The 71,127-nt window shown below is 44.8% G+C and overlaps 3 protein-coding genes across 3 annotated transcripts; 1 reads left to right on the top strand and 2 right to left on the bottom strand.

Moving 5' to 3' along the window:
• The first annotated feature begins 24,185 nt into the window (after positions 1 to 24,185).
• Positions 24,186 to 31,457, top strand: LOC128046800 (GTPase IMAP family member 5-like). The gene is made up of 3 exons (XM_052639002.1): positions 24,186 to 24,295; positions 29,258 to 29,306; positions 30,577 to 31,457. The coding sequence occupies exons 2-3, from the start codon at positions 29,264 to 29,266 to the stop codon at positions 31,455 to 31,457; spliced, it is 924 nt and encodes a 307-aa protein (XP_052494962.1). The 5' UTR covers positions 24,186 to 24,295; positions 29,258 to 29,263.
• Positions 31,458 to 42,130: 10,673 nt separating this feature from the next.
• On the bottom strand, positions 42,131 to 63,601 carry LOC128046362 (uncharacterized). Its single transcript, XM_052638434.1, has 4 exons — positions 63,559 to 63,601; positions 61,762 to 62,621; positions 45,707 to 45,785; positions 42,131 to 42,987 (listed from the first exon to the last, which is right to left on the bottom strand). Exons 1-4 carry the CDS (start codon positions 63,599 to 63,601, stop codon positions 42,131 to 42,133), a joined length of 1,839 nt encoding a protein of 612 aa, XP_052494394.1.
• Positions 63,602 to 68,455: 4,854 nt separating this feature from the next.
• GIMAP2 (GTPase, IMAP family member 2) lies at positions 68,456 to 70,898 on the bottom strand. Its single transcript, XM_052639174.1, has 2 exons — positions 70,871 to 70,898; positions 68,456 to 69,465 (listed from the first exon to the last, which is right to left on the bottom strand). The coding sequence occupies exons 1-2, from the start codon at positions 70,896 to 70,898 to the stop codon at positions 68,456 to 68,458; spliced, it is 1,038 nt and encodes a 345-aa protein (XP_052495134.1).
• Positions 70,899 to 71,127: the final 229 nt, after the last annotated feature.

The raw sequence follows: 71,127 nt of genomic DNA, 5'->3' as shown, positions 1-71,127 counted from the left end.
TCTCTTGGTCTTAATTATTTCTTTATTTTTCCTTCCTGTTATGTTGCCCTCTGTGTTTCCAAGATTCGCCACTGACTCGGCAGGGAGAGTGTTTCCTGGTGTTTGGAAACCTCTCTTCTTAAAATTCCCTTCCCGGGACGGGCTTCCCTTCCCGGGACGGAGCTCCCTCCCCACCTCCTTTGTCTCCTTTTTCGTCTTTTATATTTTTTCCTACCTGTTTTTGAAGACAATGGTCTGCTTTTCTGGTTGCCTGATGACCTCTGCCAGCCTACCGAAGTTGTTTTGTGGAGTTTGCTCGGAGTTGAAATGTTCTTTTGAGGAATTTGTGAGGGAGAAAGTGGTCTTCCCGTCCTATTCCTCCGCCATCTTTTCGCCCATCCTCCCTATATATGGAATTTAGAAAGATGGTAATGATACCCTATATGTGAGACACCAAAAGAGACACAGATGTATAGAACAGTCTTTTGGACTCTGTGGGAGAGGGCGAGGGTGGGTGATTTGGGAGAATGACATTGAAACATGTATATTATCATATGTGAAATGGATCGCCAGTCCAGGTTTGATGCATGAGACAGGGTGCTCAGGGCTAGTGCACTGGGATGACCCAGAGGGATGGTATGGGGAGGGAGGTGGGACGGGGATTCAGGATGGGGAACACATGTACACCCATGGTGGATTCATGTCAATGTATGGCAAAACCACCACAATATTGTAAAGTAATTAGCCTACAAATAAAATAAATAAATTTATATAATAAAAAATAAAAATAAAAACATAAAGAAAAGACAAGGTGAGGGAGGAGGTTTGTGGGGTGTGTGATCAGGTCACGGGTGTTCTTCTGATTGGTTGGTGGTGAGGTCATTGGGAGTCAGCATCATCAACCTTCTGGTTCCAACCTGTCTGGGGTCTTCATGCCTGTGGGCCACATACAGTTCACTTCTTCCACCTGGGGGGAAGTTTCAGTATCTATGAAACTGCTCAAAGGATATGGCTCAGAATCCTATATATAGTCCCTGAGGAAGAACTAAAGATCCTTGACTTTGTGAAAGTCACTTAGTCGTGTCTGATCCTTTGCAACCCCATGGACTGTAGCCCACCAGGCCCCTCTGTCCCTGGAATTTCCCAGGCAAGAGTACTGGAGTGGGTTGCCATTTCCTTCTCCATCCTTGACTTTGTTTAATGGCTAAAGTATTAATATTTTGTCTTGCTTGACTGTTTCCCTTTCTGCATTTTCCCACCTCTCTAAGTTTAGCCTTTGAGTAAAGTTTTTTTTTCTATAGACAAAAAGCAGGTGAAGGACATGAGTGGTGAATGATGATTTACTCCGGGAAGGTCTTATCGCGTCCTGCAAGGTTACAATAGTGAGTTTTTCTACTAGGTCAGATCTTGGTTTATTGCTCTTCAAAGCTCTCCACTCCCCTCCAGTGAGTGCCTTCTTGATCACGTGGCCTCCCTCTTAGGAAAGTATCTTCACTAGCCTGTCCTTATGACAAACATTTTCTTGCTTTTCCTCAGTTTTAACACTTACATCTGTTGCTCTAAGTAATATATATATTTGTTTTAATTTCATCCATTATTAAGGTTGACAAGGTACTTCCCAGGTGGCGCTAGAGGTAAAGAACCTGCCTGCCAATTCATGAGACATAAGAGACGTAGGTTTGATCCCTGGGTCTGGAAGATCCCCTGGAGGAGGGTACAGCCACCCACTCCAGTATTCTTGCCTGGAGAATTCCATGGACAGAGGAGCCTGGTGGGCTACAGGCCTTAGCAAGGCACAGTCAGACAGGAACTTAGCATGCACACATACAAGCTTGACAAAAATGGAATCAGGCTGTCTATTCTGTTAGGAATTTCTACTTTTGTTTACTCATTTTGGTGCCAGTAGCTGTATTTTACTGCCGTGTACTATTCCATTATATAAGTATTCTATAGTTTGTTTTATAATCTACTATTTATGGATATTTGGGTTGTTTCTAGCTTTTTACTGTCCTGAGCTTCCTCATAAAAATATGCTCAATTATTTATTCATGTATGAGTTTCTCTAGAGCTACTGCCTTTAAACGTTTTTGTTTGTGTATTCAGTAAAAGAATTTTTTGAATCTCTGTGTTCCCTTGAGAACTGAAGGTTCCCTTTTAAACCGAACTTAAAATTTTTTTTCACGTGAATGTTTGCAAAGAATGCAATTCTAACACATTATAGATATTAACATTTAAAAATAATTGCTTTTCTTTAAAAATAATATAAATAATATAAAAGTTAGCTACCAACAGTAAACTGTTTAAAAAACACATGAACAAGCTCTTTTATAATAGAAAATTTATACTTGTTCCTTTTTCTCCTTGACTGTCCATTTGCATCCTCCACAGACTTGTATCTTGTTATAATGGATTTTTCTGCTGGAAGATCTCCATCAACCTTGTGTATATTTCTGCCACAAAATATATGTGAAAATTTAAAAAATTGTGTGACTGTAAAACATCTCTTCTGTAAGTATTGTTAGTACACAGTTAATCAAAACAACAGAAATGTGTCACAACATTTGTAAAATAATCACTGAAAAAGTAAACTTTTTAATTTTAAAGATGTATCTCATCTCTCAGAATCAGTGAGACTTTCCCCCACTTATTTCATAAACTCATGTGTGACTATTATTCTCTGGTAGAATGAGACAATGTTCAGATCAATTCAACTCCTATTTTTTGTTTTAATCAGTGCAGGCACTGAGAAATCTTGTTCACATAAATAAATAATAAGGAATAAAAGCAATTTTTAATGGCAATACCATTCAATTCTCTGAACTGCTTTTAAGAAAAATTCCCTAAAAACCCACATAGAGATCGACCATTAATTTTTAATTGTGTATTAATGGATATATCTGCCTTTGGTTTTTGTTGAAAATAAAATAGTGTAAACTGCTTGACTTGCAAAAAGAGTTATTAGTCAGTCATTTGAGACATTAGATTTTGCAATATCGGGGAAGTGAATTAAAAAAGCTTTACCAAGACCTATCAAATGACTATATTATATCTCTTATTCTTGAGGTTGAAAGGTATCCATTTAACTGGATATATCTTACACATTTTGAAAGAATTGAAATAGTATACACTTTGACAAATCTTTATCAATGTGCATATTTTTTATCTTCCAGTGTCACTGAGATGTCATTAACATACAGCACTATGTAAGTTTTAGGTGTAGAGCATATTGATTTGACTTATATACATCATGAAATGATTATTACAGTAAGCTTAGTAAATATCCATTATCTCACATAAATACAAAATTAAAGAAATAGGGAAAATGTTTTTTCCTCTTAGGATTTACTCTCTAAACAACTTTCATGTATAATATACAGCTGTGTTAATTATATTTACCATGTTATACCAGAAATCCCCGGTACTAATTTATCTTATAACTGGAAGTTTGTGCCTTTTAACGGCCGTCATCCAATTTTGCCTTCTCCACCTGCTGTACCTGGTAACCACAAATTTGACCTCTTTTTCCATGAGTTTTTTGGTTTGTTTTTGAAGTATAATTGACCTATGAAACTTCATAAGTTCCTGTTGTACAACATAGTGATTTAATATTTTGATACGTTCCAAAATGATCAACATGATAAGTCTAGTTATTACTTATCACCCTACAAATATATTATATAATTATTGACTATTTCCCCCACATTGTACATTTTCTACCCGTGACTCATTTATTTTGCACCTGGAAATTTGTGACTTTTAATTCCTCTCACCTATTTTTTTTCCTCCTCTCACCCTCTTCCCCTCCAGCAACTACCTGTTTTCTGTATCTATAACTTTGTTTCTACTTTGTTACGTTTGTTAATTTTTTTTTGTTTTTAAACATTTCAAATAAAAGTGAATTCATACAATATTTGTCTTTCTCTGTTTAACTTATTTCACAATGCAAATATCCTCCTGGTCCATTTGTGCTGTTGCAAATGGCAAGATTTCATTCTTTTTATGGCTGAGTAATATCCATTTTATATCTATCTATCTATCCACCTCTAAGTGCCTATCAATGGACGAACAGATAAAGATTGCTTCCATATCTTGACTATTGTAAATAAGGCTGTGGTGTACATAGGGGTGTACATATCTTTTCTAATTAGTGTTTTTGTTTTCTTCAGATATATGCTTAGGAATGGAATTGTTGGATCAAGTGGTAGTTCTATTTTTAATTTTTTGAGGCATCTTCGTACTGTTTTCCATTCAGTTCAGTTCACTTCAGTTGCTCAGTCATGTCTGACTCTTTGCAACTCCATGGACTGCAGCATGCCAGGCCTCCCTGTCCATCACCAACTCCTGGAGTTCACCCAAACTCATGTCCATCGAGTCGGTGATGCCATTCAACCATCTCATCCTCTGTCGTCTCCTTCTTCTCCTGCCCTCAATCTTTCCGAGCATCAGGGTCTTCTCAAATGAGTCAGCTCTTTGCATCAGGTGGCTAAAGTATTGGAGTTTCAGCTTCAGCATCCGTCCTTCCATTGAACATCCAGGACTGATCTCCTTTAGGATGGACTGGTTGGATCTCCTTGCAGTCCAAGGGACTCTCAAGAGTCTTCTCCAACACCACAGTTCAAAAGCATCAATTCTTCGGCACTCAGCTTTCTTTATAGTCCAACTCTTATACCCATACATGACTACTGGAAAAACCATAGCCTTGACTAGATGGACCTTTCTTGGCAAAATAATGCCTCTGCTTTTTGATATGCTGTCTAGGTTGATCATAACTGTCCTTCCAAGGAGTAAGCATCTTTTAATTTCATGGCTGCAGTCACCATCTGCAGTGATTTGGAGCCCCCCCAAAATAAAGTCAACCACTCTTTCCATTGTTTCCCCATCTATTTGCCATGAGGTGATGGGACCAGATGCCATGATCTTCGTTTTCTGAATGTTGAGCTTTAAGCCAACTTTTTCGCTCTCCTCTTTCACTTTCATCAAGAGGCTTTTTAGTTCCTCTTCCCTTTCTGCCATAAGGGTGGTGTCATCTGCATATCTGAGGTTATTGATATTTCTCCCGGCAGTCTTGATGCCAGCTTGTGCTTCCTCCAGCTCAGCGTTTCTCATGATGTACTCTTCATATAAGTTAAATAAGCAGGGTGACAATATACAGCCTTGACGTACTCCTTTTCCTATTTGGAACCAGTCTGTTGTTCCATGTCCAGTTCTAACTGTTGCTTCCTGACCTGCATGCAGGTTTCTCAAGAGGCAGGTCAGCTGGTCTGGTATTCCCATCTCTTTCAGAATTTTCCACAGTTTATTGTGATCCACACACTCAAAGGCTTTGGCAAAGTCAGTAAAGCAGAAATAGATATTTCTCCGGAACTCTCTTGATTCTTCTATGATCCAGTGGATGTTGGCAATTTGATCTCTGGTTCCTCTGCCTTTTCCAAAACCAGCTTGAACATCTGGAAGTTCATGGTTCACGTATTGCTGAAGCCTGGCTTGGAGAATTTTGAGCATTACTTTACTAGCATGTGAGATGAGTGCAATTGTGCAGTAGTTTGAGCATTCTTTGGCATTGCCTTTCCTTGGGATTGGAATGAAAACTGACATTTTCCAGTCCTGTGGCCACTGCTGAGTTTTCCAAATTTGCTGGCATATTGAGTGCAGCACTTTCACAGCATCATCTTTCAGGATTTGAAATAGCTCAGTTGGAATTCCATCACTTCGGCTAGCTTTGTTCATAGTGATGCTTCCTAAGGTACACTTGACTTCACATCCCAGGATGTCTGGTTCTAGGTGAGTGATCACATCATCATGATTACCTGGGTCGTGAAGATCTTTTTTGTACAGTTCTTCTGTGTATTCTTGTCATCTCTTCTTAATATCTTCTGCTTCTGTTAGGTCTCTACCATTTCTGTCCTTTATTGAGCCCATCTTTGCGTGAAATGTTCCCTTGGTATCTCTCATTTTCTTGAAGAGATCTCTAGTCTTTCCCATTCCATTGTTTTCCTCTATTTCTTTGCACTGATCACTGAGGAAGGCTTTCTTATCTCTCCTTGCTATTCTTTGGAAATTTGCATTCAAATGGGTGTATTTTTCTTTTCTCCTTTGCTTTTCACTTCTCTTATTTTTATAGCTATTTGTAAGGCCTCCTCAGACTGACATTTTGCTTTTCTGAATTTCTTTTTCTTGGGGATTGTCTTGATCCCTGTCTCATGTACAATATCACAAACCTATGTCCATGGTTCATCAGTCTCTCTGTCTATCAGATCTAGTCCCTTAAATCTATTTCTCACTTCCACTGTATAATCGGAAGAAATATTATTTAGGTCATACCTGAATGGTCTAGTGGTTTCCCCTACTTTCTTCAATTTAAGTCTGAATTTCACAATAAGGAGTTCATGATCTGAGCCACAGTCAGCTCCTGGTCTTCTTTTTGCTGATTGTATATAGCTTCTCCATCTTTGGCTGCAAAGAATATAATCAATCTGATTTTGGTGTTGACCATCTGGTGATGTTCATGTGTAGAGTCTTCTCTTGTGTTGTTGGAAGAGGGTGTTTGCTATGACCAGTGCGTTCTCTTGGAAAAACTCTGTTAGCCTTTGCCCTGCTTCATTCTGTAGTCCAAGGCCAAATTTGCCTGTTACTCCAGGTGTTTCTTGACTTCCTACTTTTGCATTCCAGTCCCCTATAATGAAAAGGACATCTTTTTGGGGTATTAGTTCTAGAAGGCTTTGTAGGTCTTCATAAAACTGTTCAGCTTCAGCTTCTTCAGCGTTACTGGTTGGGGCATAGACTTGGATTACTGTGATATTGAATGGTTTGCCTTGGAAACGAACAGAGATCATTCTGTCGTTTTTGAGATTGCATCCAAGTACTGCTTTTGGGACTCTCTTGTTGACTATGATGGCTACTCGATTTCTTCTAAAGGATTCTTGCCCATAGTGGGAGATATAATGGCTTTCTGAGTTAAAGTCATTCATTCCTGTCCATTTTAGTTTGCTGATTCCTAAACTGTTGATGTTCACTCTTGCAATCTCCTGTTTGACCACTTCCAATTTGCCCTGATTCATGGATCTGACATTCCAGGTTCCTATGCAATTTTGCTCTTTACAGCATCAGACCTTGTTTCTTTCACCAGTCACATCCACAACTGGGTGTTGTTTTTGTTTTGGCTCCGTCTCATCATTCTTTCTGGAGTTATTTCTCCACTGATCTCCAATAGCATATTGGGAACCTACCGACCTGGGGAGTTCATCTTTCAGTGTCCTATCTTTTTGCCTTTTCATACTGTTCATGGGGTTCTCAAGGCAAGAATATTGAAGTGGTTTGCCGTTCCCTTCTCCAGTGGACCACATTTTCTCAGAACTGTCCCCCATAACCTATCTATCTTGGGTGGCTCTACTTGGCATGGCTTAGTTTCATTGAGTTAGACAAGGCTGTGGTCCATGTGATTAGATTGGTTAGTTTTCTGTGATTGTGGTTTCAGTCTCTCTCCCCTCTGATGCCCTCTCTCAGCACCTACTGTCTTACTATCTTACTGTTTTCCATAGCAGTTTATATTCCCACCAACAGTCATGAGGATTTCCTTTTCTCCACACCTTGGCCAACACTTGTTATTTAGTGCCTTTTTGATAATAGCCATTCTAACAGGTGGGAGGTGATATCTCATTATGATTTTGATTGTACTTCCCTGATGATTAGTGATGCTGAGCATCTTTTCATGTGTCTGTTGCTCATATGTATGTCTTCTTTGGAAAATGTCTATTCAGTCATCTGCTCATTTTTTAATTGCTTTTTTTGATGTTAGTTGTTCAAATTCCTGTTATATTTTGCATATAAACTCCCTTTTAGATGTCTTATTTGCAAATATATTCTCCATTCAGTGGGCACTCTTTTCATTTTGCTGATAATTTCCTTTGCTGTGCAAAGTTTTTTAGTTTGATGCAATCCCATTTGTTTATTTTTGCTTTTTTCCCCTTGTCCAAGGAGCCATATCCAAGGGAAAAAAAAAACACCCACTAAAACTGATGTCAAAGAGCTTACTGCCTATGGTTTCTTCTAGAAGTTTTATGATTTCAGGTCTTAGATGGAAGTCTTTAATCCACTTTGAGTTTATTTTTGTAAGTGGTGTGGGAAACTAGTCCAGTTCGATCTTTCACAAGTAGCTGTCCAGTTTCCCCAACACAATTTATTGAAGAGATTGGCCTTTTCCTACTGGATATTCTTACCTGCTTTGTTGTAGATTAAAACTGTGTGCTTGTTTGGGGGCTCTCTATTCTGTTTAGGCTGTTTCTTTTTGAGTGAGTTTTGGTAGTTTGTGTCTTGCAAAGAATTGAGAAACTATGGCACGGAAAGTGTCAGATCAATGAACATAAAGTTGTTCACAGAAATTTTCTCAATGGCTATCTAATTTCTGTAGGATCAGTACTAATGCTCCTTATTTTAATGGTGATGTTAGTAGTTCGTGTCTTCTCCCTTTCTTCTTTGGAAAATGAACTGAAAAAAAATTTTAATTAAAAAATAAAAAAAATTTTTTGGCTGCACTGTGCAGCATATGGGATCTTAGTTCCCTGACTAGGGATCGAATCCACACACCCTGCACTAGAAGCACTGAGTCTTAACCATGGGGCTGTCAAGGAAGTTCAGGAAAATATTTTTTAGAGGTTTATTCAGTTCAATTCAGATCAGTTCAGTCGCTCAGTCATGTCCAACTCTTTGTGATCCCATGGCCTGCAGCACACCAGGTCTCCCTGTCTATCACCAACTCCTGGAGTTTAATCAAACTCATGTCCATTGAGTCAGTGATGCCATCCAGCCATCTAATCCTCTGTGATCCCCTTCTCCTCCTGCCCTCAATCTTTCCCAGTACGAGGGTCTTTTCAAATGAGTCAGCTCTTTGCATCAAGTGGCCAAAGTATTGGAATTTCAGCTTCAACATCAGTCTTTCCAATGAACACTCAGGACTGATCTCCTTTAGGATGGACTGGTTGGATCTCCTTGCAGTCCAAGGAGTCTCAAGAGTCTTCTCCAACACCACAGTTCAAAAGCATCAATTCTTCAGCACTCACCTTTCTTTATAGTTCAACTGTCACATCCATACGTGACTACTGGAAAAACCATGGCTTTGACTAGTTGGACCTTTGTTGGCAAAATAATGCCTCTGCTTTTTAATATGCTGTCTAGGTTGGTCACAACGTTTCTTCCAAGGAGGAAGTTTCTTTTAATTTCATGGCTGCAGTCACTATCTACAGTGATTTTGGAGCCCCCCAAAATAAAGTCTCTTACTGTTTCCATTGTTTCCCCATCCATTTGCCATGAAGAGATGGGACCGGGGGCATCACTTCAATGGGAAATAGATGGGGAAACAGTGGAAACAGTGTCAGACTTTATTTTTTGGGGCTCCGAAATCACTGCAGGTGGTGACTGCAGCCATGAAATTAAAAGACGCTTACTCCTTGGAAGGAAAGTTATGATCAACCTAGATAGCATATTCAAAAACAGATATTACTTTGCCAACAAAGGTCCGTCTAGTCAAAGCTACGTTTTTTCCAGTAGTCATGTATGGATGTGAGAGTTGGACTGTGAAGAAAGCTGAGCACCGAAGAATTGATGCTTTTGAAGTGTGGTGTTGGGGAAGACTCTTGAGAGCCCCTTGGACTGCAAGGAGATCCAACCAGTCCATCCTAAAGGAGACCAGTCCTGGGTGTTCTTTGGAAGGAATGATGCTAAAGCTGAAACTCCAGTACTTTGGCCACCTCATGCGAAGAGCTGACTCATTGGCAAAGACTCTGATGCTGGGAGGGATTGGGGGCAGGAGGAGAAGGGGACGACAGAGGATGAGATGGCTGGATGGCATCACCAACTCGATGGACATGAGTTTGAGTGGAATCTGGGAGTCGGTGATGGACAGGGAAGCCTGGCATGTTGCAATTCATGGGGTTGCAAAGAGTCGGACACGACTGAGTGACTGAACTGAACTGAACTGAACTGATGGATGCCATGATCTTAGTTTTTTGAAAGTTGAGTTTTAAGTCAACTTTTTCACTCTCCTCTTTCATTTTCATCAGGAGGCTCTTTAGTTCTTCTTCACTTTCTGCCATAAGGGTGGTGTCATCTGCATATCTGAGGTTATTGATATTTCTCCTGGCAATCTTGATTCCAGCTTATGCTTCATCCAGCCTAGCATTTCACATGATGTACTCTGCATAGAAGTTAAATAAACAGGGTGACAATATACAGCCTTGAAGTACGCCTTTCCCAATTTGGAACCAGTCTGTTGTTCCATGTCCAGTTCTAACTGTTGCTTCTTGGCCTGCATACAGATTTCTCAGGAGTCAGGTCAGGTGGTCTGGTATTCCTATCTGTTTCAGAATTTTCCACAGTTTGTTGTGATCCACACACTCAAAGGCTTTGGCATAGTCAGTTAAGCAGAAGTAGATGTTTTTCTGGAACTTTCTTGCTTTTTTGATGATCCAGTGGATGTTGGTAATTTGATCTCTGGTTCTTCTGATATTATTAAATCCAGCTTGAACATCTGGAAGTTCATGGTTCATGTATTGTTGAAGGCTGGCTTGGAGAGTTTTGAGCATTACTTTGCTAGCATGTGAGATGAGTGCAATTGTGTGGTAGTTTGAACATTCTTTGGCATTGCCATTTTTTGCTATTGGAATGAAAACTGACCTTTTCCAGTCCTGTGGCCACTTTTGAGCTTTCCAAATTTGCTGGCATATTGAACATAGCACTTTCACAGCATCATCTTTCAGGGTTTGAAAGAGCTCAACTGGAACTTAATCACCTCTACTAGCTTTGTTCATAGTGATGCTTCCTATGGCCCACTTGGCTTCACATTTCAGGATGTCTGGCTGTATGTGAGTGATGACACCATCACAGTTATCTGGTGTATGAAGATCTCTTTTGTACAGTCCTGTGTATTCTTGCCACCTCTTCTTAATATCTTCTGCTTCTGTTAGATTCCTACCATTTCTGTCCTTTATTGAGCCCATCTTTGCATGAAACATTCCCTTGGTATCTCTAATTTTCCTCTTTCTCTAGTCTTTCTCACTGTATTGTTTTCCTCTATTTTTTGCATCAATCGCTGAGGAAGGCTTTCTTATCTCTCTTTGCTATTCTTTGGAACTCTCCATTCACATGGGTATATTTTGTCTTTAGCTTGTCTTTTTTTCTCAGCTATTTTTAAGGCCTCCTTAGACAAATATTTTGCCTTTCTTTTTCTTGGGGATGGTCTGGATCACTGCCTCCTGTACAATGTTATGAATCTCCATCCATAGTTCTTCAGGCACTCTACCCAATCTAATCTTTGGATTTATTTGTTACTTCCACTGTATAATTATAAGGGATTTGATTTATGTCATACCTGAATGGTCTAGTTGTTTTCCCTACTGTCTTCAATTTAAGTCTGAATTTTGCAATAAGGAGTTCATGATCTGAGCCACAGTCAGCTCCCAGTCTTATTTTTGCTCACTGAGTAGAACTTCTTCATCTTTTCCTGCAGAGAATATAATCAATCTGATTTTGGTGTTGGCCATCTGGTGATGTCCATGTGTAGAATCTTCTCTTGTGTTGTTGGAAGAGGGTGTTTGCATTCTCTTAATAAACTCTGTTAGCCTTTGCCCTGTTTCATTTTATACTCCAAGGCCAAATTTCCTGTTACTCCAGATGTTTCTTGACTTTCTACTTTTTCATTCTAGTCCCATATGATGAAAAGGACATCTTTTTTGGATGTTAGTTCTAGAAGGTCTTATTGGTCTTCATAGGACTGTTCAACTTTAGCTTCTTCAGCATTACTGGTTGGGGCATAGACTTAGGTTACTGTGATATTGAATGGTTTGCTTTGGAAACGAACTGAGATCATTGTGTTGTTTTTGAGATTGCACCCAAGTACTGCATTTAGGACTCTTTTGCTGACTATGAGGGCTACTCAATTTCTTCTAAAGGATTCTTGCCCACAGTAGTAGATATAATGGTCATCTGAATTAAATTTGCACATTCCGGTCCATTTTAGTTCACTGATTCCTAGGTCAATGTTCACTCTTGCCATCTCCTGTTTGACCACTTCCAATTTGCCTTGACTCATGGACCTAACATTCCAGGTTCCTAAACAGTGTTGTCCTTTACAGCATTGGACTTTACTTCCATCACCAGTCACATCCACAGCTAGGTATTGGTTTGCTTTGAGTCCATCTCTTCATCCTGAAGTTATTTCTTCACTCTTCTCCAGTAGTATATTGGCCTATAAATGTCTACAAATGTGTCGTGATGTGTTTCCACCATTATAACATCAGACAGAATGGTGTCATTGTCCTAAAAATACTCTGTACTCCTCCTATTTATCCATATCTCCAAACCCTGGAACCACTGATCTTTCACTGTCCTCATGGTTTTGCCTTTTCTGGAATGTCAGAATTGGAGTCATACAGTACATAGCCTTTTCAGATGGTGTCCTTTAGTTAGTAATGATAGCTTGTGGTGAACGGTGTTGTATTCGTGATCTCTGAAAAAGATTTAGCTTTGGAATCAGGGACTAGGCTTGATCACTCAAGAGTTTTTGTGTAGCAGAGTTTTATTAAAGTGAAAAAGGACAGAGAAAACTTCTGACTTAGACATCAGAGGGGGGAAGAGAGTGTCCCCCTCGCTAGTCTTAGAAAAGGGAGTTCTATACTTTTCCAATTGCTTATTACAATAAATCAAAAGAATGTCTCAAGGTTGTAAAGATCTTATCAGGCCTACTCTCATAGTATACATTTTAAGATAATAGGCTTAGCCAGAAGATTTTCAAGAAGGAGAAACTGTCCTCAAGCAGGATACATTGTCATTATATAATCCTTCCTAAGGAATGTAGAAAAAAAAGTTTGTCCTTTCCTCCTTGAGAATTCCAGACCCCTATCTCCTCCTTGAGAACTCCAGACCCCTTTCTCCTCCTCAGGGACCCTGGGCTTCTTATCAACCTACCTAGAAATGGAATCTTTTATTCTCCCCTTTTCTTTTAGGAGAATATGGCTGCCAAGGGAGAAGGGGCATCACTCTCATTCTGTAACTACTTCCTGCTGGCCAGGGGCACAGGCCCTGAATTGCTGAGGCAGCATATTCTCCTAACCCTCATATGAAGGGTCTCTGACCCAGGGGCCCCAAGTAATAGTTGGAGGAGGTTGTGGCACTCATAGGAGCCTGGACCGCCATTTATAACTTAAAAGCTTTCAGATGATTAGAAATAAATCCACTTACACAGTTATAGATGCAGGGAACAAACAGGAAAAACAGAACAATTAGAAATATTATGATTAAGATAGTTCTCCACCATGGGGAGCTAATGTTTTTTCAAAGTGTGGTGACTGAGGCTTTAGGAGTATCCATAGCCTGAATCATCTTGTTCATGTGTTTAATAAAGTAACATTAGTACTCATAGCTGGTGTATATTTACAACATTGGGTATGAATTATGGCACAAATTCCTCTTGTGCAGCTGATAGAATATCTAAGGCCAATCGGTTTTGTAAAACCACCTTTCTGATTTGTATTTGTTCAGCATTAAGGGCTGAAAGTTAGTCAGAGCATCATCTTGTAGCATAACATCTATAGGTCCCAGAGAGGGAACGAATATTGTAGTCGGATAATCATACCAGTGAAATGCATATCTTGCCCATTGAGTTCTAAGGTGTGGCATATTACCAGGCTTCTTTGGAAGCTCTGAAAATATGAAGCCAAGAGTAAAAATGAGACCTAGAGTGCATCTTCCTATCCAGCCAGGGGGAAGCCACACCCATAGGTAAGAGCCATGTATCCAGTAAGTCCCGTTTGGAGAAAACCATCATGGCTGAGGGATCTAGTCTCAATCAATTTCTGGCCAGGCCAAAAGGAGGACCTGAACTGGGGTTGGAAAGCACAGGAACTGCATATTTCTTGAGGCAAAAAATTCCCAATTGATTCCAGTCATTATAATTAAGTTGTTGGCTCACTTCTGGGGTAGCTCTATTTGTTTCCAGCATATGGGAGCATTAGATAATAGGCTTCGCTTTTCAGGAGTTAACCATATGACCTCACCCCATATCTGATAGACATCAGGTAGGAAACCACCAGATCTAGACCCATTTACTTTCTTTAGTTCAGTTCAGCCACTCAGTCATCTCTGACTCTTTGTGACCTCATGAATTGCGGCACGCCAGGCTTCCCTGTCCATTACCAACTCCTGGAATTCACTCAAACTCACGTCCATCGAGTCAGTGATGCCATCCAGCCATCTCATCCTCTGTTGTCCCCTTCTCCTCCTGCCCCCAATCCCTCCCAGCATCAGACTCTTTTCCAATGAGTCAACTCTTTGCATGAGGTGGCCAAAGTACTGGAGTTTCAGCTTTAGCATCATTCTTTCCAAAGAACACCCAGGACCTATCTTCTTTAGAATGGAAGTAGTAGGAAGTCAAGAAACACCTGGAGTAACAGGCAAATTTGGCCTTGGAATACGGAATGAAGCAGGGCAAAGGCTAACAGAGTTTTTCCAAGAGAACGCACTGGTCATAGCAAACATCCTCTTCCAACAACGCAAGAGAAGACCCTACACATGAACATCACCAGATGGTCAACACCAAAATCAGATTGATTATATTCTTTGCAGCCAAAGATGGAGAAGCTCTATACAGTCAACAAAACCAAGACTGGAAGTTGACTGTGACTCAGATCATGAACTCCTTATTGTGAAATTCAGACTTAAATTGAAGAAAGTAGGGGAAACCACTAGACCATTCAGGTATGACCTAAATAAAATCCCTTATGATTATACTGTGGAAGTGAGAAATAGATTTAAGGGACTAGATCTGATAGATACAGTGCCTGATGAACTACAGATGGAGGTTCATGACATTGTACAGGAGACAGGGATCAAGACCATCCCCATGGAAAAGAAATGCAAAGAAGAAAAATGGCTCTCTGGGGAGGCCATACAAATAGCCATGAAAAGAAGAGAAATGAAAAGCAAAGGCGAAAAAGAAAGATATAAGCATCTGAATGCAGAGTTCCAAAGAATAGCAACAAGAGATAAGAAAGCCTTCCTCAGCAATCAATGCAAAGAAATAGAGGAAAACAACAGAATGGGAAAGACTAGAGATCTCTTCAAGAAAATTAGAGATATCAAGGGAACATTTCATGCAAAGATGGGCTCGATAAATTTACCTTCTTATGTGCAGCAAAATAGTCATTAAACCAAGATAATGTATGATCAAATTTGAAAGTCACTTTATGTCCATAGTTAAGGTACAATATGTTACACCAGTCCATCTTAGGATTGTTAGATGTCATCAGATCAAGAAGAGGTATTCACAGAGCTAAGAAAGCCCTTTCCTTGAAGCGGAGAAAGCCACCATGTTAAGCCTTTAATTGATGAGGAGGGGCATACTCCACAGATCGAGCAATTAGACTGATTATGGAATGCAGCCTAGAAATGAGTCCGGGACACGAAGATGTTGTCTTGAGGGTCAAACAGCAGACTCAGGACTTTTGGAGTCAGCAGAAGCAAGCCCACATAGATTCTTAGGCCCATCTCAGTTCCTGGCTCAAACAGCAGCTTGTTTGACTCAAAGGCTGGGTCAGGAGTTAACCTCTCAATAATGTCTGTTGAATAGCTGAAAGCTGAGTCACATAGTTAATTAATTCTAAGGTTTTAGGACTTTTGATAATATCTGTGCACAAAAACAGTCTGCCACAGAGACATTCCCTTCTTTGGGGGGGTGGTGGTGGTGGTGGTGGTGCAGTTTGAGCCCTCATTAAAGCTATGGGTAAAACTTTAAACCAACTGTCTTGTGTTTCCTGAGTTAGCTTACATGGATACCTTTTAATAACATCATTAGTCTTTTCAACATTTTCTGAAGATTGAGATCTCCAGGAACAGTGTAAGTGATACTCTATTCCTAAAGCTTTCGACACCCCTTGAGTTACAGCAGCTTTAAAGGTGGAGCCATTGTTGCTCTGAACTTTAGAGTTTAAGATCCCACTTAGATCATGAGAAGTCAGTACAGTAAGATTTTGCCCATTCCTTAACCTTGGGCTTTAGTGAATACCGCTTTTGATGTGAAAATAGGTGAGGGTCTTTGAGGTTGATAAAGACAGGAACAGCATTTTGTATTCGACCCACAGTTTTTTTAATCAGTCCAAACTCCAGGATTTACATTTTGTTCAATTAAAAAGAACGGGTTCCATATTTGTGGAAACAGAGGCCTGGACCTTGTTCAGTATATCCCTCCCCAGAAGGGGTGAGAAAGACTCTGGCATGATCAGGAACTTGTGAGAAAACATCACAAAGTCCCAGTTGCAGCTTAAAGGATGACTAATAGCCTTTGGCTTGTCCTGACAGCCCCATTATCGTAGCGGATTGGGAGGAAAGTGGACCAGGGGCCTCAGTGAGCAGAGAGAAAGTTGCCTGAGTGTCCAAAAGAAAACCAATTGATTGGCCCCCACAGTTATTAATACCTGGGGTTCCTCAGGTCTAATTAGGAAGGGAGCTTGTGTAGGGACCCCCAGGCACCTTCAGTCGTGACTGTCTTGAGAGTCCAACTACTGGGGCCTACACCTTGGAGGGCAGTCTCTTCTCCAGTGTGATCCTTTGCAGACTGGACATGGATCCAGCGGTGGCTTAGATGCCTGAGGACAATCCTGCTTAAGATGCCCTTCCTTTTCACAGTAATAACAAGTCCATCCCTTTTTACCTGGGTCCCTCTGGGCATTTTTCCTCAGGCTGTTTCAGAGCAGATCTAACAGCCGTTGTTGGGGCTTCAGTCTTTGGCCTGTTTCTTTTTTCCTCCTCGTATTCTCTACCGTAATATACATCTCAGCCAGCTGTAACAGTTTTTTAAAAGACTGATTTGGTCCAAAGGCCTGTTTTTGTAACTTAGGGCAGATATCTGGAGCTGACTGAGTGAGAAATCTATCCTTTAAGGTCATTCTTCCTCTGTACTTTCTGGATCAATGTCAGTAAACTTGCGGAGAGCCTCCCATAGTCTATCTAAGAATTCACCAGGAGTTTCCTTCTCTCCCCGTTCTATGTCAGTCAGCTTAGCATAGTTTAGAGTCTTAGCATGTACTCGCTTGAGTCCTTCAAGAATACATCTGACAAAGTGGCTCTGCTATGGGAGCTGCTTGGCTCCCAGTAGGAAGGAGGGCTATTTTATGTTCCCTCTTTACCCTTGTCTCATGTCAAGCCATTCATCTCCAAAAGTAGTAGCTTCCCCCCAAACTCAAGTTTTTGAGTCAGGAGTGGTCTGTCCCAAGACATGCATTACATCTCTCCAAGTAAGGTCATAAAGTAAAGTTAGAAAAAAAAAAATAAAGTAAAGTTAGTCCTGTAAAGCCTTCTATGTACCTTTCGGATCCTCTAGATAGTCTTGACTGCAATTGGGACTGTTTGAGTTTCTACCTCGACTGAGGCAACCCCTCCTGGAAGGGTGCCCTGATTCTCAGCCTGTTCACTTGGGAGCCCCAGATACAGGGGCAAAGAGAAAGAACAGGAGGGGGTTGAAGTTTTCACACCCAAATCTGTACCCTTAGGACACAAGTCTGGCATGTCTCAGAGAGAGAAAAAGAGCAACATATACGGCACTTTAACCCATTTCTCTTGTTTTCTACAGAACCGATCTAATTGTAAAACAGTATTATAATTGAGAAACTTCAACAGGCCATGGTTCCCCATCTTCCAAAGGATACTGTGGCAATTCAGTATCACAGAAGAAGATCAGGTGTGCCTTTTTAAATTCTGGGGATCAAGCTTGTCCCAGCTTTTTTAAAATGCATTTTAAAGGAGTGGTTCTGGAGCGGATAGCTCCCATCTGTAACAGGGAAAAAGCAGCATCCACAGCCTTGGCTTCTTCCCATCGGAGGTGTCTCTCCCTGCTCTAGATGGGGGTGTAGACAGACTTTCCACTGAAGCTTTCCTTCCCTGGTCGGGCTTAGTCTGTCCCTTACTGATGCAGGCACCTAAACTCATCCCTCCTGCTTCTGCCACTGAGGCGGGGTGGAGGTGCACCAGGGGTAGACCTGATGGCATCCCAAATTGACTTAGTTCCACACCATCATGAAGACCTTTGTTTGATTTATCCTTTTCCTCTGATGCCACGTGGGGTGGAGCAGAGTAGTCTTTTGGAATGTTTCCCAAGCTAGTACTACTAGGGGAAGCGTTCATCTCACATGTGCCCATGCACATTCCTGAGTGCAGTCCTGACCACAGTAGAAATGGTGAGTCATAAAGGGATGAAAAAACCCCCCAAGACGTCCCTTCTGAGTGTCACCATGCCAGTATATATGATAGCAGAAGAGGTACTGGAGGGTTGGCCAGTGAGGAAAAAGTGATTTTTGTCCTCAAGCTACTAGGGCCAGTCCTTCAGTTCATTTCCACAGATTCTGCAAAAAGAATATCTAAGGAGTTGAAACAAGCCACTGGAGAGCCTCCTCTGATCCACTAACAGCATTAACAAAGGAAGAAGCCTGTTGCACTTCCAATCTGACCAGATCCTGCAGTTCCCAGTCTTTGTCCTCAAAAATCTAATGGTCACCAGCGATGCTTCTATCCACATAAATGGGAGGCACAGCCGTGATAAAGACTCACTTTCAGGTCATGGCCCCTGAGGCAGGCAGGCAAGAGAGTAACCTCTAGCCTGAGAGACGTTCCTGGAGCTAGAGGGAGCTAGAGCTCCGCCTCAATCCCAAACATACTCATGTAACTTTCGCTCCAGTACTCTTGCCTGGAAAATCCCATGGACGGAGGAGCCTGGTGGGCTGCAGTCCATGGGGTCGCGAAGAGTCAGATGCGACTGAGGTACTTGCCTTTCACTTTTCACTTTCATGCATTGGAGAAGGAAATGGCAACCCACTCCAGTGTTCTTGCCTGGAGAATCCCAGGGACGGGGGAGCCTGGTGGGCTGCCGTCTATGGGGTCACACAGAGTCAGACACGATTGAAGTGGCTTAGCAGCAGCAGCAGCAGCAGCAAGGCTAGGTGCTTCCATACAGGGGGTCTAAGTAAAAGTACACAGTAATGGCATGGATCACAAGTCCCTTGAAACTCTGTGATTCGACTGGTTAGGTTAGTAGTTCTAATTCCCCAGGCAATTATGAATGCTCAAAGGGACCAGGAAAAGGTGACCAAGCAGAGTAAAGTTCGGTCCACACGCTTCGTCCATTTCTGGCCGCTCCCCTTGCAGGGACGTTGGGTGTCTCTTGGCACTGGCAGGTCGGTGTAAATCCCCGACAAGGCTCCCCGTTTCGGGGCCTAGCCTTCAGTCATTACAAGGCACCACAAAACCGCAGAGCAGGGCTCATCACTTACTTCACACAGGGCGTTGTCATTCATTCATGCAAGCACACCGTAGAGTTAGTAAAGCAGAAAACGTGTGTCCTGAGAAAGCAGAGAGGCTAGAGCTCTGAGTATTCTTACCTTGTCCTGAAGATCAAGGATGAGTCCCCCAGATAATAGCTTACAGTGAACAGTGTCAGATTCCTGATCTCCAAAGAAGATTTAGCTTTGGGACCAGGGACCAGGCTTGATCACTCAAGAGCTTTTCTGTAGCAGAGTTTTATTAAAGTGAAAAAGGACAAAGAAAGCTTCTGAAATAGGTAACAGAAGGGGGATAGAAAGTGCCCCCTCACTAGTTATAGAAAAGGGAGTTATCTACTTTTTCAATTGGTTATTACAATAAATCAAAACAATTTTTTAATTAATTAATTTTTAAATTGAAGGATAATTGCTTTACAGAATTTTGTTGTTTTCTGTCAAACCTCAACATGAATCAGTCATAGGTAGACATATATCCCCTCCCTTTGAACCTCCCTCCCATCTCCCACCCCATCCCACCCTTTTAAAGTGATACAGAGCCCCTCTTTGCGTTTCCTGAGCCATATGGCAAATTCCTGTTGGCTATTTATTTTACATATGGTAATGTAAGTTCCCATGTTATTCTTTCTATACATCTTACCCTCTGCTCCCTTCTCCCCAAGAATGTCTCAAGGTTGTAAAGATCTTACCAGACCCACTCCCATAATATACATTTTAAGATAATAGGATTAGTCAGAAGATTTTCAAGAAGGAGAAACTGTCCTCAAGCAGGACACATTGTTGTTATATAATCCTTACTAAGGAATGTAGGAAAAAAAAAAGTTTGTCCTTTCCTCCTCCTTGAGAATTCCAGACCCCTATCTCCTCCTTGACAGCCCCAGACTTCTTTCTCCTCCTTGGGGACCCCGGACTTCTTATCAACCTACCTAGAAATTGACTCTCTCAGTAATATGTGTTTAAATTTCCTCCGTGTCTTTTCATGGCTTGATAGCACATTTCTTTTCATTGGTGAATAACATTCCATTGACTGTATGTACCACAGCCTATTTATCCATTCATCAACAGTGGAAACAGTGGCTGACTTTATTATTCTGGGCTCCAAAATCACTGCAGATGGTGATTGCAGCCATGAAATTAAAAGATGCTTACTCCTTGGAAGGAAAGTTATGACCAACCTAGATAGCATATTGAAAAGCAGAGACATTACTTTGTCAACAAATGTCCATTTAGTCAAGGCTCTGGTTTTTCCAGTGGTATTGTATGGATGTGAGAGTTGGACTATAAAGAAAGCTGAGTGCCAGAATTGATGCTTTTGAAGTGTGGTGTTGGAGAAGACTCTTGAGAGTCCCTTGGACTGCAAGGAGATCCAACCAGTTCATCCTAAAGGAAATCAGTCCTGAATATTCATTGGAAGGACTGATGTTGAAGCTGAAACACCAATACTTTGGCCACCTGATGTGCAGAGCTGACTCATTTGAAAAGACCCTGATGTTGGGAAAGATTGAGGGCAGGAGGAGAAGGGGATGACAGAGGATGAGATAGTTGGATGGCATCACCAACTCAATGGACTCCGGGAGTTGGTGATGCACAGGGAGGCCTGGCATGCTGTGGTTCATGGGGTTGCAAAGAGTTGGACACGACTGAGTGCCTGAACTGAACTGAACTAAAGGTCATCTTGGCTGCTATCAAATTTTGGTGATCATGAATAAAGCTATTTTAAATATTCATGTGCAGATTTTTGTGTGGACCTAAATAGTATATTTTTAAATAAATGGATGAGAAAGGAGGGCTTTCTAGGAATGATAGAAGCCATAAAGAAAACAATTGTTAAAATTTCCAGACAGAGCAAAAAACTTAACATAGTGAGCTTAAGAGATAAACACCAGGGGGTGGTATTTGCAAGACATTTGACACCACTTGACAGTTCTATTTTACTGAGCATGTTGTGAATTTAAATGTGAGACACAAACCTCAAACTTCTCTATTTTGTTTTATTGCCTGCATGCCTATGGCAGAGGAAAGGACTGCCAGTGATCTCCTGTGGATCTGTCCAAGAAACCCTATGAGTATTAAGACCTGTTAGGAATGACTAGATTTCAAGTTACATCTCACAGTAGGGAAACACTTTATTAAATAAGACAACCATAATTCCACAGACTTAGAGAGATGAACAGTTATTTTCACAGGGCAGAACTACAGTTTTCAAGGACTGAATATCTCACAAACTCTTTTGTAGAAATAATACTTGTCGCTTTACCCTGCACCTGTAGGGGCAGGAAGGAGCAACTCCCTTCCTCCTTTATAGGTGATATTTCTTTCACTAGCAATTAGAAGCACCTGTGGTTTAAAGGGCTTCCTTGGTGGCGCAGTGGGTAAAGAATCGGCCTGCAGTGCAGGAGACCCAGATTCAATCCCTGGGTTGGGAAGATCCCCTGGAGAAGAGAATGGCAACCCACTCTAGTATTCTTGCCTGGAGAATTCCATGGACAGAGGAGTGTGGTGGGTTACAGTTCATGGGGTCACAAAAAGCTGGACATGACAACTGAACGACTAATGCATGGTTTGAAGAGCCATCACTAGAATTCCAAGTGCTAATGCAGGAGGAAAAAGAGGAGTCCTGAATAGCCATAAAACTCTAAAGAAAGAAGAGAAAGGGGCATAGAAGGAGTGTTGATGGTTGTTATATAGGATAGATAATCTTTTGCTTTCTTGAGTCATAAATAAAGGCTTTTCTTGAATCAATGAGAAAAACACATACAATTTAACAGCAAATAGCGGCTAAGCATATAAAGAGGCTGTCTAGAGGAAAAGGCGTACAACTGTCCCCAGTGGAAGGCCATCCCATCTCACCCTTTGCTGTAGCTGAGAAAACGCCTGAAGAAAGAACCAAGATGATTTTTTTTCAATGATTAATTTGCCTTTTCTCTAATGCACAGAAAGTAGCTGGTCAGGACCTGCAGTCTCTATGGTATGGGGGCACCAGTAGCCTAAGACAGGTGAAAAGACCGGGTTACCTTAACCATTAAAACTCACAAGGCAGATGTAGATTTGATTCCTTTGAGCAATGTCCCAAGTATTTGCAAAATATGTGCTGAGATGACTGAACAAATTGACTTCAGGCATAAAAATATTCATGATAAACCAGTTAACAGTTAGATGTGTAGCAAAAGAATTTTGTTTCAGAAGAGTTGATCTTTAACTCTCTTCTCCTCATGCCACCCTCACCCTGGGCAAAAATGAGGTATCAGAGGCTTTTCCAGCTAGCAAAGAGAAAATAATGTCTTCTGTATGTTAAAAGCAAGCTTTTCTGTCCTCTACAGTAGGAGGGCATGTATCCACCACATTCAGTGTAATAGTTAGTATTATTTGAAAAGTTAAAAGTAAAGTATTAATATGGATGAATAGTTTGTAAGTTAAGTGTGGCTTTCAATGTAAATGTGAAATGTGAGTGTTAATCTGCATTATGGCTGAGCAAATAAAGAATCCGCCTGCAGTGCAGGAGACACAGGAGATGCAGGTTTGATCCCTGGGTCAGAAAGATCCCCTGAAGGAGGAAATGGCAACACACTCCAGTATTCTTGCTTGGATGATTCCATGGCTGGAGGAGCCTGACTGGCTAGAGCCCATGGGGTCACAAAGAGTGGGACACGACTGAAATGACTTAGCACACTTCTCCAAACTAAACAAAAGAACCAAGAGTTACCTGTATCTCTATGTCCCGTTTAGTGTTGCTTTCCCAGAGTTAATCTGAACCCAAATGGGCTAGTAATGTCCCCTTCACCCTAAGAATGTCTCCAGAGAGGTGCTTCAGCCCTGGGGCCTCCAGGAGGGCCTTTGTATGGAAGCAGAGGAAGCGGGAGGCTGCCAGGGCATCCCCTTAAATACTTGTCACTTTGCCTAAATCATACTGTGGGTGGGGACAGATGTGTCCCTGGCTTCCATGGAAATGCAAGTCCACCCAGATGAAGAAATCTACCAAACTTTGTTTCCCCCTGAATCCTCCCACCAATGCAGGAGCTTCAGGAGACATGGATTCAATCTTCGATAGTTTTCATATGTGAGTTGTAAAAAAACCTACACAGAAGATGATCGAACTCCAACTTTCCTGGTCATTTGCGTGAGCACGCGCCTTGCTTTCCAGGTGGTGCTAGTGGGAAAGAGACTGCCTGACAATGCAGGAGACATAAGAGACATGAGTTTGATCCATGGGTGGGGAAGATCCTCTGGAGGAGGGCACAGCAACCCAGTTCAGTAGTCTTGCCTGGAGAATCTCATGGACAGAGGAGCCTGGTGGGCTACAGTCCATAGAGTCGCAAAGACTCGGATATGACTGAGACAACTGAGCAGCACGCAAGTCGAAACATGACTAACTTGAGGGCAGGGCATTTGATAAGAAACAAGAGGACCAGATCCGCAGAGGATCGCAAGCAAGATGCCTGCTTGAGTTCAGCCTTCGCTGCCGTCTGGAGTTACATATAAGAAGCTATCTGTGCAGAAGAGGTAAATGCTGGATGTGAGGAGATGCCTGGTGGTCCACTTCAGGCCAGTGAAGGGTGGCGAATGCTTGGTTTGGGGTGCAGCTGTGCCCCAGATGTTCGTTGGCTCCCCTGAGTCTCCAGACTAACTCAGGTGGAGACCTTGTTCTGCACAAAAGCCTTATAGAGATGTGGTGGGGAGAAGGAAATGGCATGTTATTAAAAAGAAAACAAAACCAAAGCAAAAAAAAAACCAAACCCTCTTCCTCTGGTGTCTCTGCCTTTGAGGTCATTTGAGTCATTCTCCAAGGATGGCTTGGTGAGGAAACCCATACGTTGTTCTTTGCCTACCCTGAGGGACTGGTCTTTGCCTGTGGCAGATAGGATTGGTGGCCAGAATTTTTCATCGTCCACTGATCTTATGTTTTTGTGATGAGACTAGAAGCCAAAGAAAGAGGCTGCCTGGAGAGGAAGGAAGACTGCAGCAAGACTGTCTGAGAACTTGCAGAACTCTGCAGCATCTAGCAGGTAACAACAGGCTTTGTGCGTCTCTCTCTCTCTCTTTCCCCCTCCCTCCCTCTCAACGTGGTTCTCCCAGTAACAGTCTGGGTCAGCCTGCACACTTGATCTTTCAAAGCCTCAGTTTCATTATTTCAAAATTATTAGCATCAGGAATTACGTAGCCTAAATCCCCAAATTTACTGCAAGAAAAAATATTACTGGTACTATACTTTTCAGAAATGATTGTATCAATCCATCGGACTAGTGTAATAGTGGCAAGAATGCTAGAGTGGGTTGCCATTTCTTTCTCTAGGGGATCTTCCCAACCCAGGGATCAAACTTGTGTCTCCTGTATTTCTTATGTTGCAGGCAGATTCTTTACCCACTGAGCCATAGGGAAGTCCATACTTTTCAGAACATAAAATATAGAACATAATGAGCTCAGACAGTAGCCCTCTGGTGATACTAGCTTGCTTATGTCTTGTGTTTGTGCAAAAGAATTTTCACATATGCACCTAGTGGCTGCTGCGTGCATGTCTGTGTTAGTTGCTCAGTCATGTCTGGTTTTTTGCGATCCCATGGACTGTAGCCCACCAGGCTCCTCTGTCCATGGGATTCTCCAGGCAAGGATACTGGAGTGGGTGGTGATTCCCTTCTCCAGGGGATCTTCCCCACCCAGGGAACCTGGTCTTCTGCACTGGAGTCAGACTGTTTACTGTCTGAGCCACTAGGACCTATAGAATTTTCTGCACATTGCTGGGAGGAGGGTCTGACCTGCTCCCTCAAGTCATAGGATGTCCTTTGAAAAACGGGCTGAAAAATTGCCTTGCAATTTCAATCTAACTTGATGTCTGTTGCTTCTCTCTCTCTCTTTTTTTTTTGGATGTAAAAAAATTTTTTTATTGGAGTATAGTTGATTTACAATATTGTGTTAGTTTCTGCTGTACAGCAAAATGAATCAGTTATACATATATCCACTTTTTTAGATTCTTTTCCCATATAGTTCATTACAGAGTACTGAGTTGAGTTCCCTGTGCTATATACATTAGGTCCTCGTTTGCTATATATACATATATACGTGTCAATCCAATCTCCCAATTTGTTCCTACCCCCACACCACCATCCATCTCCAGAGTTTTCCCACTGGTAACCACATAAATTCAGATTTTTAAAGGTGAAATCCCTTATCTTTAAAATGTTGGTGGCTAACTTTTATTTATTTACTTTTTAACTTTCTTACTTTGTATTAGGGTATAGACAATTAACAAACAATGTTGTGACAGTTTCAGGTGAACAGTGTAGAGACCCAGTCATACAATCACATGTATCCATTCTCCCCCAAACTCCCCTCCCATCCAGGCTACCACACAACACTGAACTGAGCTCCATGGACTCTATTGTAGATCCTTGTCGGCTATCCATTTAAAACCTAACAGTGGGTACCTGTCCATCACAAACTCCCCAACTATGTGTTGCTTGTTTCTGTTGCATGCACTGCTTAACTGGAAGGAAAATTTCTATTTTCAAGAGGGGAGGAATTTTTAGGGACAGGATTCAAGATGATCTGCTCAGGTAAAGCATGTGCTTTGTTTCTGAGAAAGAAATACAACTTGCTGTTTAAAAAATGACTTGTCTCCCTCATTAACCAGAATGGGGTCATGAGGGTGTTATTCTGGAGGATTATCCTGCTTGGCTCCCTGGGATGGTAACAGTGTCTCACCATGCTACCTTGTCTGTGATTCCGAATCAGCGTGTCACCCTCTCCAACACTCTCCTATGGGGCCAGTGGGGGAGATTCTAAATGCTTTTGACAAAGAGTAAGATAATCTGGCTTCCCTGGTGGCTCAGACGGTAAAGCGTCTGCCTGTAATGCGGGAGACCCAGGTTCGACCCCTGGGTCGGGAAGATCCCCTGGAGAAGGAAATGGCAACCCACTCCAGTATTATTGCCTGGAGAATTCCATGGATTGAGGAGCCTGGTAGGCTACAGTCCACGGGGTCGCAAAGAGTCGGACACAACTGAGCCACTTCACTTCAAGATAATCTGCCCAGGTTTTGGTCCATTTCAGGCCAGTTTCAGTATTTTCCTGAAACTGAATCAGTTTCACAATTTTTGCAAGGGTGCCTCTATCTTTGCTGTCCCCATGTGCTCCTTTCAGCTCTGCCCAGTGGAAACGTGGTGGCAAGTGGGGCTATCCAAGCATGGTAGAAGGAATCACCTTCTTTCCCAGTCTCCAGAAGGAGCTGTTATCTAAACTGGTCCAGCTGTCTTCCAAGTGTAGGAAGAGAAGTGTTTGCTGCTGCTGCTGCTGCTAGGTCACTTCAGTCGTGTCCGACTCTGTGTGACCCCATAGACGGGCAGCCCACCAGGCTCCCCTGTCCCTGGGATTCTCCAGGCAAGAACACTGGAGTGGGTTGCCATTTCCTTCTCCAATGCATGAAAGTGAAAGTGAAAGTGAAGTTGCTCAGTTGTGTAGCACTTAAATGGATGAATGAAGGGATGATGGCTTTAAAATGAGGGAGCTGGGTTGTTGGCAGGAGGAAGCATGATGATAGTGATCTTGGGAGGGGACTGATGGGCACAGGGGTCTTCAGGGGACAGAGCAGGGGCGAGGTGCAGCTGGGACGTGTTGGCAGCCTTCTCTCCAGAGGTGTGGCCATTTGCACTAAACTAGAGAGAAGAAACAAATCTTCAAAAAGTAGTTGAGAAAGATGGTTCTTGAGGAGGCCCCCCCCCCCCCCACTCTCCCCACCTTTTTTTTTTAACTTCTCTTTCTGCTCAGGCTAGGCTCAAAGAGAGCAGCAATTTAAGCCTCTCATTCTTGGAAGAGATGGCTGGCTACCAGTTGCTTAGTCACATATATCATGTGAGTAGCTCTGCTTGACCTGTTCCCAAGGGACTTAGGGGCAGCTTGAGGGAACCAGTCTCTTCCAGCACGCAGGGCAAGTGGCATTCTCTGGTCCTGCCTGCATTCTAAATTGGCCAGGAGACACAATGAAGGAGTTGCCATCTCTCTCTGATATCCCTTCAACACCAGTCCTGGGTGAAGGCAGCTTCATGTCATTGCTGTATTACCTACCCCCTGAAGCCTCAGTTTCTTTATATTTAAAAGATGTGGACAGTGTCATTTGATTTCTCTATGAGTCCAGGTGTATCATCTCGAGCCTCCTCCCCTCCAGTTCCCCTTTCTGCAGCTCTTTCAGCATCACCTTCTTTGCCCCTCATCACTCTAGTCACTTACCTGGTACCTGTGTGGTACTCTCAGCTGCTCGGGAGCCCCTCCTCAGTGGTCCTCTCTGGAGATCACCATTCAAGATGACCCAAGGGCAATACGTGAGAAAATAGAGCATCTTGGTTTCAAGATCATCAGCACAGAAAACAAGCTGATACCTAAAAAAAACCCCAGTTCTCCCATTTGTCACCCCTATGCAATATGTTTAAAAATCCTCCTTGAAAAGATCCAGCCAAAATGAGAATTATTTTCAGATATGTTCCTTTTCCAAGTTTCAACAGAGAGAATTAGCTGAACTGATGTATCAGTTTTCTCTAGAAAAACAGAACCAATATGATATATGTATGAAGAAATTTATTTGAAGGAATTGGCTCACACAATTATGGGGGATGGTAGGTCTGAAATTTGCGGGCAGACTGGCAGGCTGGAAACTCAGGCAGGAGGTGACAATGAAGTCTTGAGGCAGAATTGTCTTTTGGTTTGAAAAATACAATACCATTAGAACGAATTACAAAATGTTATCAGGAAACTGACAGAAGCTGAATGTTGACCTTCAAATGAAAATAATTTATTTATTTATTAAATTATTTTTCCTTCAAAGATAATCATTGCAGCCAATTTCACAGATGGTTAGATAATATTCTATATGGTGTGATCCCACGGATGGTGGAGGAAATTCACTTATTCCAAAACGTTATTATTATTATTATTTTTTAGTTCACCTGTCGTAGATGCTGAAATTCCACAATTAGAGATTCATTCTTTAGCATTAACTCCTTGAGCTTTAGAAAATAAAAATTTGCACCCAGCAAGGTCCTGATGTAGTTTTGGAAAGGGTTGTGAAGAACTTTCCCAGTAATGAAGCTTGAGTAGTCATCCTTAGGTGGGGCCTCAATGGACCCCCTCGCTGAGCACAAGAAGTAGGAGGTGGGAAAAAGGAGAAAGATCAAGAAAAAGGCATACGGGGGAAGGCGAAAGAAGGAGAGTGGGCAGGAGAGAGATGGCCCTGAGGGAGTTACTGGTCAGGACTGTTTGAGCTGAGAACATAGAAGCATAGATCTTTGGTACCATAACAACTGGTCTGAACCTAACAAATCAGGTGTTCCCTCTGTTTACTGAATGTATGGTCCACCCTCCTACCCACCTGGACTCATGACCATCTCTTACTTCGGCCATGAGCAACTCGTCCCAGTTTGCCTGGGGCTCTCCCAGTTTCAACACTGACACTCCTTTGATCAGGGGATCCTCTCTGTCTAGGGCAAACTGGGATGATTGGTGACCCTCTACACCACCATCACCATGGAAGAACTTAGGCAAGAGCTTCTTTTGTGAATTTACCAAAGGGAGAAACTTTGCCAGGCAATCTTGAGTTTGGAACTCAGGACAGGACTGAGACCCTCGAGGGAGAGAGCCAGGATGCCAGGAAATGACCAGGATGCCAGGAAATGGTCTTCTGGGTGGACAGCATGTTTTTCAGTGCATCTTGTCAGTAACTAAATACCGGTGGTGGGAAACCACGTGTCAGTGCCCTCGTGTTGGGACTGCCTATATCCTCTTCACTAGGAGCCTCAGTCTAGTGCCAAGAGTGGCTGAGGGTCAGCAGACTTCGGTTTTAGTCTCAGCTCATCCATCAGATTATGTTGACCTTCAGTAGTAGTTCTTCCCCCACTTCAGTCTCCTAATCTATAAAATGTGGTGTTCTGTGCTGGATGTCACATCCAACTTGTCTGAACAATCCTTGCCTGTTCTCTCCCTAGAACAAAATGGAAGGGCTTCGGCAGGGTGGAGGAGACAGCTGCACCACAGGTAAGGTCTGGAGGAGCCCTTCATGACACTGGGGGGCCATGAGCTCAGCACTGGGGCAGGCAACTTCCCACCTGGAGTGCAAGGTACAAGACTAAAGACACCTGAAGACAAAGAAAATGCATTTCCCCAGGAAATGGAACTTACTAGGCTATTTGCTGTCATACTCTCCTTAGTGAGTATATGTTTTTTTCATAGAAAACCAAGCCATGTGATAAAACAGAGACCAGACAGGGATAGGAGGAGTTGAAAGTATGGGACAAATATTTAATTCAGTGGTTGTAGGAAGCTCGGAGCATCAAAAAGACTTCTGGGTGGGAACTGAATAAGGAGAAGGTTCTGGAAAGGTTGGAAAAGTCCAGCATCCTGGAAGGATCAATCCTAAAGACTTTGGCCATCCTGGGTGATTTATTCTACTGGCCCTGTGTGAGCTCCCTTCTCTCTATGTAAGAATACTCTGAGCCCAGGCCCGAGGTGAGAATTGAGGGTGTGACAGCCAAATTGATCCAGATGTGCTAGTCCTCTGAGATCTTTTCCTTTTTTTCTTTTGTTCTCTTCTTCCTCAAGAGGCATGTATTACTCTTTTTGTCAGTTAAAACTGCTAAAACAAATAGAGACTGGGTGGTAATCAAGAAATATTTATTGCTCACTGTTCTGGAGCTTGGGAGGTCCAAGGTCAAGATGTGGGGGATTTGGTGTCTGGGGAGAAGCCACTTCCTGGTTGCTGTGTCCACATCTGATGGAGAGAGAGTAGTCTCTTTCTTTTCTTTGTTGTTGTTCAGTCACTAAGTGGTGTCCGACTCTTTGCGACCCCAAGGACTGCAGCATGCCTGACCTGGATAGGGTTCCCTGTTCTTCACCATCTCCCAGAATTTGCTCAAACTCACATCCATTGAGTCAGTGATGCCATTCAACCATCTCATCCTCTGTCGCCCCCTTCTCCTCCTGCCCTCAGTGTTTCCCAGCATCAGGGCCTTTTCCTGAGTTGGGTCTTTTCCAAAGAGTTGGCTCTTTGCATCAAGTGGCCAAAATATTGGAGCCTCAGTTTCAGCATCAGTCCTTCTAATGAATATAGTCCTTTCTTTCTTAGAAGGAAACTAATTCCATTATGGAGTTCCATCCTCATGCCCTCATCTAGACCTCACCACCTCCCAAAGATCTGACCACCAGTGATCATCACGTTGAGGATCAGTGTTTCACATATGAATTTTTTTTGGGGGGAACACATTCAGTCCATAGAGATTGCACATTAACTTTTCATGTGCTCTGACAGGTGGAGGAGGAGAGAGCTTAAATCCAGGATCATCTACATTGAGGATCATCCTGGTAGGGAAAACAGGCAGCGGGAGAAGTACCACCGGGAACAGCATCCTTTGCCAGCCCGTGTTTGAGTCCAAGCTGGGGGCCCAGTCGGTGACCAGGAAGTGTCAGAGGGCAACAGGCATGTGGAATGGGAGGACCATCCTGGTGGTGGACACACCCCCCATCTTTGAGGCCGAGGCCCAGGATCAAGAGCTGTATGAGAATATCGGAGCCTGTTACCTGCTGTCAGTGCCAGGGCCCCACGTGCTGCTGCTGGTGACCCAGCTGGGGCGCTTCACTGAGCAGGATGTGGTGGCCGTGACCAGGGTGAAGGAGGTCTTTGGGGTAGGAGCTGAGAGACACATGGTCATCTTGTTCACCCGCAAGGAAGACTTAGAGGGTGGATCCTTGGATGAGTATGTGGCAAACACAGACAACCTCAGGCTGAGGAGCCTGGTCCGGAAGTGCGGGTCGAGATACTGCGCCTTCAACAACCGGGCCTCCGGGGATGAGCAGAGAGAGCAGCTGGCTGAGCTGATGGCCGTGATCGAGGGGCTGGAGCGGGAGCACCAGGGCGCCTTCCTCACCAATGAGCTCTTCTTTGATGCACAGATGCTCCAGCAGATGGGGGGTGGCGCCCATGGAGAAGGTCAGAGGCGCTACCTGGACAAGGTACGGCTCCAGGTTGCAAAGCAAAAGCAAGGCCTGAAAAAGGCCAAGAGAAACTGGGTCTTCAAGACAGTCTTCCAACTCAGAGCCTGGATCGTTGTGAATTATGAGCTTTGTGTTTGTCTTGTTTGGTGCAGTTTACTTTTTCTTCTTATTCTTCTGATCATCCTGTACCATCTTTAATTCTGTGTGATATCTGTGTGGCAGAGCCATTTCTCAAATATCACCTCATGTATTCATTGTTTAACTCAGAAATAAAGTCTCCCGGTCTGCCGAGGACATGGTTTGTTGTCTCTGCAGCTCCCATGACCCTCTTTCCTTGTAGATTTCTAGCTTGGTTCATGCCTCCACTGCTTCCTTGGTGAAGTCATGTGCTTCAGAGCAAGACAACAACAGAGTTTCAGGGATGCCTGGCTGGTGTGTGCACCATCCCATTTACTTTGCAGTGACCAGCTCAGTCATGGGCCTGAGACGAAAGTTGGGCCAATGGGAAGTGAGTAAAAGTCTGCAGAGGTGGGGCCAGGAGGCATCTCCTTGCCCAGGAGAGACCCCCATAGAGAGACAGTCTCTTTTTCCTCAGGACACTATGGCATCTGAGTGCAAGGCATGGAAAGACAGCAGCCATGTGAGGTTGAAGGCAAAATGTTAGGGTTCACAAGAGGCTCATAGCATATAGTTAAAATATGGCCCATTGTGGTGCCCTGACAAACAAGTGATGAAGTCACAGTGGCCACATTGCCTGGGTGGGCGACCTATTTTTCCTGAAGGCAGTATCCTGTTTCTCCCTGCTGGTCCCTGTTTCTCAAGACTATGTGACCCCCAACTGTGAGACCCCTTCAACTGCGTGACCACAAGACCCCAGCTGCGGGCTAAAGATAAACTAAGGCCCCCTCCCTTCAAGACACAATCACCCACCAATAAGTATAAGAAAGGTTGTCTGTAAAAGGAGGGCACTGGTTTTTCTCTAAAGCCAGTTACTTTTTTTCTTTCTTCCTATAATGAATCTTTCTCTGCCTGAATGCCTGGCTTACTCTCTTTTTCTTTGCATTCGCCTTGCATTCCTGGTGCCGAAACTCAGGAGGGAAGACCCACCGTGGCTAGGTGGGCTCCTCTCCTGAGCCCATCTTCAGTGGTTCCCTCCCTTGGACCTCATTGAGAAGCTGGGACGAGCCCCCGGGATGGGATTCTCCACTTGCCTTGCTGGACTGACTTCCACACCCTGGTTCAAATTTCATTGGCTGCACGGGTGGGTGAATTTGGCTCTCTTGGATCCTCTTTCTCTGGTCTGGTTTTTGAAGCCCTAGCACTAGGTGGAGGATCCCCATGGCCCTTGGGCTCTGGTCTCACTTTGAAATAAGGGATATCCATTTCAAGGTAGACCCTGTCACTGTCTGAGAAGGCTGTGAGAATGGGGATGCCTTTCCTTCCGAACTTTCTTCTCGTTTTTCACTCACCCTGGTTTGCCCTCCTTCCCTTTCGATTGTAACAGGAATTTCTCAGTCCCAACCTACAAAGCTATGGTGTTTTCAGTAGTCATGTATGGATGTGAGAGTTGGACTGTAAAGAAAACCGAGAGCTGAAGAATTGATGTTTTTGAACTGTGGTGTTGGACAAGACTCCTGAGAGTCCCTTGGACTGCAAGGAGATCCAACCAGTCCATCCTAAAGGAAATCAGTCCTGAATATTCATTGGAAAGACTGATGTTGAAGCTGAAACCCCAATACTTTGGCCACCTGATTCAAAGAACTGATTCATTGGAAAAGACCCTGATGCTGGGAGAGATTGAAGGTGGGAGGAGAAGGGGATGACAGAGGATGAGATGGTTGGATGGCATCACCGACTCAGTGGACATGAGTTTGAGTAAACTCTGGGGGTTGGTGATGGACAGGGAGGCCTGGTGTGCTGCACTCCATGGGGTCACAAAGAGTCAGACACGACTGAGCGACTGAACTGAGCTAAACTGAACTGAATCTACAAAATCTACCCCTTTAGGCTGCCTTCTCCGAAATTTAAAAACCTTGGGTTTTCAAGGAGAAACAAGGCCAAAGAGACTTACTTATTATTCTCACACTGTATGGCCACAATATTGACTGGAAAATAGGTCCCAGTGGCCAGAAAAAGGAACTCTCAATTACAGTACTTTATGGGACCTCAGTAACTTCTGCCGCCACAATGCAAGTGGTCACAGATCCCTTCTGTTCAGGCTTTCTTCACTTTCTGCCCTTGGCCCTCTCTCTGTACTTCCTGTTCTACTTCTCAGGTACTTTTAGCCCATTCTGGGCCACATCCCCCTAAACTATATTTCCTGATCCTTGTTGGGATTTTCCCTCCTATTCTTTTGACCCTTCTGACCACAGTGCATCTCCTATCCCCTCTAATCCTATCGTAGCAGATCCAATTCCATGTTCCCCCTCTCCTCTTGCCTTCTGAACCTCCCCCACCCCTATTTCTGAAAAGGGCTCTGGGATTTCAGCTCCACCTCCACTTTCTATGACCAGAGTCTCAATCCCCATCCCGACCTCTCTAAATCCCCTCCTCAATCCTGGCTGCACGGCCTTAAAGAAATAGGACTCTAAATCCTTTCTCACTCCCTTTCTTCCCTTGCAAGAGGTGGCTGGTACAGAAGGCATTGTTTGGGTACATGTCCCATTCTCGTTTTCCATCCCATTCTCCCTCTCTGATTTATCTCAAATAGAAAAATGTCTTGGCTCTTTTTCCTCTGACCCTGACACTTATTTAAAAGAATTTAAATACCTCACCCAGTCTTATGACTTGACCTGGCATGATATTTACATTTTACTCTCCTCTATCCTCCTCCCAGAAGAAGAAGAATGAGTCTAGCAAGCTTCTTGAGCTCATGCTCATGAAGTGCATCAAACTGATGATACTAATCCTGTAGGCTCAGCTGCCATTCTCAGGGATGACCCTAACTGGGACTACCAGGCAGGGAGTCTGGAGTGAACAGCCCGTAATCATATGGTGACTTGCCTTATTGCAGGCCTCCAATAAGCAGGACATAAAGCTGTTAACTTTGATAAATTCAGAGAAATAACTCAAAGGCCAGGTGAAAATCCAGCATAATTTCTAGCTAGATTAACAGAAGCCCTGAAAAAATATACAAAATTAGATCCAACTTCAACAGAAGGTACTATTGTCCTTAATAGCCATTGATGGCATCACCAACTCGATGGACATGAATCTGAGTAAACTCCGGAATTTGGTGATGGACAGGGAGGCCAGGCGTGCTGCAGTCCATGGGGTCACAGAGTCGGACATGACTGAGCGACTGAACTGACTGACTAAACTGACACATTTTATTTCCCAATCATACCCAGACATTCAAAGAGAGCTAAAAAAGGCAGAGGAAGGCCCTGGAACCTCTCAACGAGATCTTTTAAATTTGGCTTTTAAAATTTTCAATAACTTGGAAGAACAGGCAAAACTAGAAAACGCTCAAAGAGATCAGGCCTCAGCCACTGCCCTACATGGCTCCAAACCTCAATCCTCTGACAGAAAAGAAATAATCTAGGCCCTGTTACAAGTGTGGTAAAGAAGGGCACGGGGCCTGCTCATGCCCAAAGCCCAGGCCCCCTCTGGGTCCAAGTCCTAATTATGGCATAAAGGGACATTGGAAGGTAGATTGCCCTAATCCCCCTCTAGGGGTCCAGACATTGCCTCCTGGTCCCAAGGAGGAGTCCTTGGACCCAGCTCTGCCTAGCCTCGGACTCACCACTGAAGACCAAAGGTGCCCAGGGCCCCAGGCCCCAACTCTCATCACCTCTATGGAGCCCAGGGTGACTCTCACAATGGCAGGTAAGCAGATCTCTTTTCTTATCAACACGGGGGCCACCTATTCTGCCATGCCTGCTTATTCCAGAAAAAGCCTCTCAGATCTCTGTTGTGGGGGTTGATGTTTAGTGTCTACACCACAGATTACCAAACCTCTGCCTTGCACACTTCAAAATACCCCATTCTCTCATTTTTTTCCTCATACTCCCCAAATGCCCCACTCTAATTCTTGGAAGGGATCTACTCTCCAAATTCAAGGCTTTCCTCACTATTCCAAATCTTTCTCCCCGACCTGGCCTGGCTACTGCTCCTCAAACCTACTATTTCCTCACCTCCCCCTTTACCCTCCTTCTCCATAAACCCTACAGACTGGGATACTGATAACCCCTCCATCGCCTCCCACCATACTCCCGTTTATATTCGTCTAAAAGATCCAACAAAGTTTCCCAATCAACCTCAATACCCTATTTCCCAAATACATCAACAGGGATTAAGCCCATCATCTCTAAGCTGCTTCTTGTTCCCTACTCATTCTCCTTACAACATGCCTATCCTTCTGTTAAAAAGCCAAATGGCTCCTACCGCCTGGTTCAAGACTTGAGACTTATTAGTGCTGCTGTTGTCCCCATTGACCAAGTAGTTCCAAATCCCTATACTCTTCTTTCCCTTATTTCTCCTTCTACCGACTATTTCACCATCCTGGACCTCAAGGATGCATTTTTCACCATCCCTTTACACCCAGACCCTCAAGATCTTTTCGCTTTTACCTGGACTGATCCAGACAGTCATCGCTCCCAGCAATTAACCTGGACTGTCCTTCCCCGAGCATTCCGTGATAGTCTTCATTTCTTTGGCCAAGCCTGGCCTCAGACTTCACCTCCCTCCATCTTGCCCCAAGCTCTATCCTCCAATACATAAATGATCTTCTCCTTTGTAGCCCCTCACTTATACACTGTCAGTGACATACAACTCCTCAACTTCCTAGCTGATCGGGGTTATCAAGTATCCCCTCCACTTTCCCTTCCTGAGGTCACCTATCTTGGAGTTCTCCTGTCACCAACAAAGAGACATATAACTACTGATAGAAAGACCCTTATATCTGCCCTAATCACTCCCTACATCAAAAATGGAAATTTTGTCCTTTGGGGGCTTGGCTGGGTATCTACACCTCTGGATCCCCAGTTTTGCCCTCCTAGCACAACCCAGGGGGATCTTTCAGAGCCTCTTGAGCCTAAGTCAAACACCTGTTCAGCCTTTAATGCTCTAAAACGAGCTATTCTGTCAGCCCCAGCTTTAACACTGCCTGATCTTTCTCGCCCTTTTATACTCTACACTACTGAGAGACATACAATTGCCCTAGGAGTCTTAGGACAGATGCAGGGCCTTTCCTTTGCCCCCACTGCTTATCTGTCAAAACAACTGGATACCACCATACAGGGATGGCCAGCCTGCGTGCGTGCTCTTGCCGCAGCTACACTTCTCACTCAAGAAAGCAAAAAACTTACTTTGGGGACACCCACAGTCATTTGCTCACAACATGACCTTAAGGACTTAACTCTCACACAAGACCATAGCTCTTCTATCACCTTCTCGTATCCAACTAATTCATGTCACCCTCCTAGAATCTCCCGAGTTCTCTTTTGAATGCTGCCCTACTCTCAACCCCACCACCCTCATCCCTAATTTTTCTGAACCTCCAAGTCACACTTGCAATGAGACATTAGAAGACTTGATGCCTCATTTCTCCCATATCTCTTCAGCCCCTTTCAATAACCCTGATCTCACTTGATACATCTCTATTCCTCCTAACAACCAACCCTTCCCTATCAGACTAATCCACAACCGAACCAAACAAACAATTCAATTCATTCTCTTATTGATATACGTAGGAAGACCAGCGGGAATTGGAACAGGGACTGCAGGGCTCACGACCTCTTTAAACTACTATCACAGCCTCTCTAAGGATCTTACTGAGAGCCTAGAAGTAGCTGCTGGCCTTATCACTCTTCAGGGCCAACTAGATTCCCTGACAGCTGTGGTCCTTCAAACCAGAAGAGGATTAGACCTTCTCACAGCAGAAAAAGGAGGCCTTTGTCTTTTCATAGACGAAGCCTGTTGCTTCTACGCCAATAAGTCAGTTCAGCTCAGTTCAGTCACTCAGTCGTGTCTGACTCTTTGCAACCCCATAAATCGCAGCATGCCAGGCTTCCTTGTCCATCACCAACTCCCAGAGTTTACCCAAACTCATGTCCATCGAGTCGATGATGCCATCCAGCCATCTCATCCTCTGTTGTCCCCTTCTCCTCCTGCCCCCAATCCCTCCCAGCATCAGGGTCTTTTTCAATGAGCCAGCTCTTTGCGTGAGGTGGCCAAAGTATTGGAGTTTCAGCTTCAGCATCAGTCCTTCCAATAAACACCCAGGGCTGATCTCCTTTAGGATGGACTGGTTGGATCTCCTTGCAGTCCAAGGGACTCTCAAGAGTCTTCTCCAACACCACAGTTCAATAAGTAGGGTGTTGCAAAACAGGCAGCAAGGAATCTGACAAATAGGGCCTCAAGAATACATCAACATCTTAGTAAATTATGGGAAAACTGGCTAAGCAATTGGGATTGGATGCCATGGGTCCTACCTTTACTGGGCCCCCTTCTCATATTAACCCTTATTCTGCCTTTCGGCCCCTGTCTAATGTGAATTTTTTCTCCAGGGCTGCCTATGAGCCTTCACCAGCCAGACTGTTCATGAGCTACTTCTAACTCACTTCAATTATCACACGCTTTGAGCCCACTCTGACTTCCCTTAACCCACATTCCAGCCTATTCTTATCTTACTCCATGACAACACCCCAAACTTTTGCAGGAAGGGGGACCCCTTCCAGGGCCTGAAACTAGGCTCTTGTCTAACACTTGGAAATGAATTGTCCAAGGAGACACATGTGCTGACAAAGCAAGAGATTTTATTGGGAAAGGGCGCCCGGGTGGAGAGCAGTAGGGTAAGGGAACCCAGGAGAACAGCTCTGCCACATGGCTTTCAGTCTTGGGTTTTATGGTGATGGGATTAGTTTCCTGGTTGTCTTTAGCCAATCCTTCAGACTCAGAGTTCTTCCTGGTGGTGCACACCTTGTTCAGCTAAGATGGATGCCAGGGAGAAGGATTCTGGGAGGAGGTTGGAAATGTGGTGTCTCCTTTTGACCTTTCCTGAACTCTTCCAGTTGGTGGAGGCTTATTGCTTCTGTGTTTCTTACCAGGACCTCCTGTTGTAAAACAACTCATGCAAATGGTGCCTGGCCAGGGTGGGCAGTTTCAATCAGTGTGTTTCCCCTAACAAAACCAGTGCAAAGCAGATACAGAAGACTGACCTTCAGCCCGTACCCTATATCAAAAAGGCTGGAATGTTAGGGTTCACAAGAGGCTCATAGCATATAGTTAAAATATGGCCCATTGTGGTGCCCTGACAAACGAGATGAAGTCACAGTGGCCACATTGCCCGGGTGGGCAACCTGTTTTCCCTGAAGGCAGTATCCTGTTTCTCCCTGCTGGTGCCCGTTTCTCAAGACTACATGACCCCCCAACTGTGAGACCCCTTCAACTGCGTGACCACAAGACCCCAGCTGCGGGCTAAAGATAAACTAAGGCCTCCTCCCTTCGGGGCACAATGACCCATCAGTAAGGTATAAGAAGTGTTGTCTGTTAAGGGAGGGCACTGGTTTTTCTCTAAAGCCAGTTACTTTCTTTCTTTCTTCCTATAATGAATCTTTTTCTGCCTGAATGTCTGGCTTACTCTCTTTTTCTCCATGGTCACCTTACCCAACACTTCAAAGCTGAGCAGAGTATTGGAATCAACCCTAGCCCCTGAATCAACCAGCCCTGAAGCCTGCCCCATCTCTGATTTCTGATTATGTCAGCCAATAAATTCCTTTATTACTTAAGACATTGGAGTTTGGGGTCTCTTTTATCTGCATTTGAAAACATTTGAACTGATAAAGAGTTCTTCATATCTCTTTAAAAGAAATCCTGAAATTTATCAGAACACCCGTGTTTTCATGCTTCCTGCCAAAAAAGTGAATCGAGAATAAATAAATGAATTTCTCTCATATCAGGTGACAGGGAGACCTCTGCCTATATCTAAAGCTCCCACTTCAAGAAATGGAAGTTCACTGCATCCCAAGAATGTGAAAAACCCCTGGAATGAATTATTCTGAAAATGACAAAAGGAGGGGCAGAGGAAATGCGATGATCCCCAGGGGGGTTTTTCTGTGCTTCCTTCACCTTTTGAGGGAGAATCAGTGCTCATGTTTGAACAGTTTCCAAGAGATTACATTGGGGAACATCCATGTGTGAGTCAAGGTGGAGCGCGACCCTGTCTCCTCCTCTACTGCAAAATATTCCTGGGTCCACCCTCCAGCTTTATTCCCCTAGAAAGTCAGCAAAGGTGGAATGCCATCTGGCTCACTGAGAAACGCTGCTCCTGGGGTGAGAGATACTTTCTCATTGCGGGGAGGCCTGGGAACCGACCATCTGCATCCCTGGAGGGAAGCCATCCTCCAGCAGCCCTGCTCCCAAATACTTTCTTCAGTGAGTTTCCCTGGTCCAGTGCCTTCCCTGGAGGGAGGAGGAGACTGCCCAGCCCAGAGGGCTTCACGGTTGACTCCACCAGATCTGAAGTCTCTGCCTTCCTCTACTCAGCCCAGTCTCCTCTGAGGCCCGGGCAGTGCGGGGAGCCAGGGTCCCCGGGAGGCCGACAGAAAGCTGGCTCCTTCCCAACCTTGATATCAGTGCCACTCTGTGTCAATTCACCCTCTCGGTGTCCCCATTCCTGTCGTGTCCTCTCCATCCCCACACCTCCCATTACAGCTCAGGCCCCGATGGATGGCTGAGATGGAATTCTTTTATTCTGAGTGTGATGCCATGTACCTAAGCTCACACTTATTTAGTCCAACCACCACATTGCTGCAGCGTGATCTTCCTGAAATTCCTAACCTGCTTAAAATCCTCGGGGAGAAAGCCCTTGAACCCACCCAGCCAGGTCCCTCCTTACCTCTTCCAGTGATTCTCAGTCTCCTGCCTGACCCAGCATTACCGGTTGGGGCACAGACTTGGATTACTGTGATACCGACTGGCTTGCCTTCTCCCTCTGCCTGAAGTCAGTCCTGGAAGGAGGGGCCGGCACGTTTCTAGAAGCACCGGCCCCACCCTGGCCAAGGTGCCTCTGCCCCCCAAGCCTGTACTCTCCTTCTGGTTGACATCCCACCGTGGACAAATTTCTCTCACACCCATTTTTAGTTTAATTTATTCATTGGCCGCACTGGGCTTTCGTTGCTGCCCAGGCTTTCTTTAGTCATGACCAGCGAGGGCTACTCTGGCTTCCCTGTGTGGATGCTCACTTCTGGTTCACCCTCATTTTTATATGCCTTCCTCCCTCTACCACACAGGTGCCTTTAGCCTTACTTCTCTCAGATCCCTGGTACCCAGCAGAGACCCCAACATTGGGCACTCAGCTACATGTGGGTGGAGTGGGACTGGATGAAGTCAAGGAAGGGAGAGGCCAACTTGGGTCAGACAGTGTGGGAAGACCACACTGAGGAGGAGGTCCTTGATCTGAGAACTCCGAGTTGCTTGGTGTTTCAAGGGTTTGGGGAGCCCACACATAACACTCCTTGCACAGATTGGAATTGGTTATGAAATAGCACTGTTGAGATAAACCACACCTTTATCACCAGTGGGGACATGGACAATGAGCTTGGGCATCACAGAGAGTTCATCATTTACCTACCCAGTCACAGGCTGCCTATGTGACCGTGGGTCTCCCCTACAGGGTATGAAGGCATGGGCAGCTATCCCATAGAAGTTGGGAAGGGGTCACCAAGACCCTTCCTCATCTGATTTCCTCTTCCCACTGATTTGGTGGCCTCCACTCAGACTTCACTCCAGTGTCTGCCTGCTTCTCTTTTCTACAATGTGCAATGCCACCTTTCCCCTAAATTTCTACAGATATCACACGTGATTGTGCTGACCCAGGGTTCAAGATGTTCCACTACATCCCAGCTCAACCCATGATGGAAAATCTCCTCTAAAACAGGAGTGGGCAAACTACAGCCTGCAGAACAAATCAAGGCTGAGGCCAGTTTTGTATATAACCTGTGAGCTGAGGAGGGCTTTTACATTTTTTTAAAGGGTGAATAAATCAAAAGAAACAGAATGTTTCATCACCACATATGAAAAGTTCATGCGATTCAAATTTCTAAACTTGTAGGGAATGCAGCATTGCAGGTCACTTCCTTCTTGTCCAGAGTGGCTTTCTTGCTCAAGAGGACGGTCGAGTGTTGAAGGAGACCAGATGGCTGGCTAAGCCTGACTTCCTACACTTATCATCTGGCTCTCATCCAGCCCTGCTCTAAGGATTTCTGGTTCTTAATTTTCCAGTGGCTGACTATTGGAGATCTTCCTCCCCACCTCATCTCCAGGGTCTTCTTCCTTTCTCCCCTAGCCTCTTCACACCCCAGAGATGTCCCAGAACATCCTAGTCTTTCTCTCTTGTGGAGTGTATAATTTTTTTTTTTTACAACCTACAAGGAAGTCAGAGTGTCTTTCATATAAAATAAGCCATTTCAACTGTAAAAAGTAGGTCCCTGGTAAGACACTCGCTCACACAGCATGTCAGTCCACTCACTTTCCTTTATGCAAACTCCTCAATACTTCTTGATGATGTACATTTAGTTTATTATTTGCCATCACAATTTTTAACATAACAGAAAGGGAATTTTTTCCCCCTTTGGATTTTATTTACCTAGAAAGCAACTGAAGGAAAGGGATGGCATGTCTGATGCAAGGAAGCAAAATTGTAAGTGAAATTATGTAAAAAGCAAATAAAGTTCCTGATCAACATAGATATCAGTTCAGTTCAGTCACTCAGTCGTGTCTGACTGTTTGCAACCCCATGAACTGCAGCACACCAGGCCTCCCTGTCCATCACCAACTCCCAGAGTCCACCCAAACCCATGTCCATTGAATCAGTGATATATTGACTCTGAAAAAAATGGAAGCTGACAGCAGATGTCATCTGAAAATGCTCAGCCTTGATGGGTATTACACAAAATAATTACAATGGCAAGAAAAATCAAAAGGCACAGGACAAGAAGAACAAATATTTTGACATGAGAAACAATCCAGGCTTTGAGTCGGAGGAGCGCCTTAGAGGCACAGTTTCTCTCAGCCTCTTTCATGTCTTGCTTTTGCTTTGCAACCTGCAGCCGTACCTTGTCCAGGTAGTGCCTCTGACCTTCTCCATGGGCGCCACTCCCCATCTGCTGGAGCATCTGTGCATCAAAGAAGAGCTCGTTGGTGAAGAAGGCACCCTGGTGCTCCCGCTCCAGCCCCTCGATCACGGCCATCAGCTCGGCCAGCTGCTCTCTCTGCTCATCCCCGGAGGCCCGGTTGTTGAAGGCACAGTACCTCCGCCCACACTCCCGGACCAGGCTCCTCAGCCTGAGGTTGTCTGTGTTTGCCACATACTCATCCAAGGATCCGTCCGCCAAGTCCTCCTTGTGAGTGAAGAGGATGACCATGTGTCTCTCGGCTCCTGCCCCAAAGACCTCCTTCACCCTGGTCACGGCCACCACGTCCTGCTCGGTGAAGCGCCCCAGCTGGGTCACCAGCAGCAGCACGTGGGGCCCTGGCACTGACAGCAGGTAACAGGCTCCGATATTCTCATACACCTCTTGATCCTGGGCCTCGGCCTCAAAGATGGGGGGCGTGTCCACCACCAGGATGGTCCTCCCATTCCACATGCCTGTTGCCCTCTGACACTTCCTGGTCACCGACTGGGCCCCCAGCTTGGACTCAAACACGGGCTGGCAGAGGATGCTGTTCCCGGTGGCACTTCTCCCGCTGCCTGTTTTGCCTACCAGGATGATCCTCAACGAGGAGGAAGGTTCAAAGCCCTGATGTTCTATTCCACCTGTTAAAAAAGAATTTTCTTGTTTTACCATGGTAGTGATTCTTTTTTTTTTCTCTTTAATTTAAAATTTTTATTTACTCTTGGAGTAGATAACGAGCTGGCTTAAAACTCAACATTCAGAAAACTAACATCATGGCACCGGTCCCAACACTTCATGGCAAATTGATGGGGAAACAATGGAAACAGTCAGAGACTTTATTTTCTTGGGCTCCAAAATCACTGCAGATGGTGACTTCAGCCATGAAATTAAAAGATGTTTGCTCTTTGGAAGAAAAGCTATGACAAACTTAGACAGTGTATTAAAAGGCAGAGACATCACTATGCCAACAAAGGTCTGTTTAGCCAAAACTATGATTTTTCCAGTAGTCCTGTATAGATGTGAGAGTTGGACCGTAAAGAAGATTGAGCACTGAAGAACTGATGCTTTCAAACTGTGGAGAAGACTCTTGAGAATCCCTTGGACTGCAAGGAGATGAAACCAGTCAATCCTAAAGGAAATCAACTCTGCATATTCATTGGAGGGACTGATACTGAAGCTGAAACTCCAATACTTTGGCCACCTGCTGCAAAGAAGAGCTGACTCAGTAGAAAAGACCCTGATGCTGGGAAAGACTGAAGGCAGGAGGAGAAGAGGACAACAAAGGATGAGATGGTTGGATGGCATCATGGACTCAGTGGACGTGAGTCTGAGTAAAGTCCGGGAGATGGTGAAGGACAGGGAAGCCTGGTGTGCTGCAGCCCATGGGGTCTCAGAGGAGGACATGACTGAGCGACTGAGCAACAACAAGATGGTGAGCACTGTTGTTTCAGTTCCAGGTGTGCAGCAGAGTGAGTCAGTCATTCCTATGTGTGTATCTTTTCTTTTTCAAATTCTTTTCCTATTTAGATTATTTAGAATATTGAGCAGAGTTCTCTGTGCCATACAGTAGGTCTCTGGTTGGTAAAGTTAGTGATTCATAAGATTTTTCTGTCACTGACCTTTCATGGTATCTCATGAAAGCTATGGACCTCTCTCTGCCAAACAGTGATATGCAAATCGTACAGATGTTTGCATACAACTTTGGGTGGCTCTTGACTGGTAGGAAGCCCACATTGGGAGCCCAAGCTTGGACCCATAGCCAAGAGCCAGAACAGCTACACTATGAAGGATGCTCCAAGGACTTCTTCAGGACCAACGAAAATACAGGTTTTTGGAAAGAAAAGTGATCCTTTGCTTTTCCCATGATGTTACTTAGGCCAGTTTCATGCTAATCTCAGGTGAAATTACAAGGAGGTGAGGATAAATCATAAACGAGAAAATATTATCATCTGCTTTTCACCCACCAGTTCCCAGGCACACAGACTGCTCATCACTGTCATCTGAACCCTGGGAGTAAAGGAAGTCTCAGATGTTAGAGTCTCAGTGACCTCCCACTGAGGACCAGCTGAATGTCCCTGGGTTTCTGCTCTTAGGGTAGGGATTTGAATATTGGAAAGTGAGCCTACGGAAGGCCTGTGGTTAATGTCAGGGACAGAGTCTGACAGATGACCCTGGATGGGTGGCTGAAGAAAAGATGATAAGAACATTAACAATACATATTTTGGAAAGATCATTGATGTGGCTGATAGAATTATAGGAAATTATAATAAAAGTGGTGTTGGCGAGGGTCACTCTGTACCAAGAGCTAAGTCTTCTAGGGATGAAGAGAGTGAGAATGCAAAGATTTCTGGAGTTCTTATAAAGCCCAAATGAATTAAATTCATTCTAGGCTCCTAAAATCAGTTATTTTACTCGTTTTACTCTGCGTTGGTTCTGCCTTTCCTTAAGTATTCTGGATTTTTTTCAAACATGATTACTAAATCTCTGTGGGGGAACTTTGGGTTTCCCAGGTGGCACTAGTGGTAAAGAAGCAGCCTGCCAATACAGGAGATGCAAGAGACCCAGGTTTGATTCCTGGGTCAGGAAGATCCCTGGAGGAGGGCATGGGAACTCACTCCAGTATTCTTGCCTGGAAAATCCCACGGACAGAGGAGCCTGGATAGCTACAGCTCCAGAGGGTCGCCAAGAGTCAGACACAATTGAACTGACTTAGCACACACACATGGGGAACCTGCCCTCTTTTCAGCTGAGCACAGGTAGGGAAAAACATTTTCACAATTTGGTTCCAAATCTCCTGACTTCTGACTTGAAGTTTTGTTTCCACATTTCCCATACATCACTGCGCAGAGCAGAGCTTCACACTTGGGTGTGTGGGCTGTGCCGATGGTAGGGAAGATAAACAACAAGATGAAAGTGAAAGTCACTAAGTTGTGTCCGACTCTTTCCTACCCCATGGACTATACTGGGGTTGCCCTTGTGGCTCAGCTGGTAAAGAATCCGCCTGCAATGCGGGAGACCTGGGTTTGATCCCTGGGTTGGGAAGATCCCCTGGAGAAGGGAAAGGATTATACAGTCCATGGAATTCTCCAGGCCAGAATAATGGAGTGGCTAGCTATTCCATTCTCCAGGGGATCTTCCCAACCCAGGGATTGAACCAAGCTTGTCCTCATTGCAGGTGGATTCTTTACCAGCTGAATCACCAGGGAAGCCCAAAGAACACGATAGCTACCTTTTTCTTCTGCAGTTTAAAATAATTGGGTTTCTCTTCTGTCTCAATATTTGAGGTCAGGGAGTGGAGGAGGGAAGATAGTGATTTTCCCCTGGTGCCCAGAGAGCTTGAGAATTTGGAGGGTTTCTTACCTTCAGCCATGGTTCCGTATCTGCTCCTCTGAGGCCCTTCCATTAGCTTCTGGAATAAAAAGAAGAAAGGAATTAAAGCAAGTGTCCTTATAGGAGTTGGTTCAACCGGTCCATTCTGAAGGAGATCAGCCCTGGGATTTCTTCGGAAGGAACGATGCTAAAGCTGAAACTCCAGTACTTTGGCCACCTCATGCGAAGAGTTGACTCACTGGAAAAGACTCTGATGCTGGGAGGGATTGGGGGCAGGAGGAGAAGGGGACGACAGAGGATGAGATGGCTGGATGGCATCACTGACTCGAGGGACATGAGTTTGAGTGAACTCTGGGAGTTGGTAATGGACAGGGAGGTCTGGCATGTTGTGATTCATGGGGTTGCAAAGAGTCAGACACAACTGAGAAACTGAACTGAACTGAGCTGAACTGAACTGAAGGCCTGAGAACACCTCCAATTTAGACAGCCAAAAATAATTATCTTTACATGAATCATTTCCATTGCTAACTTTCTAACTTATATTTTGCTTTCAGTTATCCATATATAACTTTAAGCAAGCCAGGGGATGCTAGGTTATGTTAACATAGTGAACTCTTGCTATTCTTCCTCCTACAGGAAAGCAAGAAATGTTTGAATATGCATCAGTTGTTTATCTCCCTTCAAGCTGAAAAGGCATGAAATAAAGAAAGCCTTCTTCTAGGAATGAGAAGCTGGACTTTTTATTATTTTATTATTATTATTATTAGAATCAAGGTAGGCAAGTTGCCTTACTGTAGGCAAGTTGCCTTACTGTAGGTAAGTTGACTACTGTAGGCAAGTTGCCTTACTGTAATTATTTTATTATTATTATTATTAGAATCAAGGTAGGCAAAGTTGCCTTACTGTAAATGAGTAGTTGTTTGTTTGAAGTACTGGGCATTTCCAGTCCCAGAAACTCTTTGTATCAGATGGACATCCCAGTGGCAAAGGGGAAAGTACAATATACCTTCCAGTTGGAGTGTGGAATTGGGGTCCAGGGCTCCTTTGAGGATGGACATGAGAGGGAGAAGGGGAAGAGGGCCAAACATGGTCATCATCCTCCCTTCCTCTGAGCAGCTGGGGGAAGAGAAACTAGAACCATAACTGAGGGACAGAAGCAAGATTAGGGACAAATTCAGGATAAAGTCATTGCCTGCTCAGTTTTAAATCAAATGTCTTTAAATCAATAGCCACTTTAAAAAATCCCAGTCGATGTCACCAGAAACTGGCAAAACCGTGGAGATAAAGGTTTCATTCAGCTGAGGCATGCGGTTGTGTCGTTCTTCTTGGTGCTAGAAAAGATAAGCGTCCATTAGAAAAGGCAAGCCTGCAATGTGCAACTATAATTAAGATGAACTCTGAGCCTGTATTTTACTTCGTCAGTTTGAAAGATTATGCAGTCATGAAACAAACATTTTAAGGAGAGAAATACACAGAGGAATGAAATGAATGCCCACTATTTGCAATGAACAGATCTCAGTATTTTGGCATTGTTATTGCTGCTATTCTGTTGGACTGAAAACATTAAAAGAACATTACACATATAGCTCCATTTCTTTATTTTTTGACTCCTCCACTTCCCAGTCTCATTCTCACTCTTCCTTTCAGAGGTAATCAGTATTCCGAGATGTTTATGTCTCTTTCTCAATTGTGTATTTACACTTGTACACACATCGGTCTATAGTTAAGATATAGTACTTTTTGGTATTTTAATCTTTTATGGAAGTGGCATTATTTATGTAACATTTTATCCAATTCTTTCTTAACAAACTTGTGGAGTTCCAAATACATCCTTGCTGCTACCAAGAGTGCTGCAGAAGAGTCCTGCACACATCTTGTGCACGTGACAATCTCTGGGATGGACAGCTTCCACCTGACTAGACACTGCCAAGTCCCACTCCAGGACACTTCTGCTATCACGCTGGCAGCAGCCACATGTGAGCATCCCTTAAATCTTCACTTACACTTGGTAATACCAGATTTTTAATTTTTTGGTTACCCTTTGGAGCATACATTAAAATGTCTTAATTGGTTTAAACTTGCATTTTATTGATTAGCATTGAATTCAGAACGGTTTTCATAACTGATTTGCTTATTTAGCTTGATTCTGGTATTCCTACCTTTTTTACATTTTTCTATTCACTCAGTCTGGATGCATAGATATGGTCCCCATTAGGGAAACCATCCCTTGTCACACTGTCAGAATATATTAAGATAACTTCCTTCCTTTCCCTTTCTCCCACACCCCTTTCCCTTCCTTCACCCCCAGAAGAGCATTTTCCTCACCACCTTTTCCCACATGCTGTCCTTGCCTCTGATAAATTATACTCAGTTCAGTCACTCAGTCCTGTCCAACTCTTTGTGACCCCATGAATCGCAGCACGCCAGGCCTCCCTGTCCGTCACCAGCTCCCGGAGTTCACTCAGACTCATGTCCATCAAGTCGGTGATGCCATCCAGCCATCTCATGCTCTGTTGTCCCCTTCTCCTCCTGCCCCCAATTCCTCCCAGAATCAGAGTCTTTTCCAGTGAGTCAGCTCTTCGCATGAGGTGGCCAAAGTACTGGAGTTTCAGCTTCAACATCATTCCTTCCAAAGAACACCCAGGACTGATCTCCTTTAGAATGGACTGGTTGGATCTCCTTGCAGTCCAAGGGACTCTCAAGAGTCCTCTCCAACACCACAGTTCAAAAGCATCAGTTCTTCGGCACTCAGCTTTCTTCATAGTCCAACTCTCACATCCATATATTACCACTGGAAAAACCATAGCCTTGACTAGATGGACCTTTCTTGGCAAAATAATGTCTCTGCTTTTGAATATGCCATCTAGGTTGGTCATAACTTTCCTTAAGTGTCTTTTAATTTCATGGCTGCAGTCACCATCTGCAGTGATTTTGGAGCCCCCCAAAATAAAGTCTGATACTGTTTCCACTCTTTCCCCATCTATTAGCCAAGAAGTGATGGGACCAGATGCCATGATCTTAGTTTTCTGAATGTTGAGCTTTAAGCCAACTTTTTCACTCTCCTCTTTCACTTTTATCAAGAGGCTTTTTAGTTCCTCTTCACTTTCTGCCACAGGGTGGTGTCATCTGCATACCTGAGGTTATTGATATTTCTCCTGGCAATCTTGACTCCAGCATGTGCTTCTTCCAGCCCAGCATTTCTCATGATGTACTCTGCGTATAAGTTAAATAAGCAGGGTGACAATATACAGCCTTGACGTACTCCTTTTCCTATTTGGAACCAGTCTGTTGTTTCATGTCCAGTTCTAACTGTTGCTTCCTGACCTGCATATAGGTTTCTCAAGAGGCAGGTCAGGTGGCTTTTGCTAAAACTGAACAAATTCTCTGACATTGTTTCTACCTCAGATGAGATTTTCTATATAATGGAATCAGTATATCAATGTGGTAAAAATGATGAAGATAGTGGTGACAATGTTGATGAACTTTACCATCATAATAATCCTCTGTACATTTATTTTAAATTTTAAAGTTTCTTTTATGTCCATTATTTTAATTGTTCTTCAAAATTCCCTATGATGTGACCAAGATAGGTATTAACTTTTCTATTAAAATATTGGGAAACTGAACCTTAACTGATCTGCCCATGATCACACAACTGCCATGGGGCTAAGAGCAAAAAATGACACATTTGCCTGGATATTCTCTTAGATTTATCAGGGCAGAAAAGCAATTATAAGGTCAACCAGCCTCTTGGAACATCACATACCATGTTGCCATCTGTGATGAAGACAAAACTGAAGCCAACAGGCTCGAAGTTTGCCCTAAAGCCAACAAAGAGAAGTGTGTTGCAAAATTTTGGGTGCACTTAAAAAAAAATTCAAACATAAAATTGCAGGGGACAGAAGTTGCTCAGAATGGAAGGATTTCAGTTTTAAATGATCTGGTGTTTTTCTGTGGCTTGATGATCAGTGTGATCCAGATGGAGCTCTGTGGCTGCCACAAAATGCCATCAAATTTCTGGTTGGTGAGCAGAGGTGCAGCACCGTCCTCTTGAACCATCTTCTGAGTGGGTCAGGCTGCCGGGGAGACACATCCCACTGAAGAATGGAGTTTTTGGGGATGGGGTGGAGATTAATAAGTACCAAAGTGTCCAGAGACTAGTCAGAAAGGATATTAATGGAGATGCTGAAATGACAGGATATTAAAAGGACTGAATCAAGCCTAGGAAGACATCCGGAAGCATTGTAAACCTGAAGCAATGTGACATGTGTCAGTCGCAGAGTAGACAAAAGTGGGGAAATGAAGAATGGAGGCAGATTTCTTCTCCACAAAGAAAATCTTAATCCTCCCCAAATGGGGTCAGGAATCATGATAGAGACGATGTGCAAGCAGAGATTACAAGGGTATCTGACAGGAACAGCAGGAGGAGCTAACTTAGGGAGGAAGCTGAAGCAAATGAACATCGTGTACCTTCTGATCTTTAAATTGGACGAACCTGATGTTATCTTGACAACACATTATTTTATCAAACCACGAGAAAGCGGGCTCTCTCATTATGCTGTTTCTGGAGAGGTAAAAATATTTTTCATTTTCCTCATTCATGAGGCTCTCCTTCCTGGTGTGCCCCAGTCCCTCTGTTTCCTGGCATCGCTGGTTTCACAGTTTAGCATCATAATTTCATAACACAGCTCTTACAGGGGGTTGACAGCAGACCAAGGATGGTTCCTGTACACGCTGGTGTCTCTCTGCCATAGAATTGAGTTCTACATCATGTCGCAGGAAACGTGTGGTATCTCTGGGGGAGAATGGGGTGGCTTTCAGAAGATCAAGGTCTTGGAACAATGTCCACTGAGAGGTTTCATTGGGAACACGTGACTCAGCGAGGGTACTCGTCCTGTGGAGCCCTACGAATGGATTCCTGCCCCCTGCCATCTCTGGGAGGTGGTGCTTGTCAGGGATGGGCCGGGGGTGGTATCGGAGAAATTAAGAAGGTAAAACTTAAGATGTACGTTCTACTTACCTTGCGAATTCACCTTGTGAATTTGAGTTTTTCTCATCTATCAAATGAACTATTTGTGAAGCTCTATGGAAGTTTCACCAGCTATGAACTATTTGTGAAGACTATTAGTGTAGCTCTATGAAACCCTGTGAAGCTTATGAAAATCAAAGGAGCTAAGAAGTAAGCCACAACACGGAAAAGATCGCAGCCCTGTGGAAAGCGATGGGCTGTGAACGCAGAGTGAGCGGTTCCCAAACCCGCTTCAGTCACACTGGGAATCCGCCGTTGTCCATAACGCTCTGCATTGGCGCCGGGTTTCACTGACAGAGGAGCCCAGAGGCATGGAACCGGTGTGAGGTCGCACCAGAAGTCAGTAGCCCTGATTCAACTGCTGGCTCCAGACGCCCTCCCCAGCCCCAGCTCCCCTCCTGCTTTGCTCCTCGCCGCCCACCCCCCGGCCTCCCCAGAACCCCGGGACCCCCGCCAGGGTCCCCTTACCAGGCGCGGTACTGCGGGCTGGGTGCGGGCGGGTCGGCGAGAGCGCGCGGCCGAAGGCTGCAGGGCACGATTGTAGGATAAGAAGGAAAGTGGGGCTGACGGAGGGCGCCCCCTGTCCCCTCCGGGCGGGAAGAAACTGCTGCCGCCGAAACCCGAGAGCACTGGGTTCAGAGCGTGGCCAGCCCCCGCCCCCCAACCTCTACCCCCTCAACCCCCACTGCACCCAGGGATGCTTCCTGTCGGAGACCGCGAGCGGCTCGCCCCTCTCATTTCCTCTTGAAGACGTGAGAGAAGAAAACAAGTGATGTTTGGATTGTGAGAGAGCAAAATACGGACCCCCTCCAACTCCCCGTCCCTCACCCCCTCGTTGCTAAAGCCCACTGGTTGCCTCCGTGGGAGTGTTGGGTTTTCGCGGAGAACTTCTTTACCCTCAGTGCAAAGCTGGAGCAAGGTGCAGAACAGGATAGAATGGAACCCCCTTCCTTTCCAGAAACTCCGCAGAACTGGGAGGCAGAGAGCCACTGTCCTTGTCTTTTGTTTTTGGGGTTGGAGTGTCTGTTCTTAGGGAGTGTGTGTGTGTGTGTGTGTGTGTGTGATTTTTGAGGAGTGGTAGGCAGTTCTTTTTGACTGTGTGGATCACAACAAACTCTGGAAAATTCTTCAAGAGATGAGAATACCAGACTATCTTATTTGTCTCCTGAAAACTGATGTTTTTGAACTGTGGTGCTGGTATGTGGGTCAAGAAGCAACAGTTAAAACTGGGCATGAAACAACTGACTGGTTCAAAATCGGGAAAGGAGTAGTCAAGGCTGTATATTGTCACCCTGTTTATTTAACTTATTCGCAGAATGTGCTGTGCTTTGCTTAGTTGCTCTGTCCTGTCTGACGTTTTGCAACACCATGGACTGAAGCCCACCAGGCTCCTCTGTCCATGGGGATTTCCAGGCAGGAATACTGGAGTGGTTGCCATGTCCTCCTCCAGGAGATCTTCCCAATCCAGGGACTGAGCCCAGCTCTCCCTCATTGCAGGTGGATTCTTTACCATCTGAGCCACCAGGGAAGCCGAAGGATACTGGCGTAGGTAACCTATCCCTTCTCCAGGGGAACTTCCTCAGCCAGGAATTGCACTGGCATCTCCTGGGTTGCCACGGTAAAGAGTCTGCCTGCAATGTGGGAGACCCGTATTCGATCCCTGGGTTGGGAAGATCCCCTGGAGAAGGGAATGGCAGCCCACTCCAGGATTCTTGCCTGGAAAATCCCATGGATAGAGGAGCCTGCTGGACTACAGTCCACAGCATCGCAAAAAGTCGGACATGACTGAGCAACTTCACTTTCACTTTCTCCTGCATTGCTGGGAGATTCTTTACTAGCTGAGCTACCTGGGAAGCCCTATAAGCAGAATACATCATGTGAAATGCTGGGTTGGATGAATCATAAGCTGGAATCAAGATTGCCAAGAGGAATATCAACAGCTTTAGATATGCAGATGATGACACTCTAATGGCACAAAGCCAAGAGGAACTAAAGAGCCTCTTGATGAGGGTGAAAGAGGAGAGTGAAAAAGTTGGCTTAAAAGTCAGCATTCAAAAAACTAACATCATGGCATCCAGTCCCATCACTTCATGGCAAATAGAAGGGGAAAAAGTAGAATCAGTGACAGATATTATTTTCTTGGGCTCCAAAATCACTGCAGCCACAAAATTAAAGGATGTTTGCTCCTTGGAAGGAGAGCTATGACAAACCCAGATAGTGTATTAAAAAACAGAGACATCCCTTTGTCATTAAAGGTTCATATAGTCAAAGCCATGGTTTTTCCAGTAGTCATACATGGATGTGAGAGTTGGACCATAAAGAAGGCTGAGCACTGAAGAACTGATGCTTTTAAATTGTGGTGCTGGGGAAGACTCTTGAGAGTCTCCTGGACACCAAGGAGATCAAACCAGTTAACCCTAAAGGAAATCAGCCCTGAGTATTCATTGGATGGAAGGCCTGATGATAAAGCTGAAGCTCCTATATTTTGGCCATTTGATGTTAAGAGATGCTGCTGTTAAGTCGCTCAGTCGTGTCCGACTCTGTGCGACCCCATAGATGGTAGCCCACCAGGCTCCCCCATCCCTGGGATTCTCCAGGCAAGAACACTGGAGTGGGTTGCCATTTCCTTCTCCAATGTATGAAAGTGAAAAGTGAAAGTGAAGTCACTCAGTCATGTCCGGCTCTTCGCGACCCCATGGACTGCAGCCTACCAGGCTCCTCTGCCCATGGGATTTTCCAGGCAAGAGTACTGGAGTGGGTTGCCATTGCCTTCTCCAGTTAAGAGCTGAGTCATTGGAAAAGACCCTGATGCTGGGAAAGATTGAAGGCGGGAGGAGAAGGGGACAACAAAGGATGAGATGGTTAGCTGGGCATCACCGACATGAGTCTGAGCAAGTTCGGGGAGTTGGTGGTGGACAGGGAGGCCTGGCATGCTGCAGTCCATGGGGTCACAAAGAATCGGACATGACTGAGTGACTGAACTGAATTGAACTGAAACTTAATGGGGGTAAAGAGTGAAAGAAATACAAAATAAGAATTGGGCCAAGAATGAGGCTGAATATGAGATATTCCCTCATAGCTCAGTTGGTAAAGAATCCGCCTGCAATGGAGGAGACCCCTGGTTTGATTCTTGGGTTGGGAAGATCCACTGGAGAAGGGATAGGCTACCCACTTGAGTGGGTACCACATGGACTATACTGGGGTTTCTCTTGTGGCTCAGCTAGTAAAGAATCCGTCTGCAATGCTGGAGACCTGGGTTCGATCTGTTAGGTAGTTGGAATAGAAAAAAAGAATCCAGAATGGTGGTGGCTAAGAGACTAGGAAGGGAAAAGCCTGATAAAAAAGAACAAAGGATGGTCTGAGGACTGGAGTGAGGACCTCAGGTAGAACAAACAGCACCCCTGGCTAGCCCAGTTTACATAGGTCAGGCCCAGGGGAGGGAGAAAACATAAGAGGAGCCAAAGGGCCGTGGGGGGGTGGGTGGGGGTGGGGTTGTCTTTCCCTTCTTCTCCCTCTCTTTCTCTCCCTCCCTCTTTCTCTCTCTCCCCTTTCTCTCTGTCTCTCTCTTGCTCTTTCTCCCTCCTTTCTTCCCTCCCTTGCGCTCTCTCTCTCTCCTCTTTGCAATCTTTTGGGTCAGCATGCCCCCTCATGCCTGGAGGATGTATTTTCCTTTATTTTCTAAATAAAACTGAGCTGTAACACGGAGCTGTGACACTGATCTGTCCGAGAGCTGTAACACGGTCTCTCTGAGAGCTGAGACATGGTCTGTCAAAGGGCTTTAACGTCTGTAGCTTCAAATTTTTGTTGTGATGAGACAGAACGGAGGAAATAACACACACCCTTGACAGATCCCTGGGTCAGGAAGATGCCCTGGAAAAAGGAAAAGCTGCCCACTCTAGTATTCTGGCCTGGAGGATTCCATGGACTGTATCGTCCATGGGATCGCAAAGAGTAGAACACGACCAAGCGAATTTCACTTTCATAAGATATAAAATAAAACAAAATACTACACTACTTTGGAAGACAACTACTTTAAAAGAAAAAGTAAAAGACAAATTTAGAAAAAAAAAACTTAAAATATTTATTGCTGAAATAAGCAAGCACAAATCCAGTTCTATTAGAAAAGGCATATATTACCACTATCAGATGAAGGCTCCAGGGCAGGAAAAAAAAAAGTCTTGGGTCATAGTCTAGCTCTGGCTTCCTCAAGGACTTATAGGAATTCCTCTTCTAGGGCATTTAGCCCACATGGTATTCTCTGGAAGGAGTAGTGGCATCTGTCCAGCCAGGCTGATGAACACTGAATATTGTGCATAATTATTGAATATTGTACAACACTGAATATGGTACAAGACTAGGTAGGAGGGTATGCATTGTTTGAAATCTGCTTGAAAACCTCATCATGGCCAAAAACAACTCTCAGAAGTAAGCTACAGATGAACCTCTCTGTGTAAAATGAAGCTGATTCAGGCAGTAGGGGCATGGAAATATGAAAGAAGCTGATCAACACACGAACAAGGAATTTTTGTGCATGAAGAGATAAAAGGTGAGAGGAGAACTATGTAAATGATATGAATATACATTCACTTAGAGCATTTTTGAGAAGTTATAGTGTTTTGATCCTGTGTTTGGTTAAGGAAGCTCTTTTTATATGACAGTAAGGAAAAATAATTTCAGGTTCTGATTTGCCACTTTTTGCCTTTAGAAAATCACTTGATTCTCAGTAGATTACTTTCCTCTGCAAATAAAAGGTTCTTAATGATTTTCCTTATGAACTGTTTTCCTTATTCCTACTGGTTAATTAGCCTTCATACTTCATGAGGTAGTTTTTATCATGAAATATCAAGCAATAAATTGTTATAGTATTCTCTCTACAATTGTGTTTTCTATTTTATGGTCAATCTTGACATTCTTTTGCTTTATGATCTATTTTGTATTCAGTTCAGTTCAGTTCAGTTGCTCAGTTGTGTCCGACTGTGACCCCATGAATCGCAGCACGCCAGGCTTCCCTGTCCATCATCAACTCCCGGAGTTCACTCAGACTCACCTCCATCGAGGTGGTGATGCCATCCAGCCATCTCATCCTCTGTCGTCCCCTTCTCCTCCTGCCCCCAATCCCTCCCAGCATCAGACTCTTTTCCAGTGAGTCAACTCTTCACATGAGGTGGCCAAAGTACTGGAGTTTCAGCTTCAACATCATTCCTTCCAAAGAACACCCAGGGCTGATCTCCTTCACAATGGACTGGTTGGATCTCCTTGCAGTCCAAAGGACTCTCAAGAGTCTTCTCCAACACCACAGCTCAAAAGCATCAATTCTTCGGTGCTCAGCTTTTTCCACAGTCCAACTCTCGCATCCATACATGACCACGGTATTACATCTGTATTATTAAATTATATATATTTAAACTTTTTTTGGCTGTGCTATGTAGCATGTTAAATAAGCAGGGTGACAATATACAGCCTTGATGTACTCCTTTTCCTATCTGGAACTAGTCTGTGTTTCATGTCCAGTTCTAACTGTTGCTTCCTGGCCTGCATACAGATTTCTCAAGAGGCAGGTCAGGTGGTATGGTATTCCCATCTCTCTCAGAATTTTCCACAGTTTATTGTGATCCACACAGTCAAAGGCTTTGGCATAGTCAATAAAGCAGAAATTGATGTTTTTCTGGAACTCTCTTGCTTTTTCCATGATCAGCAGATGTTGGCAATTTGATCTCTGGTTCCTCTGCCTTTTCTAAAACCAGCTTGAACATCAGGGGGTTCACGGTTCACGTATTGCTGAAGCCTGGCTTGGAGAATTTTGAGCATTACTTTACTAGCATGTGAGATGAGTGCAATTGTGCGGTAGTTTGGGCATTCTTTTGCATTGCCTTTCTTTGGAATTGAAATGAAAACTGACCTTTTCCAGTCCTGTGGCCACTGCTGAGTTTTCCAAACTTGCTGGCATATTGAGTGCAGCACTTTCACACCATCATCTTTCAGGATTTGAAACAGCTCAACTGGAATTCCATCACCTCCACTAGCTTTGTTCGTAGTGATGCTTTCTAAGGCCCACTTGACTTCACATTCCAGGATGTCTGGCTCTAGATGAGTGATCACACCATCATGATTATCCGGGGCATGAAGATCCTTTTTGTACAGTTATTCTGTGTATTCTTGCCATCTCTTCTTAATATCTTCTGCTTCTGTTAGGTCCATACCATATCTGTCCTTTATCGAGCCCATCTTTGGATGAAATATTCCCTTGGTATCTCTCATTATCTTGAAGAGATCCCTAGTCTTTCCCATTCTGTTGTTTTCCTCTATTTCTTTGCATTGATTGCTGAAGAAGGGTTTCTTATCTCTTCTTGCTATTCTTTGGAACTGTCTCAGAGTACATCATGAGAAACGCTGGACTGGAAGAAACACAAGCTGAAATCAAGATTGCCGGGAGAAATATCAATAACCTCAGAAACGCAGATGACACTACCCTTATGGCAGAAAGTGAAGAGGAACTAAAAAGCCTTTTGATGAAAGTAAAAGAGGAGAGTGAAAAAGTTGGCTTAAAGCTCAACATTCAGAAAATGAAGATCATGGCATCCAGTCCCATCACTCCATGGGAAATAGATGGAGAAACAGTGGAAACAGTGTCAGACTTTATTTTTTGGGGCTCCAAAATCACTGCAGATGGTGACTGCAGCCATGAAATTAAAAGACGCTTACTCCTTGGAAGAAAAGTTATGACCAACCTAGGTAGCATATTCGGAGAAGGCAATGGCACCCCACTCCAGTACTCTTGCCTGGAAAATACAGTGGACGGACAAGCTTGGTGGGCTGCAGTCCATGGAGTCACTAAGAGTTGGACACGACTGAGCGACTTCACTTTCACTTTTCACTTTCATGCATTGGAGAAGGAAATGGCAACCTGCTCCAGTGTTCTTGCCTGGAGAATCCCAGGGATGGGGGAGCCTGGTGGGCTGCCATCTATGGGGTCACACAGAGTCGGACACGACTGAAGCGACTTAGCAGCAGCAGCAGCAGCAGAAAGCATATTCAAAAGCAGAGACATTACTTTGCCGACTAAGGTCCGTCTAGTCAAGGCTATGGTTTTTCCAGTAGTCATGTATGGATGTGAGAGTTGGACTGTGAAGAAGGCTGAGTGCCAAATAATTGATGCTTTTGAACTGTGGTGTTGGAGAAGACTCTTGAGAGTCCCTTGGACTGCAAGGAGATCAACCCTGGGATTTCTTTGGAAGGAATGATGCTAAAGCTGAAACTCCAGTACTTTGGCCACCTCATGCGAAGAGTTGACTCATTGGAAAAAACTTTGATGCTGGGAGGGATTGGGGGCAGGAGGAGAAGGGGAAGACTGAGGATGAGATGGCTGCATGACATCACTGACTCGATGGACGCGAGTCTGAGTGAACTCTGGGAGTTGGTGATGGACAGGGAGGCCTGGCATGCTGCGATTCATGGGGTTGCAAAGAGTCGGACATGACTGAGTGACTGAACTGAACTGAACTGATGTAGCATGTGGGATCTTAGTTCCCAGACCAGGGATTGAACCCATGCCCCCTGCAGTGGAAACAGGGAGTCTTAACTTCTGAGGTGCCAGGGAAGTTCTTAAATTATTACACTTAAAAAACTAAAAATTGTGTCTTCCATTTACTTATGAGTCTGTGCTATGCTGTGCTTAGTCGCTCAGTCTTGTCTGACTCTGCAGCCCCATGGACTGTAGCCTGCCAGGCTCCTCTGTCCATGAGGATTCTCCAGGCAAGAATACTGGAGTGGGTTGCTGAGCCCTGGCCCAGGGGATCTTCCCAACCCAAGGATCGAACCCAGGTCTCCTGCATTGCAAGTGGATTCTTTACTGTCTGAGCCACCAGGGAAGTCCCACTTATAAGTCTATATAGCTCTAAATCTAAGAATTAGAAATTAGCAATATTTTAGAGAATAAATACAACTTTGTACTTTGTAAATATATTTGATGACTAATCATACAGACCTTTTATTACCACTAGCACCCAACTCTGTGGACTAGAATAATGTGGAATAGTTATTATTACAAATACTAAATGTGGAGAATTCACAAGTGTGAAATTCATGTATTTCTGAGTATGAAATTTATTTATGAAGATTATTATTATGATATTTCCTCTACACTTTCAATTTCTGTATCATATTCTTGTGGAATTCAACCTACAAAGTGCTTTCTTTTGCATTAGTTCATCATACATATTAAGATTAATTTTAATATAACATCTCAAGAAAAGAGGAAGCCCCTTGGCCACAAAGTCTCTGAGCAAGTTCATAGGGATGGGTTTTAGAACATAAGCCCTCCACACATCTCCTGCTCTTTCTACTGTACCCCACAGCAGTCCCTCTAATACCCAAACAGGGCATTTTACCCACAATGTCAAGGCTTCTTCTGATCCTATACATTTCTAGACGCTACAGTTTGCATGAGAATTTGGCAGTCCTAATACTGACTCGATAGACGTGAATCTGAGTGAACTCCGGGAGTTGGTGATGGACAGGGAGGCCTGGCGTGCTGCAATTCATGGGGGTCACAAAGAGTTGGATAAGACTGAGCGACTGAACTGAACTGAACTGAATACTCATATTTGAGGCTTCCCTGGTAGCTTAGATGGTAAAAAAATCTGCCTGCAATGCAGGATACTTGAATTCAATCCCTGGGTCAGGAAGATCCCCTAGAGAAGGGAATACAACCCACTCCAGTATTCTTGCCAGGAGAATTTCATGGACAGAGGAGGCTGGCAGGCTGCAGTCCATCAGGTCACAAAGAATCGCATACAACTGAGCAACTAACACTCATATTTGTCTTAAAAATTGTATTTACATTTACAAACAAGATAAATAACAAGTATTGATAGAAATTGGAGGGTATAGATGTATATTCAGATGTGAGAAAACGAAAAACTGAAAGAACAGCAGGTTAAATTCAGCCCTGTGGTAAGCAGTCTTGGCCCACAGCGCGTGCTCATGCACATGTGGCCCTGGATGGGCAAGCTGCAGACCTGGCGATCCCCGCCACAAAGGCATTTTCCTGGGCACCTCAGGTTGTAGAAGGATCTTCTCTCTGGCTGACAGTCTCTGCATGGGCCCAGCAGGCAGCTAAAGAAGGAATTGATAATAAATTTTTTTCCAGCTGAACTTCACTGAGTGTAAGTCACTGCCCTCAGGCCCCCAACTGCAGGCAGCCTTAAGGCCAGAGTCCACCCCAAGTCCCCAGAACTTTACTCTGAGGTGGCATTGAAGCGCACGAGCATAGACTCCTGCTCCACGGAACTGGGATGGCCCTAGGGTGCCTGCGCACAACCTCACTTCTCCCACCCTCCATTATCCCTCTGGCCTGTTCCATGCCCCCCGCACATCACCCTCCCCGTTAGCACGCTTGAGCCCTGATAGTCTTGGGGTATCTGCATCCTGCCGCATCCACACCTCCTAACTAGGGCGTGGCTGATAGAAAGGCTTCCCTTTGAAGTGTTGTTTCAGAAAAAAGGAAATGATAACGATACTGATTGTTTACACAATGTAAGGACAGGGTTCAAGGACTTAGGTGGGTTGACCCACCCCGTGTAAAAACCCACAGCGGTGCAGTCACACCTAACCTCGAGTTCTCTGTGCCTCTCTGCTGACGCAACTGCGGCTTCCTGTCTTCTCTGAGACAGGAACTTTATTATTATTTGCATAAAAATCCAGATAGAAAACTACACTGAAGACATTGCATGTTATTTTCCCCAAATCTTACTTCATTTGGGACAGACATGAACCATAATACATGCTAGAAAATTTGAAATTGTGTTATTTTCAGTATAGTCACTTTTAACTTCTTGGTTCTAAGTCATTGTACTGGTAAATAAACTGATGCATGTGTGTGTGCTCAGTCCTGTCCAACTCTTTGCAACCCCATGGACTGTAGCCCACCAGGCTCCTCTGGCCATGGGATTTTCCAGGCAACAATACTGGAGTGGGTTGCCATTACCTGCTCCAGGGTATCTTCCTGACCCAGGGATTGAATACACAGCTCGTGGGTCTCCTGCATTGCTAGGTGGATTCTTTTTGTGGCTCAGCTGGTAAAGAATCTGCTTGCTATGTGGGAGACCTGGGTTTGATCTCTGGGTTGAGAAGATCCCCTGGAGAAGGGAAAGGCTGCCCACTCCAATATTCTGGCCTGGAGAATTCCATGGACTGTATAGTCTCTGGGGTTGCAAAGAACTGGACAGGACTGAGTGACTTTCATTTGCAATGTCACCTGGAATTAAACATTTACATGTTTGACTGTGACTTCTCTTTCCTTGATGATAATAAAAATCTGCAAGAACACTGAAGGGAGATAACTACCTGTAAGACCTAGAAAATATCAAGAAGAGTCTGTGTAGGCTATGGTCTGAATGTTTGTGTCCACTCCCTCCCCCCTCAACATTCACAGGTTGAAAACCTAGTCTGGAGAGGAGGGTATTAGGAGGTAGTGTCATTGGGAGGATCTTAGTTTAGGAGGGTAGATTCCTCATGATTGGACTTAGTGTTTTGTTCTAATTGAGTGTGAGGGCACAGTCAGAAGTTGGCATTCTGCAATCTCAGAGAGGACTCTCCCCCAAACCTGACCATGATCATGGACTTCCAGCCTCCAGAACTGTGAGGAATAAACGTCTGTTGTTTTTAAGCCACCCAGACTCTGTGTGTGTGTTTAAAATAGCAGTCCAAAGAGAGGAAGGCAGTGTCTAAACAAACAAACCAGCAAACTGACACACACAAGCTCAAAATAAAGAGTGGGATTCCTTGGCTAGGAATCCATTTTCTACCAAAAACTGCCAGTCATTTTACGATTTCTCACAGATGACCAATACCTCAAAATAACTAAACACATTTTTAAGGATGTTTTAAAGTGGTACAACTTTATTTTAAAACTATGTGCTGGAGTAAGCATGAAATTTCCGAAAACTCTGATTCCTTTGAAATCCCCCTTCAGATCTAAGTGTCCAGGTCCTTTCTTGCCAGGTGACCTGCAAGACTGAGGTCACACCGTCACCGCCTCGGGCCGGCGCCTGCAGAGCAGGTACAGCAGGAACAGGGCACCCAGCAGGGCGGCCAGGCCCAGCTTACACCGGGTCCCCTGCCCCACCTTCGGCCACCGCCACAGCCCAGCCAGAGGCCAGCGCTCCGGCCACGACGGCGCGCGGGCAGCCAGTCGCTCCGCCACCCTGCGCAGCCTCTCCTCGGGGCTCAGCCCGCCCAGGGTCTGCGCCAGGCGGTACACGTCGTTGGTGTAGGGGGCGCCGCCGTGGTCCCTCACCAGCTCCTCCACCAGCCTCATCAGCTCCCCGACCTGCGCCTCCCGCTCCCCGTCGGCCGCTCGGTTGTCGAAGCCGCAGCAGCGGCCCCCGCACTCGGCCACCAGCTCCCGGAGCGCGCGGTTGTCGGTGTCGCGCACGTACTGCTGCAGCGAGCCCCCCGCCAGGTCCTCCCTGCGGGTGAAGACCACGACGGCGCGCGCCGCGATGCCCGCCCCGAAGAGCGCCTTCACCCCTTGCCAGGCCCGCAGGTCCTGCGCGGTGAAGCGGCCGAGCTGGGTCACCAGGAGCACGGCGTGCGGCCCCGGGGCCGACAGCAGGTAGCAGCGGCCTCTCTCCTGGAAGCCCGGGTCTGCCTGGGCGACCTCGGGGCTGAAGAGGTCGGGGGTGTCGAGGACTTCCACGTCCCACGAGGCCCAGCGGCAGCTCCCCGTGGCGCAGGCCCTGGTCACCGCCGTGGCCGCGAGCCTGGAGAGGAAGTGCTTCCGCTGGAGGATGCTGTTGCCCGTGGCGCTCTTCCCGGTACCCGACCTGCCGGCCAGGAGGAGGCGCAGCCTGCGCTCCTGCAGGGCGGACCTGAACTCCTGGAAACCTGTGGGCACCGGTGGTCTGTAAGCTTCGGAACCTGAGAGCAACATGTCCCGGTCCCCGGGTCTCCTGGACGCCTTGCGAGCAAAGAACAGAGCGCTTCCACGGTTGTGTTTGGGGCCAGACCTTTACTGAGTGACCTGGTGTGAGATTTGGGCACTCCAAGCGGTCTCTACCCGTCTGTTTCTCTGGTCTTTGGCGTCACACGTGCACCTGTAGGTGCTCCAGCAGCTGCGGAACGTCTCTCTAGAGGATGCGCCTTTGTAATACAGGCCATTATTTCGTCTGATACGATCTGTCATCCAGGCTGTGCAGAGCTGGTCCCCAATGACAATTTCTGTCTTATTTTCCCTGATACCGTCCCACTGGAGAAAGGGGTGGGGCAGTGGGCCCAGCCGGGAGGGCTATCTGGAGTCCCAAGGCCGGGGTTTGAATCATAGACCTGTCCTCTACCAGCCTTGTAATCCTGGGCGCTGCTTAATCTGTGTTAAACCTCTTCTGCACAAACAGAATCAATATTGTAGCGCTGTCCTCATAGGCTGTTGGGAGAATAAGACCAGGCCATCTCTCTTCCCTCCCTCCTCCTCCTCTCTTCTCCTCTCTCTTAAAACTGCTGTCTAATAACCTCCATCCATGTTCCCTAACACTTTCTACCTGGTGAATCATGTTCTCTCTAATATACGATCTGATGCCCTCTACGTCACCTTCGGTTTATTCATTTTACTTTGGGACCAGAGCTGCAGGTTAGTCAAAGAACTTAATATCTCACAGCAGGGCGGGGATACAAATCCAGGTGAAGCGCAGCCCCAGGCCTCTTGCTGCTTCACCCCAGCATCGAGTCACCTCTCGACTTCTCTCTGTTCAGTCTTGAATTAGCCCATTCCCCTACTACCTAGAGCTCACTCCTGGGGACAAACACTCATTGTGAGACGTGTTCTTACCATAGGCATTTTCTTCATCTCTTGGCATCTTCCGTCCTCCCATGATTACCTGAAAGAATCCCAGACACAATTTGTTCATTCACTCATTCATCAAATAGGTGTAACTGTCTACAATGTCAGGTCAAGTCCAAAATGCTGGTGACCCCACTGTGAGAAGGTCATAGTCCCTGCCCTCCTCTGAGCATCGGAGTTTAGGGAAGGAGTAGCCTGGTCTGGGTTGGGATGATGCTGTGAGCACACCTGGTGAGCTTGGCTTTGTCTTCTCAGGGCCCCCAAATGCAAAGAGCAAAGGGGAGATGATAACACTTAATCCCACCCATGCCAATGAGTGAACTTCAGATGTTAATTTCTCCAGGTGATTCTATGTCAGGTGGTGCTAGTGGTAAAGAATCCGCCTGCCAATGCAGGAGATGCAAGAGATGCGGGTTCGATCCCTAGGTCAAGAAGATCCCCTGGAGCCGGAAAAGGCAACCCAATCCAGTACTCTTGCCTGAAAGATTCCTGGACAGAGGAGGCTGGCAGTTTGCCGTCCAAAGGGTCAGACTAAGAGACTGAGCACCTTCGTCAGTGATGTAGGCTGTCAGAAACAAGATTTCCCAGGAGTTTCAGCAGCGAGGGTGGTGATGGAGGGTGGGCTTCAGAGAACCCCGAGAACAAGAGTTTGCTCACTGACTGAGGAACTACCTTAGGGTCTCTGGCCTATGAAACAAGCAAGAAGAAAACTGGAAAACAGATGTATTTCCCAAACTCATCTGGAGAGTTTCTGCTCTCAGATAACTACATAGTTTGGCTTCTCCTTATGTATCTAAATATGGGGAGACTGGGATGCTCCCCTCTGGCTCTTTATGTTCTGGCCCTCGAGTCTGAGGCTTCTCAAAGTACAATGATTACACCCACTCAAACATCATTTAATACAATTAAACATTTTGTGGTTGTTTGCCTGATCACGCAAGCTTCTGAACATGAGCCCACAGTCTCTGCTCAGTCTACTTCTCCAGCCTCATTTCCAATGAATCCCACCTCGCCTGCCCCTCTTCACCCCTGCCCCCAGTCAGCCACTCCAGACACAGATTTCAGCGCCCTTTCCCAACCCGCCTCGGGCTTTCCCTCCCAGGACCCTTCATCCCACCCCACATTTCTGCCTGAGTCCTGTCTGTACTTCAACATCCATTTCAAATTCTACCTCCTCACGTCGCCCACCTGTTTTCTGCAGGTAACTGTTTTCATCCCCATTTGGCACCAACAGGGAAGGAAAAACGAAGGGAGAGGCTGGGTGAATAGCCCCTCTCTGGCCAAAGGACTCAGAGGGCAAGTTTGTCCAGAACTCAAGCTGAAGCTGTTTTTGTTTCTGCAGTCGCTCTCCTGCTGCCCCACGCCAAGCTTTCAGTAAAGTTTACCCCAGGACAAATCACATGATATGATTAGTTATTTTGTGTCTAAGCATCAACAAACTCCCATAATTGACATCAGAGCAGAAATGAAGAAAAAGCCACAAGATTCAAACCCTAGAAGAAGAGTAGCTAAAGCAAGAGGCCCTCGCCAAAGATGGAAATGAGAAAGTGTGCTACAGGGAATCCACAGAACTCTCGAGTAGGTCACTGGGATTTCCAGATAGTTTGAAATGTGGGTTAAAACCATTTAAAATAAATTTTAAGAAGGCGATAAGCTCTTCCTGAACTCTGGGGTGATAAATAGCTCTTTTCTTTATTGTAAAGCATGTTGAATTCCTATATTCTGAACACTCTGAAAATTCAAAGTTCACATAACTCAGTGCCTCTCAAATATATTGTTTTTCAGAACTACTGGAATGTTCTTTAAAAATGTCGATTCTGGGGGGACCGTGCTCAGAAATTCTGATTTATGAATCCAGTGTATCTGATATCATCAGTCCACACATCAGAGTTTGGAAATGAGCCGTTTATTCAGACCCGTTCATTGTACAGATGAGGAAACTGAGGTGTTCCTACAGCAGGGGTGGGAGAGACTTGAATTAGGGAGCCAGCGTGTCAGGGGTCATGAGGATGAGGGGTTGAAGACCTGGTTCCTAACCTCTTTAGTCTCTTGAGGGTCCCTTATTGTGGACAGAGGGGAGAAGGGGAATCTGGGGCGGGGTTGAATTCTGATGGTTTCCTGACTCAGCACACTGTAACTTGCTCTGAAGTTAGATGGCTTTGGGGCCACAAGAAAGATATTTTGCCTGTGCTGAATGTTCAATCTGAGCAATGTTGAATGCCTTTTAAAATGCATTTTACTCCTAGACATGAGTACAGACTTTTCTTACTGTATGGGGGAAGTGTGGAAGGAGACAGACATGTGTGCCCTCCAGACTGGGGACCATGCTCATAAACCTTTTTTGAACTTCCTCTATTGAAACTTGGAACATCTTTACAAATCCGGACACCCCATCTTACTGGGTCCGGCTGTTACTCACCTGAAAGGTGCCTGGTGGAGCCTGGGTGCTCAGACAGTAAATGCTCTCAGAACCATGTTCCTTCTGGTTGGTTGTAGCTCCTGCTCCCTGCGGGGCTCGCCTTTCCTGGTGACAGGCTCTCACTGGTGATCCTAGAAGGCCCTGATCTCTGCTTTCCCTTCAGTTTTGAGTGTGGCAGGCTGTTTCCTTCCACTCTGCACAGAGGAAGTCTTTGAAACTCACAGCTCCTGTGAGCCCAGAGGAAGGGTTAGGTGGTGGTGATGATTTAAAGAGACAGGAACATTCATTGTAGGCTCAAAGCATTTATCTCACAAAACCTCTCTCCTGTTGTGACTAATCTGTGTTCTCTAGCAGGGCCCTCCCCCACCCCCATACCAGATATCTTCTTGTAGGACCCCAAGGCCTGAGTCTCTTTTTAGAACTGCTTAGTGATCTAATCTTCAGTTACTTTTTACCATGTAAGCATTTCCCCCATATAAAAAAAGTCCAGGGTGATTCCTGCTCCAGAACAAAAACGTGATAGCTTTTCTCAACAGCTGTCCATTGACTGGACATCCCTATGGCCGGTGCCCCTCTAGGGTCCAGTCTGTCAGAAAAATCCAGAAGCAGAGTTTTATCTGAGAAAGGATGTCTTTTCAGCTGTGGAAGGACTTGAAGCTAGCCGATATATTGAGGATGAGGATGAATTGCTGTTGCTGTTTAGTCACTCAGTCATGTCAAACTCTTTGTGACCCCATGGACTTAGCCTGCCTGGCTCCTCTGACCATGGGATTCTCTAGGAAAGAATGTTGGAGTGGGGTGCCATTTCCTCCTCCAGGGGATCTTCCCAACCCAGGGATCGAGCCTGTGTCTTCTGCATTGGCAGGTGGATTCTTTACTGCCAAGCCACCATGCGTTTACACTATTCCTAAGCTAGCATTATGTAGAGGCTTAGTCTGGTCATCTGTGTTGGTAGCACCGATTCTAGTTATTCTGCCTTCTCTCATGAGGGTCATGAGAGTGAGGTCAGTAAAAGACCCAGTGGTGTGGTGAACAGGTACCAAAGGACTGGCCCTAGAACTGGTCAGCTCACCAATCCAACTCAAGCCTTTTAGAGTTGACTGTCGCTGGATGTGGGAAGGATGACTATCCTGAGCCCTAACCTACTGGCTGGGACCTGCTATTTCATCTTTCTTTCCAGCCCATTTTTTCAGGTAGGAAAGAGACCCAAGGTCAACTGTTTTCTGTTCTTTTTTTTTTTTCCAGGTACAGTGTCTCCTGAGTGACTGACACTTCCATTTTTTCCATTCAGCATTATTGAAGCCCAGGGTCTCTCATTCTCCCTGTAGGCTAGTGGGGCCAGGACTAGTGTGAAGAAAGTTTGGTGTCCAGGGCACAGAGTTGAAGGAGACACACTGCCAAGGTTTCTCAAGTGCCAATCCTGCCGGTGAATGACCCCGGCAGTGAGTATTTCCTTAAGACTGAGGTGAATATGGCTCCTCACTGGCTTCACCCGAGTCTGAACCACATAGACGAGTCTTGACTAAGTCTTTGCTACGCAATGTATACCTTTCATGAAGATGCTTCCAGTGTTTCTTCGATAACTCCTTGCCTTTCAGTGTTCTCATGCACACATGTGGAGTCTTCCTTCACCACCTGTGACTTTGCCTGAGGGTTTACCTGGTTACGAGAGGGTGTTTTTAACTCTACATCCTTCTCACATTTTCCCACCTCTCTTTTATGTGTATTGTTTGCTGCTTCCTTGGAGTTTTCCTAATTATCTAGTGAGCTCATCAGTCATAAAGACTGTGTTTATTTTAATAAATTCTAGTTGCATTTAACAAGAAGATGTTAAATGTAAACTACTGTAAAATGCAAAAGGTCCACTCTTGTCTGAAACATAAGCCTCTAGTATGTTTCAATGCTGACTGGGATTGGACACAAGGGATAAAGTCTAGTTGAGCTTCTTTTGATGCACATAAAACAGACTATTGATGTGTGTGTCTGTGTGTGATTGTTGAGCGTGAGTTGGTTGTGTCAGAGAAATAAGCCATATATCCATTTACCATCTTCGGAGGATAAAACCATAGCATGGAGTTAAAGTCATGTGATCTCAGGAACTTTACAGCTCACTTGTTAATTTACTATACCTTGTAGAAATTTTATTGCCATTTTTGTTATATTCAGAAGCAATAGTGATAGTATAAAGAAGAAACGGAGTTTTCAGGAGCATAAAACTGACTTTAGATAGAGACTTGCAAAGGAGAGGAATTTTATGTTTATAACTTTCAGAAGGTTTTGGTATTATATTTCAAAACAAACAGGAAATTTTAAAGTCATTTGATTCATTAACAAATAGGATGAGGTTGAGATCTAAACAGTTCACAGAATCTTAAACATTTTGCGATATCAGACACTGACTATCTGGGGTGGGCAACTGTAACTTACCCAGGATATGACAGCGAATGAAGAGGCACTGATTGGCAACTATGACACAGGAGTCTTGCATTCCAGTCTACCGGTCTTTCTAAAAATCATCACTAATTTTTTGGGTACGACTAACAGTAAACTACAGAATAAACTGCACATACTAAAGGGTAAGTGGCAAAAGAAATCACACGTCCTGTGCCATACACAAAATAACTGAATGAGCAATGCGGCAGACACCTGAGCACACCATACAATACACAGCACAGCTTGGATTAGGGCTTTTCTCAGGCAGTTCGCTTTGGCCACGATTGTACCACGTCTCTGAATTTCCATGTATTTTACAAAGCTCCTTTTGACATCTTGCAGTCTTTCCTCTGAGTGTACAGGCCCACAGTCTGACTGTGTTAGAAGGCTGTACAGCCTGTTAGTGTAGTGGTCACCCCTTTCCACTGTCCCCAGGCTCTCAATCAAATCCATGAGCTCCTTCACTTGGTCATCCCGGATGCTCCCTGTAGCACGGTTGTCAAAGGCACACACTCGCCCCCCACACGCTGCCACCAGCTCGCTTAGGGCTCTGTTGTCTGAGCCTTGGATATAATCCCTCAGGGAGCCTCCCTCGAGGTCTTCCTTGCGGGTGAAGACAATAACTGTGTGCTTCATGACACCCTCTCCGAAGATCTCCTTCACCCCCTGAACAGCCTGCTGGTCCTCCGTGGTGAATCGTCCCAGTTGTGTCACCAGGAGCAGCACGTGGGGGCCTGGGGCAGAGAGCAGGTAGCACCTCTGCACCTCTTGGTACAGGGAGTCAGAGAGGTGCTTGCCGCAAAACATATCTGGTGTGTCAATAACCACCACCTCTCTGTCTCCCCAGCTGCCCCGACTCTCACTGCAAGTCTGCGTCAAGGACCGGGCACTCAGCCTGGACTCAAATGCTGGCTTCTGGAGGATGCTGTTCCCTGTCGCACTTTTGCCAGTTCCCGTTTTGCCCACCAGAATGATTCTCAGCTCTGATCCTCTGGCACAGTGAGCTGGGTGACTCTTTAAAGGTCCTGCTAAGAGCAAGTTTACTTAGAAGAGAAAGACAAATACCACATGATATCGCTTATATGTGGAGTCTCCCCCCCCCCCCCCCCAATAAAAGGATACAGATGAACTCACTTACAAAAAACAGCTATAGGGGCTTCCCTGATGGCCCAATGTAGAGGACGCAGGTTCAATCCCTGGTCGGGGAACTAAGATCCCACATGCTGCAGGGCAACTAAGCCCATGCACTGCAAGAAAAGGCTGTGTGCTGCACCTAACGAACCCCACACAATACATCAAAGAGTCCCATGTGCCGCAACGAACCCGATGCAGCATAAATAAATCACAGAAACCAGACGTGGACTCACAGACATGGAGCACAAACTTCTGGCTACTAAAAGGGAAAGGGGCAGGGGAGGGATAAATTATGAGTTTGGGATTAAAATGTACACATTACTGTATATAAAACAACAAACAAGGACTACTGTAGAGCACAGGTAGCTGTACTAAATATCTTGTAATAACCTGTAATGTAACAGTATCTAAAGAGAATATATTTGTGTTTGTGTGTATACCTAAATCACTTCGTTGCATGCCTGAAACTAACACAGCATTGTAAATCAACTATATTTCAATTAAAAAAAAAGGAAAAAAGAGCAAACTTATTTTGTTATTACCATACTGTCATGCCAATGGAATATTTTTAATGATAAGGAAATATCTGGGAGAAGATACTCTCATAATAAATATATTGTATTTATAAAGTAGAAGCTGAGTCTATTATCAAACAAGATAATGATTTTAAAGCAACTAGCTTTCTCTAGGTCTGCAGGGCATTGTCATATTGGAACCAAGAAAACTGGGGGATGAGATAGAATTAGAAATGTATCTTGTCATTCAGTTTGTCTATATCACTCGGTTCTGGCCCTCTAAAAGGCAAATTTTCTGAAGATCAGAAATGTGTAGCCAAGATGGTGGTTCCATCTCCAGGTGGGTAAGTAACCTGCCTGTTCCAGGGCCAGAGATGGTTCCTCTGACCTTGGCTGGGCAGAGATGTGGTCACGATCACCAGTGAAATGATTGGACCAGGGAAATTGAAATGAACAGTGCAAAGTTATTCCCTCTGATGAAGAAACAGTTGCTGGCTCATATTGTGATTCTAGAGGATAGCATGATTTTTATACAAACTAGGCACAGAATAGGGCTTCCTTGAGAGCTCAGTTGGTAAAGAATCCGCCTGCAATGTGGGAGACCTGGGTTCGATCCCCAGGTTGGGAAGATCCCCTGGAGAAGGGAAAGGCTACCCACTCCAGTATTCTGGCCTGGAGAATTCTATGGACCGTGAAATCCATGGGGTCACAAAGAGTTGGACATGATTGAGTGACTTTCCCTTTCACTTCAGGCACAGATTAGGGTAGAAATGCCACGCACAGGAGGTCACTTACTCACCAGAGGGACTGCCTTCATTTTGGCCCATGGCTGTTCCTGAGAGACAGAGAGACCAGAGGTCAATTAAAAAATGGTCATTTTTGAGTTATGATGCACGAAAGAACCTTATATTTCTTGAGCATGTTCACAACCATGCCTCAGTTGTCTGCACAAAGCTGAGGAGGTGGGTGGAAAGAATTACGATCGCTGGTTTACAGAGAAATGTAGTCACTTGCTCAAAGTTCACTCAGTGAGTCAGAAGATTGGGTTCGTTTGTG

Source organism: Budorcas taxicolor, chromosome 4, assembly GCF_023091745.1.
Source record: "Budorcas taxicolor isolate Tak-1 chromosome 4, Takin1.1, whole genome shotgun sequence".
In the NCBI taxonomy this organism is placed as follows: Eukaryota; Metazoa; Chordata; class Mammalia; order Artiodactyla; family Bovidae; genus Budorcas; species Budorcas taxicolor.
This window is presented reverse-complemented; position numbering and strand designations above follow the sequence as displayed.

Bases quoted from the DNA above. Each gene is read 5' to 3' on its own strand.
- LOC128046362 (XM_052638434.1), bottom strand. From the start codon at position 63,601: ATGGGAGGACGGAAGATGCCAAGAGATGAAGAAAATGCCTATG. The intron at 62,622-63,558 runs GTAAGAACACGT...CGGTGCCCACAG, and splicing joins AGATGAAGAAAATGCCTATG to GTTTCCAGGAGTTCAGGTCC. The intron at 42,988-45,706 runs TGGGCACCAGGG...GCTTTGAACCTT, and splicing joins CTCCAAATTCTCAAGCTCTC to CCTCCTCGTTGAGGATCATC.
- LOC128046800 (XM_052639002.1), top strand. From the start codon at position 29,264: ATGGAAGGGCTTCGGCAGGGTGGAGGAGACAGCTGCACCACAG. The intron at 29,307-30,576 runs GTAAGGTCTGGA...GTGCTCTGACAG, and splicing joins AGGAGACAGCTGCACCACAG to GTGGAGGAGGAGAGAGCTTA.
- GIMAP2 (XM_052639174.1), bottom strand. From the start codon at position 70,898: ATGGGCCAAAATGAAGGCAGTCCCTCTG. The intron at 69,466-70,870 runs GTGAGTAAGTGA...TTCTCTTCTAAG, and splicing joins AAATGAAGGCAGTCCCTCTG to TAAACTTGCTCTTAGCAGGA.